Source organism: Teleopsis dalmanni, chromosome X (assembly GCF_002237135.1).
Source record: "Teleopsis dalmanni isolate 2A chromosome X, ASM223713v2, whole genome shotgun sequence".
NCBI lineage: Eukaryota > Metazoa > Arthropoda > Insecta > Diptera > Diopsidae > Teleopsis > Teleopsis dalmanni.
Window position 1 is genome coordinate 32,773,678 of NC_051848.1, and position 72,089 is coordinate 32,845,766.

General features: G+C 29.3%; 1 protein-coding gene and 1 long non-coding RNA gene across 2 annotated transcripts; both read left to right on the top strand.

Annotated features, from left to right (window-relative positions):
• The first annotated feature begins 4,922 nt into the window (after positions 1 to 4,922).
• LOC119689877 lies at positions 4,923 to 33,581 on the top strand. Its single transcript, XR_005253505.1, has 3 exons — positions 4,923 to 5,611; positions 32,531 to 32,631; positions 33,519 to 33,581. It is a non-coding gene; the product is annotated as an uncharacterized LOC119689877 (long non-coding RNA).
• Positions 33,582 to 42,036: 8,455 nt separating this feature from the next.
• Positions 42,037 to 52,576, top strand: LOC119689876 (protein FAM107B). The gene is made up of 3 exons (XM_038104806.1): positions 42,037 to 42,464; positions 49,079 to 49,358; positions 52,011 to 52,576. The coding sequence occupies exons 1-3, from the start codon at positions 42,410 to 42,412 to the stop codon at positions 52,294 to 52,296; spliced, it is 621 nt and encodes a 206-aa protein (XP_037960734.1). The 5' UTR covers positions 42,037 to 42,409; the 3' UTR covers positions 52,297 to 52,576.
• Positions 52,577 to 72,089: the final 19,513 nt, after the last annotated feature.

The window sequence follows — 72,089 nt, forward strand, 5'->3', positions numbered from 1 at the left end:
GTTCGGATATATAAAACTTCAATCTATATTTTTAGAGCAAATATATCTTTTATAGTAAATGTCACATATTTCAAATGTAATAAATTAAATAATTTATTCATTAATTTATTTAAAAAATATTGCTCGTTAGATGAAAGCTCGATAATTTGTAAAATGTATTCATAATAATATTAACTATTAAGGTCGACATATAGTCGAATTATTAAATTAATAATAAGTCTGAGTGAAAGGACTATGAAGTATGTATATAGACCCGTGTGATAATTATTATGTTTACCAGATTTATACATATGTAAAAATAAAAGGGTTTTTAAAATTTACTAAGAGTTAAGTTAAATATTTCTTTCATATTTACAGGATTTAAATAAATATACTAGCAATCATTAATATTGAATGACACAACTATCAGTGTTAGCTGGTGTTGGAGTTACCACGGAACTATCAGAATTGACCAGCACAACAAGCAGTACTACAGAATGTTTTAAGTTTTATCAGAGCTGTAAATCATTTCTTAACCGAAACAATTCTGAGTCAATACTGCAATTTTTTGGTGTTACTGACCTGAAGCACGAATTGAACCATTATTCTTATAACTGCTGCACCCAAGACTAAGACTAGATAAGCCTAAAAATATATCGATCTATGTATGCCCGTACACTGACACAATGGTGTTTTTGGTGATTCTAGTTTTTATACGCTGGTAAACACGATCTGTAGGCGTTTGAACAGTGTAGACCTAATTTAGCTGCATATCGTTCTATAGTCCAGTGACGTATAAGAGCCGTTCGTATTTTAGATACTCCCAACATGTTTCTGTAAATGAAGGCAAAGGTTCTATATTTGAAGTATATGAACCAAGTCGGTTTTGATCTGGTTATAGTGGTCCAATTCCTGTTAGATTGCTGATAAGTGATAAAAAAAATGTTTTAATCTTAAGTTTTGTTACTAGATCAATGGTCAAGAATCTGGTATTAAAACCCAATTGTTTAAAAAAATTGTTTTTAAATATTGTAGTATTTTATAATCAGCTTATATATTCAGAACAATTTCATTTTATAATATATAAACATACAGTATTTAACGCACTTCTGCAATTAACTCTCAAATTGTGCAGCAATTAGTGGAATTTTCCATACGAAACTGTTAAAGTAAATTGAATTGAAATGCCACAACTGGTCCTTAATTAATATCGATCAATGGAATACTGCATTGAAATATTCCATTTCAAATCCTCATAAGCAAGCATTTATAAAAATACTTATAGTTTGTGATGCAACTCGCATTAATTAAATAAATTTAAAAATAAATTAAATTAAGTAAATTTCCAATAAAAATATATCTAAAGTTTTTGGACACATGAATTAAAGAATTGAAATTAATACATATTAGTAAACACTGTTTAATTTTAAATTATGCATTTGTTAAATTTTTTAAAAGTTTTGGACTAATAATTTCTCGCTAGACGCGATCAAAGACGACTCACGTCTGTAATGGCCAACTAAGTAAGTAAGTAATTTCAAATTTTTGGTTTCATTAATTGGGTTACTTTAAACCCAATTATGTAGACATCGGTAGCACTACTCCGGTAATTGTGAAGTGTACATATAGTATAACTTTAGGGACTATAAAAATACAACGAGTGGAATAGTTTTAGGTTAAGTTAGGTTAGAGTGGCGAAGTTGTGACAACATGGAGCTGTGATGTAGCTAAGTAGCTTGATGATTGCTGAGGTGATAATATGACAAACGTGTAGACGGCAATTTTAAATTCTTTCTTGAGAAAGAAGCAGTAGAATATAACTAATAAAATAGCAAATTTATTCCCTTGATTACTGAAATGGGGTCCCAGCCTTTAACTGAAAACGGTCGATTTTGCATTCTGAAGAGGAGGTTTTAATGGATTGAAGTATGTCACTGTCTTTCGATACTTCCCACCTACCGAAAAAAAATCACCTAGCTTAAATTTTAGTTTAAATACTAATAGAAAAAAATGGAAAAGTTGCATTACAGTAACGCGTATAAAAACTTTAAATCTTATTATAATATATATATAAATCTTATATATTTATTACCATTTTTTTAATTAATGTTGGCTTAGTGTGTTTAACACACGGGTCTACGGTTCAAAATTGACAGTTGTTCTGTTAAATGATGTACGCTGTCTTTATGCGTTAATACACAAGTCCTGACACTTGCAGTCCAAATATTATATATGAACAATAAAAACCGTAGATGTTTTCAAAAGAACGCTGATTTTAAATATTTGGGAGTATCCGGAATAGTTGTATGGCAAGCCCAAGAATTAATTGGGTTGGCTATTGGTGTGACCACTTGAATAAAAAATTAAAAAAGTGAATAATGATAGTAATAATGAATAATATACGATAAAAGTTGCATCGATTTGGGAACATATAGAAATAAATTTGAATTGAGATTCGAAGTATTTTTATTCCACATCAAATTTTAACTTATCTATTAAATATCAAATAAAAAAACGAAGTTATCAAGAACATAACACATTTGCAATGATTATCTAGTGTTAAAGTTATGATGCGATTATTGTAATATGTAGTAACTAGTAAAATAAGACAATGGGTCAATAAGCCTAGGTGAATCCTCAGGATCGTCCGTATAACTTAACCTAACTAGTAAAATGGTTTTGTAACCAAAATTATTGTAAGAAATAATACATGTTTCTTCATAAGTCATTTTTTTGAATACACAAGGCTATATAAATAAATATTTATTTTTTTTCCTTTATATTAATATATAATTAATGAACCCATTAAATTTATTTTCTATATTTCTATACCCGATAGTACCTTTACCTTATTAACTTAAAAAAAAAAATTAATAAATAACACCCCTATCCACAACAAATTATCGAAGACGTCATTATACAGACGTCGCGACAAAAAAACGACTGCAGTTAAGTGCAGTTGCTGGTTCATTTGAAGCAACTAGCAAACCACCAACAACTAGCAGCAAAAATATGAACGAACGAATAAAATACTGACTTCAACATTTTATTTACACTACACTACTATCTTGTTTGCACTAAAAAGCGAGTAAACTAGAGCAAGAAGAGCATCATCTAAACCGAGCAATTACCAGGCAACCAGCAGTTATCGCATGGTACAGCATAATTCTATTAAAATGTTTAAATAAACATAAAAAAAACCAAAAAATTTTTCTCTCCTTTTCGTTTACATATTTTTCATTTTTACTTCTTTGACTTCATATTCTCAATTTAATAAACATATGAGGGGCATGCGCACTGATAGCCATGCATACATAAACGAACATACATACACACTTCCAATTTATACCAAACTTACTCTCAACTGATTGCATATGAGTTTTAAGTAATTTTTGTTTTGCTTTTCATTTCTTCTTGTAGAAATACATTTCATACATTTTATATGTTTCCCTTTCAAATTCAATTCTCCACTGCGCACACACATGCACACACACCCATACACACCATTCACAATAATTTCTCTCATGTTCTGTTTTGATACTAACAATTCCCTTCCACAGCATCCAATGCTGTGAAATCTTCGTGGTAGTTTTTTGTTGTTCTTGTGCAGTTCTGCTTCTTGAAAAAGACTCTATTTATCCAATAATCACAAAAACATATGATTCGCCTGCACAGTGGCGTTACTAGCAAAAAATAAAAATTTAAATGTTATCCAAATCGTTATCTTTATATATATCATATAATATACATAAATATATCTTTGTCAAGCAAAATAAATAAAAAGAAATAAATAATATATGTACATATATCTGTTTATGTGCCCATGTATGTGCGTACAAATAATCTATTATTTCAAAAAAAAAAATATATATATATATTATTTATATTTTTTGAAAATAAACTTTGTTGAAAAATTTTAAAAAAGGCACGTACAATTACATATTACAATTGATTCAATAGAAATTACCTTAAAATAGAAAAAACATAATATGAAATTTTTTTTCAAAATTGTAATTACGTGCTTTATTAAAAAATATATACATATATATCTGAAATAGTTTATACATCGTAATAAATTCAAGTTATAATTGCGTTGTCAACAACTAATTAAATTTAAATTTCCGAGATAACAAAAATATCGAGATTAATCCTAATCCTATGATATATATATGTATGTAGGTCACACATTAAAATTTTAAGTATATATGGACATATCATTGTTATTTATACCTGACAGATGGCAATAAAATAAGTGGAATAACAGATATAGAAATAAGCATATCTGCGCATTAGTACCGGGCACTCCAGAAGCACATGGTATGCAGTTTCTCTCTCTTCTCTACAGTATCTGCAATTTGAGTTGGATTGAATTCCTAAGTTGGATTGAATTCCGGTAGGTGATTATTCAATCTACAGTGACTGGTCTATAATCCCGTTAATATGTATGTAGAACATAAACAAATTGAAAGATACATATATTCCTTCCGCTAACATACATAATCTATTACTTATTAGTTTATTTTATTATTAATATATTTTATTGCTAGCATACCCGCCACTGTTTCGTATTATTTAAAATAAGCAACAACAACAATGCATTGATTTAGCAAATTTATATACAATTTTTTCTCCAACCCAAATGAACTTCAGCACAATGCTTGCATTTTACATTGCACGAATGGCGAATGGGTGTACGTACGTATATGTGTGCTTACGTATGCCCTGGCAGCTCAATGTCATCTGAAATGAAAATGTTGTTCTCTGTAGTCTTTTGTTTTGCTTTTTTGTTTCCATGCTTTTGTACATTTCTCCACGACGTTGTTGCTTTTGCTGTTGCTACTGCTGTTGCTGTGATGACGAAGTAGCAATGAATTATTTCTGGAAACGATTAAAGACGAGAGGAGACCGTCGTCGTCGTCGTTTTCGTCGTATTTCTTTTGATTTTGGTTATAGCAAGAGTAAACGAACAACAGTACAGACAGTCAGTGTAAAGCGTGTCTGTTGATAGCAACGTATGGGAATAAGCGTGTATTGAGACCGAAAAACAAAAAAACATAACGGTCGTTAAATGTGCTGTGATGTTTATAAATAAAAAAAATATTTTGTATTGATAAAAATTCTATTAATTAATATTGTTCAATTATTAAATTATAAATAAATAAAAAGGAAAAAGCTTTCAATTTGTGTTGTGTCCTTTTGACGTTTTTCTTTTTTTAATTTTTTGTTAAATTTTTGCTGCACAAAAATAAAAAATAAAAAAACAAACGAAGGTTATTCCTGTTTATTGTGTTTGGCGTATATGCTGTGTTGTTGCTGCTGCTGCTTCTTCTTCTTCTACTGATTGCAGCATTGTTATTGTTCTCGCGCAAAAATACCTTGCGGAGAGAAGCTGTGCTTAAAATATTTGTGTTATTGTTTAAAAATAAATACAGAATTAATATAAAAAAAAAAGAATTTTATTTTTATTTATTTATTTTTTTTTTTTTTGAAATAAATTACGCGCCAAAACTCACAAAAACAACTGTTTTAATCAGTGCTTCAAATGGGAGTAACTTTCCACTTCAGTACATTTCTCCTTACGTCCCTACTTTTAGACGTATAAAGAATTCGACGACCTCGACGCTGCTTTTAGGTAAGTTTTAACGCAAAACGCATTTAACATTCATTTATTTATTTCTCCCGCGGGCAACAAACTTAAGGACCAACATAACAACAACAACAACAATAATTACAACAACAACAACACTAACACAAAATCAAATGTCTAGACAGTTTTTATCACATCACACATTCAAGCTCATCCGTGCTTAATGCCTCTGCCTATCTACAACACATAATCCCACATCATTAACTGCTTATGGGTTCTTTACTTGATGACTGGCTGTACTGATGTTGCCGCCATAATCTCTGACCTAAAACTCAAATGTCATTTATCATAGTTTTTATATATACATATAAATATATATGTATATATGATGTATGTATGTATGTGTGTGACGGTGTGTGTTTAGAAGTTATACAAAGAAAAAAAAAAAATTATCATCGGAGTGTTATAATAATAATGTCCTTATACTCCTCTGCCGCTGTATTCAATATCAGCATGAAAACCGATATCTCCGACAGATTATCGATATGACTATATATTATCTATATTTATTTATCATGTTTAAAATTATTTATAACTTTTGGATTTAAATGGTCTAAGCGGACTCCCCGACTGCTACGAGTGCTTACACTAACCAGAGTGGGATTAAGTTTTTGCCGTTTTTGTTGGTTGTTGGATGCAACATAATTTTCATCATACAAAATAAAATTCTGTGTTAAGTTTTGTGACTTTGGTATCAGGCGCTGAGGACTTTCAAGCAGTGGGTATCCTTTTTGTAGTGCCGCAGTTGCAATGCAGCCAGCCTTACACAGTAGTTAAGCAACACTGGTTGGCGGGTTGGTACTTTGCACGCGTACGCGTTTTTTATTTATTGCTTAAGTGTTTGTGACATGTTGCCAGACCTCATGGTTGTGTGTGACAACTATTTCTCAATCATACAATATACATACATACATATATACACCATTTTCATTCTGTGACGTATAATAAAGTATTCTTTTAAAAATTTATTTCGCTATTAATTTGAAGCAATCATTTCTGTTTGTTGCTCATCCAAATTGATAGTCTCCATAGCGTGAAGACCCCCCACATTGTTAAATTATTAAGAATATGTGTTTCAATTGTGGAAATGTTATGTGTCATAATAGTGGAGAGTCATACAATGTTGGGGATAGGTTTTTCACGCACTATCGATAATAGTTCAAAGAAAATTTTTGACTTTAATAATGGTAGAGAGCCTTTCAATGGTGGGGAAAGGTTCTTCGCTAAATATTGGTAATAGTGAGAAGAAAATCGGTGACTTTAATAATGGTGGAGAGTCATTAAATGTTGGGTTTAGGTTCTTTAGTCACTACCGGTGATAGTTCGGAGAAAATTCTTGATTGTAATAATATGAAAAGCCATTTAAAGTTGTGAATAAGTACTTTAATCAGTATCACCATCGGTGAGAGTTCAAAGAAAATTGTTTAATGTAATAATAATGGAAAGTCATTCAAAGTTGTGGATAGATATATTACTTACTATCGGGAATAGATTGAAAATAATTGTTAATTATAAAAACAGTTGAAATCCATTTATTGTTAGAAATAGGTACTTCAAACACTATCGGTGATAGTTTAAAGGAAATTGTTGTATTTAAAAATAGTGGAAAGCTCGTCAATATTGTGGATAGCTTATGTATTCAGTATCGGTGATAGTTCAAAAAAATTTGTATATTATGATAATTGTGAAAAGCGCTTAAAACCTGTGGATAGATTCTCTACTCATTGTCGATGGTGATAGGCCAAAGGGAATTGTTGATTATACCATAATAATTATTATTGTAATAGTTGATAATAATAGTTGATAATAGTTGAAGCCCATTTATTGTTGAATATAGATATTTCAATTACTATCGATGATAGTTCCCGGAGAATTGTTGATAATTATTTGAAAATATAAGTAATATTTTTTTTTGTCTTTACAAATATTACGGCAACATAAGACCAAAGATGCCTCTTCACTATTATTGATAAATCCATAAAATTTTTTCAAAATAGCGTAATCTCGCCAGATATTATATGTAAAAATTTCATGACAATCTGAGAAGTTACATTTGTTGCTCTAACTTTTGTACTTTTGAGAGTAATAGCAAAAATTTGAATTTCGTGAATTAATAAAGTATTGCTTTTTGACAAAAACTATACTGTTTTAATCTAGTAATAGCTTGAAAAGTATTAAGGTGACTTTGCTTTGTCTCAATAAACTATTTGTTAGTGGTCTGTTGAGTTTAAACAAGAGGGTAGTGTCACCAATAAGATTAAATGCTTTGAACAAACCAATTCGATGGTGACTCTAGCTTAAAATGGATTATATCTAAGATATATACATTCATTAAAATAAAATAGTACTACAAATATGGAAAAAAAATGAGTATGACTAGTTGGAAATCTATTCAATTCGTAGAGTAATACACACTGTAAGTTACGCTCACGCTATAGTTCTGACTGCTTTCTCCGAGAATGTTTCTGCGATTTTTTGTCACGAAATTTTGCATTGTGAGTCAGTAAAGATTAGTAATCCACGACGACTGTTGACAATTCCAAGTCGAGTTTTTCCCTGAGCAGTATAGCCAACGGAATATATCGAAAAGGGTATATAGATTCTCTTTTAGTTTGACACAACAAAACCATTGTATATGTCAGTCAATGATATATTAGTTCCAGTTTGCATGAACATTGTTAGGATCTGTTTTAGACTAGGGTTTCAACCGAAGACTATGTTGTTTCGGTTTAATTAAAAGAAATTATATTGATTCATTATTTTTTAGTGTTCCGATATAACTAGCAGTTTTTCCGGTTTTTGATTCAGTTCTGATTACATATTTATAATATATTTTGATATAAACAAATTATTGTTTTTGTCATGATTAAAATCAATTTACTTGTTCCTTAATAAGCTAAAAAATTTAATCCATCTTCTTCTTCTTCTTCTTCTTGAGTTAGTGCTATTACGCACTTTTACTCTATAATGACTGGGGGGTTAATCACTACCCCACACTAGGCTTTAACTAGGCTAAAAAATCATATCATTTATTTGTCTTTTAGTTGATGACGGACCTTAAATCAGCATATCTTCCTGAGAGTCCAGAAGTGGACTTGAGGATTGTTATGGCGGGGTTAAGTAGCGTATCAACTTTAGTGAATAATTTTAAAGCTCTGTCTCTGATATATTTTTTCACTGAGTCAATCCTAAGATCTCTATGTATATCCGTAGATCTAATGTACCATGGAATCTTAAACAGTTTTCTTAAGGCCAGGTTTTGAGCTATCTGTAATTGCTTTAAGGTGGTATTTGAGGCTTTGCTATATGTAACACATCCGTACAGAAGTGCAGGTCTAATTACTTGCGTATAAAGTAACTTTCTGTTTTTAAAGTTGAAGTGATAATTATTAAATAGCGGCTTTAATAAATGTAGAATCTTAGAGCAGCTATTCCGTTTGTATTTCAAATTTTTAAGCCAATTGAACCGTTTGTCAAAAGTGACCCCCAGATATTTTATGTTATCCTCCCACCGTATCTCCGTGTCGCAAACGCTCACTCTTGGAGGATGCTGTCTTCTTTTTCGAGTTATAAATATAGCCTTGGTTTTGTCATTATTAATTTTAATCTTCCATTTTTGGAAGTATTCCACCATAAGGTCTATATTTCCCTGTAACGTGTTGCTTACATTTAAGGCATCCCGATCCGAGTAGATCAAGCATGTGTCGTCTGCGTAAAGCGCCAATAAAATCTGATTATGAAATTTTAACTGTCATTTATTATAATTATAACAACTGAAAAAACATTTATTGGTTTATTGAGGTAATAAAAAAATAATTGAGTAGCGATTAAATTTTTCAAAATCATTTTGAATTTTCGATACGAGTATGACTTTCTTTATTATGTTCTGAGTTAGTTGGTCAACTCGTCGCTTTTTGCACGAATGTAAGTCTGTTAAAGCCTCTGTTTTGGTTTAAGACCGATCTGGATTTAATAAATTCCATAACGTCCGATTTACGGTATGTCGATTGTTGATGCTAGTTCACCTTGTACGATTAAATTAATTTAGGGAGCATTGTCTTCTAGACATTTTTAATGATTATTGTTTTGCCTGACGATGCAGAATCTTGTTGAAACGTTCGTTATCTGTCACTATAATGTTTGATTGCTCGCGGCTGGAGAGTATCTTTTAAATCTTTTTTGTAATTGCCATCCGCATCGACCCTGACGACATAAACAAACAAAAGTAATAAAGAGTTTCTGTATGTTCACCCTGTTAACCCATTAAGTAAATTCAATTAATCTATTTCTACCACTTTTAATCAATAGATCTATCCCCCTGTAAAACGCCACTGCTTTGAAAGTTTGTGCTTTTCAAATTAAATATGGCATTATCACACGATTATATTCGAATTTTATCACAGAATTTTATCCCTTTCTAAAAAGGGACAAAAAACCCTATGTTACTAAAAGAAAAAAGTTTTTTCAATGATTCTGAAATGTTGTGTAAAAACGGACATAACTTGTATCCAACACTTCACTCAGTCAGTCAGCTGAGTTATCAACAACTTGAAAATCTCGTTCAGGCAGGATTATAGCGTCCGTACTTTGAAATGTGGGTGAAATACCGTTAGCAGTGTTTGCTACACAACACAACTGGTGCGTTTGAAGAATAATATCACGAAGGAACGGCCCGATATGTTGAAGAAGAAGAATTTTGGTTATCCTACGGACTTATATTATTTTTTTTATTCAAATAAACTTGCAATTAATTCACTTTCTGTATTAATAGCTATTATTCGATTGTCTTATCTTTGCAACTGTTTGTGTCTAAAGAATTTAGTATGACTGTTAGACATTTTTGAATTGATTCGATTTCAAAATAGAATGTCTGACTCTTAAAAATAATTAAACTGACAAATTAAATTAAACTCACAAATTAACAAATTATGACTTTGTAAATATAACCACCTATAAATAACGAAATCAGTTCTTAAACCGAAATTTAGTTCACAGTATCAAAACATTGAATGTAACCATTTTAGAAAATTATATAGTTTACAGTCCTAGTATTAAGTAGGTGAAGTGGGACGAAAAAGCTATTTTGGATGTTGGATGTTTTAGCAAATATTTGGTAGAGAGATTTCAAAAAAAAAATTATTTACAAATAATTAAATACAATAAATAATTCTAAGACTACTGATGATGGGTATTTGGCAATACCTGAAACAGCTATATGGTCAGCCAAAAATTTAATTAAATAAAATAATATAAAAACAATTTTTTTAATTATGAAGTTTTTGACCAGTACGTTTTATTGTTTAAGTTAAAACTTTCATTAGGCTACTCTGGTCTTATTACTAGGATGCAAATAAAATTCAATTTATTCAATTTTTGTTTCTGTAGTTCATTACTTTTCGAAACCTTTCTACCAAATATGCTTGCTTGTCATAACATAACATAACTTATATTAGCAAATATTTGGTTCATTTTAATGAGTACCTATATCGTTGAGTCAGTTAACATATAAGGTGTCTATTAGCTTAACCCTGAATCGGAATGAGTCTATACAGTGACACAAGAAGTGTTCTATTCTCTTTTCCTTAAATACAATATATTGAAATTTCAACGTGGTAAGCTAAGAACCGATGTTATTTTATATACTTTTAACATTTTATATACCATACTTCTGTGAATGCTTAAAGTTTCTATATTTAGAGTATATAGACCATGCAGACCCTTGACCTAACTGCTGAAGAAATTTTTGGACAAATATTTGTTCATAATATCGGTTCCATAAGAACTTCCATTATTATTATTCCATTATTGTTCCATTATTTTATAAACTTCTAACATGCTTTTGTGAATGCATAGAGTTTCTATATTTAGAGTATATAGACCATGTAGATCCTTGACTTAACTACTGAAGAAATTTTTGAACAAATATTTGTTCATAATATCGGTTCCATAAGAACCGATATTATTTTATAAACTTCTAACATGCTTTTGTGAATGCATAGAGTTTCTATATTTAGAGTATGTAGACCATGTAAACTCTTGATCTGACTACTGAAGAAATATTAGATACATTTTTGTTTGCGTGTCAAAAAAACTGATCAAATAGATCTTGATCATCGATTAAATCAAAAAAAAAAAAGAAAATAAATTGATTAAATAGTGTTGAAGTCACATTAAAATGAATCTGTGAAAAGTAACCTGAAAAATGGAAAATATGTTGACATATTCAAGGAAAGTGCAGTAGCGATAATCGATAAATTTCACCGAATCTAATCTATTAGACTGTCCAACAGCTACCAACATCTTATTATTATACTCTTTCATTTTTGTAGAGCCACTGAAACCACTATTAAATTAAGTTGATAGATTAAATGTCATGTAGAGATGTATTAAGATTGTATGATTTAAAAGGACGTTAACTTTTACGTGAACCTTAATAACGAGTTGCTTGGTACAGGAAAACATTTATGCAATTATGCAATGGAGAAAAAGCCTCTCTTGTCTGTTTGTGGTGCATTCGAATATAGTCGACAAGAGTTACGATTAGCTGTCAAACCACTGCATTACGAGTTTTTGACAAAAATTGTGTTTGCCGCCCGTGTCTAGTCGGAGGTACGTGCATGTGCATGCGAGTGCATTTTTGGCTTTATCTATGCCCATATTTTTGCGGATACTGCCAACATCAAACTTCTTGTATTATGCATTTAAACGCGCGCAATTCACACATAATATTTTGATGTTTTTTTATTTTTGTTTTTGACTTTTTTTTTATTTCTATTTCTATAATTAAAGCTGTTTGTTTTATCCAATAATAAAACACAGGAACACAAGCCACACATAAGCTCGCTGCTGCTGTTGCTGTTGCTGCTGCTTCTGCTGTGTGTATGAAGTGAACTTGTCGTTGCCACACTTAAGCTCGCCTATTTAGAGTTTAGATAGAGTTTGAGTTTGAAACAAAAACTATTTGCTTAACAGTAATTTTTTTCTTCCTAAGCTTTTCGTATTTGCGTTTATCTTTGCTTTGGTTGTTGTTTTTACTGCTTTTATTTACGAATTGTGTAGTTGTTGTTGCTTTATATAAAAATCATTATTTTGTTTATGTTCATATATGGTAATGTTTTATAATAATGCGGTAGTACGTACGCTTATATGCGACAACAGCTTAAGCAACTAAGCACAACAAAAACAACAACGAAAAAAGAAAAATTAAAGAAAAAAAAACAACAAAACGATTATAACAAAATATATTAAAAATAAAACAACAACAGTGCTTGTACAATAATAACAGCAACAACAGCAATAAACGCAACAAAAACGAGACCATAAACGAGTGCATGTACTTTTTAATAGTAACGGGTTTTATCAGCTGCTGTATTATTTTGTTTTTTTGTTGTTGTTTTTGTTTTATTTAAAACATGAAAAAATTAAAAATTGCATTAGTCTTGGTCTTGGTATTAGACCCATGTGAATTAACTTTTATTTATTTATTATTCACATTCATTTGTTTTTCTTTTTTTTTTTTTTTTTCATTTTAATTTTAGGCTTTTAGGTTTATTGTTTTTTTTTTTTGTTTTTGTTTTTGTTTTGCTTAATGTACATATTTAGCTTAGTGGCTTATCTAAGAGCATACTGCTTGTACGGTTGGACGTGCGGCGGCTTTTATTTTTTTTTTTTTTTATTTTTGTATAAATTTTGGATTTGTTGGTATTGCTGGTTTTTGTACAAGAAATACACATTGTAATTTCTCTTATCACACAGCCTCTATTATACAATACAATTTGCATAATATACTTACTTATTATTTTTAAATTTCTTATTTTGTGCTTCATTACATCCATCTTAACAATGCAATTATGTCTACTTGACTAAAACAAAATCACACCACACCACACCGCACCACACCGCGGCACGTATTAAATGTAATCGTTCAAAGAAGACGCAAACGCATTTAAAAACAGTGGCGTGTTTTCATTAAGTAATTTGGTAATAAAAGCAAATCAAAAATCAAAGTAGACGCAAACGCAATTAAAAACAGTGGCGTTTTCATTAAGTAATTCGGAAATAATCGTACATAAAAAATCAAAACAGACACAAACGCAATTAATAGCAGTGGCGTGTTTTCATTAAGTAATTCGGAAATAATCGTACATCAAAAATCAAAGTAGATGCAAACGCAATTAAAAACAGTGGCGTTTTCATTAAGTAATTCGGAAATAATCAAAGTAGAAGCAAACACAATTAAAAACAGTGGCGTTTTCAGCAAGTAATTTGGTAATAATCCCATATCAAAAATCAAAGTGGACGGAAACGCAATTAAAAACAGTGGCGTTTTCATTGAAAAATTTGGAAATACTCGTATATCAAAAATTGCCTAAAATCAATTTGCTTACTCTCGTCATACATACACTAAAATAATAACTTTATTGCAAAAATACAAGAATATGGCAACTACCAGTGCCTAAAGTATATATGCTAGCTACCACAAAATAAAAAATTGTAGCTTTTCAAATACATATTACCTATAATGAAAGAAATCAGTTACCGAAATTACATTCATAGTATTGCAACATTGAATGGAACCACTTCAAATTTATGTGTTTGACAGAGCTGGTATTGAATAGGTGAAGTGGAACGAAAAAGATATTCTGATTCCACATTTTTCATAATTTTGGGTGGAAAGTTGGATGATTTAAAAAATATTTGGGTTATTTAAATGTTAGATATGTCATTGAATAATTTAAACTATGAGGAGTCCATAAGCTTAAGCGTAAGTTTGAATTAATCTGAACCATGACACAATAGATATTCTAGTGTCTTCTTCATAAGCGTTAGAAATGTTTTGTGCCTAGCCTATGTACGTATATAAAAAGAAAAAGTATTTGATTTTAGTCATTATTCTTGTAACGACACAGTATAGTTTTGCCTTGAAGACCATAATAAATGTTGCATTGAATCAAGGTCTTTAAAGTATCTATTTGACTCTTATTTAATGAAAATTTTTGTCCTTCTGAACAATATTTAAGGTTTCGAATCAGAAAATAAATTACAAGGACAAGAACTGATGAAAATGAAGGATACAATTTTTTAATATACTTAATATATCGAACGAAATTGGATATCAAAAAAATTTCAGCGTTTAGTAGTGTTAGGTGCTTTTCTGAAACTATTTTTGCTTATAGTAGTCATACAAATGCTTTTTATATGGTAGTAATCATAACTGTTTATATAGATCAAATAGTCATCCGAAATTTTTGGTACATTTTTTTTATAAGAATTGGTTTATCTACATGACTGAGCTATATAAACGTAATGACTGTCATGTACTGTTTTATTTCAAACCATTTGTTTAACTGTAATTATTTTAAACATTTTATAATTAATATACTTTTATTGTAAGAATTGTATTAATTATATTGTGCTTTTATTTTTTTTCGGCAGAAACATTCATATTCTGCCGAAAATTGATTGATTATTCATTGATTATTGTGTGATTTAGAAACATTCTTAAAAAATAATTACACCTCAAAGAACAGTTTTTGATATTAAATGGATCTGTGAATGTTTATTACATCTTTATGTTTTTATATCTTATGTGAACTGCATACATTTACGATCTATTTTTAAATCATAAGGAATTATAGGTAGAGATATATATTAATTTAAGGTAATCACTATATTTTTTTTGGTAAAATAGTCAATGTCTTTAATACGTCCAGAATGTTGGAAAAACACTTGAGACTAACTTCTGGCGAGTGCTGAATAATAGAGCAGAGCAGATGACCAATATTTTGTCTTCCTTTTCTGGTTCATAACTGTGAATTAGTAGTTGCGGGAAATGTTTGGACATTTGGTAAGAGTATTTACACTATCTATTCTGTTTATTAGACAATATATTGTTAGAACAGTAATTTTACTACACAGCAAGAAGTAACTAAGATCAACTGTATGGTTTAATTTGATTAGTGTTTGTTGGTATGTTTAGTTTGACATTTTATCGTTTTGTGGTTATTTGGTGCCACAAAACGAATTTTTACCGTATTCTGTTTGTATGGCCAGTTTAACTAAGGACAAAGCGATGTCTAACGATTCTACACTTTCCAGGATGAATATATTAATATTTCTTTTATTCTGATATGTTAAACTTACATCCATTCTGACATAGCATTTCCTAAGGGGAATTTGATGATCGGTTAGTTGTTATTAAAACTGTAAATAGCACTGTAGAATATCTTATTATGATGAACTTGTGTTTAAATGGATAGTAGAAATTTCATTTGCAGAACACTTAAATATTCCACTACTAGAAATAGTAGTTTTTATTTGTGTTTTTTGGGGGAATATATTCCAGTTCGTCTAGTTTTTTAATGGGAAGATATCTATGAAAATCTCAACGGGTTATCAGAGTCGCATTTCTCAGCTTGGATTTGTAGGAACATTAGTAGATTGCGATTAAGTACGGAATGTAATGTACCGTAGCTAATATTAAGTGATAAGTCCTTATTAAAACATAAGTACGTCTTATTAAAAATTTTTTGTTTCTTTATTGTTGACTAAAGATACTGATATCTAAATCGCCGCTATCAATAATAGGGTTATTCCCAAATACTTGGTGCCAAATCCTTTATAAGTTTAAGAGACCTGATATGTTTAGAGTTTGATTAAATTAAGTAAAAAAAGTTCACGTGAAAGACGTAATAAGCAACTAATTGCGATTATGTATTTATGACAACAAACATTATAAAATATAATAAAGTAATATAATTTAATAAATAATAAGCATTAAAAAATATAATGTTTGAAGTAAGAAAGAATTATTTACAATATAATACAACTATCTTTTACACTTAAAATATAAATATATTATTTATTTATTTATTAAATATATTTATTTATTTTAGGTAAATACCATATAACATTTATGTAGTGAATTGGTGTTTATATGAATGTTTATTTTTTACAGCGAAATAATATAAAAGGAATATATGAGATTGTTTAAAATAATTTCCCTCAATAATGGGTACTCAAAATAGAGTTAATGTGAATAATTTCCGCATATTCTATACTACATTTATTAAAATCATAACATTTTATTGGAATACGCTTTAATTGAAATGAAAATATTGTAGAATATCTAAAACAGCTACATATGTTATATAGTGAGTCGTAAATTGCTTATAAGTAATGATTATTGTTAGTTTTTTTAGTGTAAAAATTATTAAAACTAAGAAATTTTGGCCAAAAATTAGTAAGAAACGATCAGGGGAACTAATCAACTTATCCCGAGCAAATTTATCTAAGATAGTGAGAATTATTACGGGACACTGCCCATTGGGTGGACATGCTGTGAGACTCAATATCAGGAGCTTCTTATACTGTAGACATTGCATAGAGGATGACGAAGAGGAATCACCAATACACCTTCTGTTACAGTGTCCTGGTTTCGCAAGACATAGACTTTCCTACTTAGTGTCGCAATTTTTCAATTCACTAAGAGATCTAAATTCTATTTCTGTAGTTCGTGTCAATTGCTTTGTGACCAGTACTGAATGGTTATAGTGACAGGTATCAAATTCTAAATGGTATCACAATGGACCGCATGCTCTAAGTGCGTCTTTGGACGGTCCCAGTAACCTAACTTAACATATAGTAAAAGTTTAATGTATGTAATAATTAATATGTTATACATAAAGTTGTAACTTTTGCAAATATTGTTATTGTAAAATATTTATAAAAAAAAAATATTGGATTTACTTAAAAATTGGTCTTATCTAGTAAATTTCGGTACAGTTTAAATATGTTGTAATATTTCCCAAGTAATGTCCACGGTGCTCTGGTGTTTCATTAGTTGTGTTTCTTGTTTTAAAATTCTCCCACTTTCTCGTTATTGCATATTTAAATTTATTTTTTACTATTTTTTTAAATAAAGATTTCATTTTTTTATTTAAAAAAATTGTTTAATTTTTCCTCTATTTTATCATGTTTATCATGTATATTGGTTAGTAAACGATCCATATAGTAAAATGACAAACCTAAAGCTTTGGATTTGATATATGTCACTAAAATAGTTTAACCAAATTAGGACCACGTCATCGATAACACTTTATTTATACATTTCTTTTATAAATATTAATGATAAGGTTTAACTTAAAGTAAAAAAAAAACGTTATTACTTCATTTTTTACTTAATTATTAAATGTTGTTTCTTTTTTTTTTGAATTATAAAAAAACATTTTTGCCATTTTTCGCCACACCAGCCCCACCTTTCGGGTCCAAATATAGCCTATCATTAATATACCATTAAAATTTCATTAAAATTGGTTGGATAGTGAATAGTTTCCGTGTACATTCACAACAAATAAATATGTGTCTACTATATATGTAATATATATATGCATTATATATTATATTAAATATTATATATATAATATATATACTTTATATAATATATATAATATATTATATATATTGTAGATTATAACTATATCCTATTTGACATGAAAAGTAACGTTTTTGGTGTAGATTACCAACGATTATTTTAGGATGTCGATTGAGTATCTGTTTGTCAGCACATAGATACGAAGACGGGAATCGAATTATTTTTCTTAATTTTAATTTTATTAAATATAATTTTTATTCTATGAAATTGATTCATTGTTTATTTTAAATTTTATTTAATGTGTCTATTTTAATTTATGACATCTTAAAACAGCTTTCAAATTTTTTTTTTACTTATTTTATTGTTGTGTTGTTTGTTTCCTTTTGTTTTGACTACTGTTGACTTTATTTGAATTTCAAAGCTACATCGCGAAATGCTTTTTATTCTTTTGCTTCGTTTTTTAATTTTAGAAAAATAAACAATATTTGTTTCAAGCTGACGTTTGCAAAAATCAAAAAAAAAAAAAAAAAAAAAAAACATAAATCCAAACAAATGCCCTCACTGAACATAAATAAAAATCACAAAAATTCGCACTTATGTACAGCACACACACACATGCACACATACCCATTAATATTAAAAACAACACAAATGTATATAATCGCATTTCGTATTTTATGTAGCGTTTTGGTCTTGCTACAATTTGATGATTTCCTGTGCCATTGTCGATATTTTTCAGTTAGAAAGAAACTTGTTGCACATGTGAGAGATTCGAAAGTTGCTGCAACTTCTTGTAAACATGTTTCGTTTGCGCTTGCCCTGTTGTTGGTTGTTGTTGTTTATTTGATGTTTAGTTGCTGTTTATTTGATGTTGGCTTGAATCATGTTCTGCGGTGAAGCATATTTTATATCTTGCAATTTCCTATTATTTGTTATTGTTTTTTTGTTTCTTTTTTATTTTTTTTGTTTTTCTTAATGGTATTTTTAAAATTTTATTACTAAGAAGGGTTACACGTAGTCAATAACATTGCACCTTAATGTCTCAAGCTGCTCTAATAACTTTGCTTAATCTATTTCGTGATCTACAGCAGTTGATGACTTAAAGTTAATTTCATTTTCAAGCTAACCTTAATTTGTAAATAACATATTTATACTCAACAGGTAATGTCTTATAATCGAGAAAAAATAAATAAGAATGTCTTAAAAACCTCTACATTATTGCTTTTATGTAGTCAAAGTTTTAGTTATATTATCTTTTGCTCAGAATTTTGAAAATCGCTATTTTTACTAGTTTTTTTTATAAACATTTGCAAAAAACAAAAAAAAAAAAAATTATAATAATAGCAATAAAATAATAATAACACATAGGTCACTTCTGTTATTACTACAGTAGTAGTTTATTTTAATGTAAGATTCCTGCGCAGGCACTGCCTTAAATTAAAAAAATCGTTAAATAGAAAAAACTTCTTAAATCAAAAAACTATTTAAATTGAAAAACTTCTTGCATCGAAAAACTATTAATAATTGAAAAACTTCCTTAATCGAAAAGCTCGTTAAATCGAAAAACTCGTTACATCAAAAACATCCCTTTAATTGACAAGCTCGTTTAATCGCAAAACTCGTTAAATAGAAAAACTTGTTAAATTACATAAATACGTTAGGGAAATATGTCTTTTAGTACTTTAATCAAGTTTTTTTTTTAATTGTAATTATAATTTAACGTCAATTATGACGATAGTGACTATTTTATTTAAAAGAAACTATTGTATTTGATAGAGGGGTTTTAAAAAATGAACTACAACAACAAAAAATATTTTTATATTATTTTAAATAACTACATTTTTGTCTGACCATACAACTGTTTGATGTATTGCCAAATATCCAACATTATTAGTTTTGAAATTTTTTCTTATATTTAATTATTTGTAAATAATAGACTCCAAGTACCAAGGGTTGAACTCATGCCTTGCCAAATTAGAGGTCCAGTGTTCATTAACCAATTAATCCAAAGTCTATAGTTCACTTTAATTCACCTGTTGTGTTACATAAAAACATAATAATAAACCAGCTGTAGAATAATTGAATTAATTAATTGTATTTGTATTTTTGATTGTTCTATTTTTTTTTTTGTAGAGGCATTATTTTTTTTTAAAAAGTATTTTTTGTTATAATATTGTTGTATGCTGTTTTGTAATATTTTTGATCTATATATTACTCAAATTATTAATAAGTACTACTTACTTATTTATTGTTAAAATTTTAGGGCTGTCCAAAGTAAGGCCCACGGGCCTCATACGGCCCGCGACATGATTCTAATATATCACAATTACGCCAATTTTTCTTTGTTATATTTTGGTAACTACATTATTTTATTTTTATGGAACCCCAAATAAATGTATTAAAATGTTTTAAATAGTTTATTACACTTCACATTAATTTACTTAACAGCCTAATTAAATATAAAAAAGGTGTTTATAATTACTTAACTCTTCGTAGAAGATATACTCGGCTAGAGAATATAAGGGTCAAAAAACTAACCTGTAATGCTCTGACACCATTACTACAAGAAAAGTTGACCGTGAAAAACAAAACAACCCTAAATAAAATTAAATTCTAAAACTATAAAGCTCTAAATAAAAAAGTAACATTAAACTTTGCTTTATAAACAAGTAAGTAGACCTAAACTGCTCCATGGCTGGTTGTGTTTCTTATGCTGCTCCATCTAACATTAGAAATTTTCAAATTCATCAAAATATTGTGTTGAGACGTTTTGCAAAAAGCTCCATGGTATACGAGTATCAGAAATAAAGATCTACACAAAGATTAGAGAGTCGAGAGCATGTAAAAGTACAACAAACACAGAGTGTTGAAATTGTTTGATTCTGTGGAAACTCTCACGCTAATTCCGAATTGCACTCTCTTATAACACATGCAATATATATTCTTAAGATATAGATTTGTTAGGCTTCAAATTATGATTTTGTAAAATTACCAGAATAACTTATTATCGTTATATTATATTAGCAGCATTCATACGATCTCTGACTATTCTATATAATAAACTATATATTCCTCAAAGCATGTATGTTAGTCAGTGATATAATTTTGTCGCTTGTTAAAATGAAAATATATAAATATAACTATATATATATAGTTTTCATTATATAGAATGACTAATATATATTAATTGAAATATTATTTGCGAAGTATTTATAAGGCATATAGTTTAATTCCCATTCCCATTAATTCCCATAGTGGACAGAGAAGTTTATCAGATATAGGAACTTTATGTGGTTGTTTTGTTAAAAACGTATTCATGGTTTACAAGAGTGGGTAAATACATTAAAATTGCTTTGTTATATTTTTGTACAAAAAAAGACTTATATTTTTATTTAAAGCACATGTATAATATTTGTGATATCTCGGTATAATAAAAGATATAATAACCACCAGGCCTTTCTTTATTTCAATTTCATTTTATTTATATTAGTTTTATACAATTTCGTTCCTTACACCAAAGAATTAGCTTTCAGTGTAGAATCCTTTATATTTTTGATAAGTATGATGAAACAAATCGATCTTTATATGCCAGCAAGTAAGTCTATTTATAAGCATGTTGACTATATTTGCTTGGGAAATAACAGAGCTAATTTAATGAAACTAGATAAAGGGACTTTTTATAAGGTCAATTATAGCATTTAGAGCATATATGATATAACTAACTACTACCAGCTATTATTGATTAATTAAATTGTATTAAAATGACTATTAAGAGGAAGACATGAATTTATTAATAGTCGTCTGGAATGCTGCAAACGAGACAGAGTCGACAGTAATGTAACAACTGACACATTTGCACATATAGAGGGCGCCTTTAATTTCCTTTATTGGAACAAAGCTTTCATTTGTGTGCATACTTCTCAAACAGCATATGTACTTAGATATATCGAATATAAATTGATGTTAAAGACCCGTGGCAATTAGAATGACTCATTCGAATTAACAAGAAAAATACTGTCAAGCCTGTTGGTCTATGTAGAAGTAAATTCATATTAATCACCGAATTACTTCCTAGTATTTTGAAATTTTTACAAACGGTTCCAATACCTCCATCTTTTTTATATACCTTCAATACCTCCATTTTTATTAAAACTAACTAAGTCTGAAGTTTTGATCCAAAACATGTTATTAGATTTATCAGTAGTCTTAATTTGTCTATGCTAATTTAACAGAAGAGGCAATAGAACTAGTAGGTCTTGGCTTATTTTTTTACTACTTACCATAATAACAATAATATGAATGAGACTTGTTGTCTGCTGGGTTAGTAATACTTACAACATACAGATATACCTGTTAAATTTTATATTTTTTTATTTAAAAATAAAATAAAAAAGTACTTTAAGTGTCTACGATTGCACAAGACTTCAAAGTTCCTTTTGCTAAACTTACTTTATTATGTTTTTATTAAAGTTAATTACATTTAAATCATGAGTATCACGAGTTCATTTAACTAAAAAATATTTTCTTAAACAGGATTTAAGTAATAACTTTTTTAATTGGCGTAAATAAAGTAAAAAAACTTGTATCTTTCTTGCCACATAAAAAGGGCATATGGTGTTAAATAGACTCGTTTATAATTTGTGTAAAATTTCTCAACAAATCTCGCATTAAAATTTCATATTGCATGTAATTTTATAAGTCGTTTATTAACAGTAAAAAATATTAATTTTTTTCTTGAATTATAAAAATAATTAGTAATTTTTACAAATGTATGGATTTTTTTTTTGCAATAATATATATAGTAAATGCGCAAATGACTCTATCAGCAAGTTTATTTTAGTACAAAGTATGAAACATTACTTAAGTATTTCAGTGTATTCTTTATTCCAGACGTCCAGTTAAAGATTTTTGAGTTCTTGTCCATAGTTTCTTGAATTGAAAAATTCTCCAACTTCTATGTTACACTCTCTTCGAGAATTATCCGCACATAATTTATAAAAATTGCGTTTCAGACTATATCTATTGTTTTCATATGCTTAGTGCTTTTAGCTTTTTTATTTCAAGTCCTAAGCTCTTTTACGAGCTTAACGTCTCTAACAGATCATCCCATGATTAAACATATCTTTGTTTTACATATTGCCGTACATAACTAGATTGACCAATCTCGTTTTGTTGATCAACCATATGCAAGGTTTATGAGATACTACGCCTACTGATGGGAAATTAACAACCATCAGTCGATATCTAGGTCTAGAAATCAAGCAGCCAAAATTGAAAATCAATATAACTAATCGACTAAGTAGGAATCAATTCGATTCTCTCATAAATTTATCAATAGGCAATAGTTTCGAAGAAATGAAAGTTTGTGTTGGAATTATGAAATGTGTAACTACGAAACTCACCTCCAAACTAAAAGAACCTTTAGTAAATCTCTAAATGATCGATTAGTAAAGAAATTAATTGGGATAATCTAAAAGCGATAGATAAACAATATATTGAGTCTTTTAATTTGTGAGTGTTATTGTTAATATTAGTTATTAATATTATTTATTTTTACCGGTTGTTGTTGATTCTGAAATATACGCGATACTTTAACATGCTTTTTATTTTCCAGTACAATTGAACTTGATTTAAAAAAAGTGCTTCTATAAAGCACAATTATGCTGATTACCTATTAAGAAACTATATAAGGGATAAAGTAACAAGTATAGGCTGTGAAGATATTCTTATTTTAATATATATATACGGTTGTAAGACGAGGAATATAATAATACCATTGTAGACTACAAAATACTACTTGATTTATCTAGCTATCGAATAATGAGTAATTTAGTAAAGTTGTAGTATTGTTAATTCCGATTCAACTGGTACTTGATCTTAGTGCAACTAATTTACGTTCAATAATTATTTAATCTTTTGAAGTGATTTATTTATAAATAATATTATTATTATATCACAGTTTAAGTGTTTCGTTCTCTCAGCCGAACAGTTTGCATGGTAAATTACTTTAGTACATACAAGTGCAATTGTTAGATATTCCTTAATATATATTGTTATAAAGTATAATATACCAAACTGTTGTTAATAGATTTGTAGCTATGTAAACGTATCAAAATTCGGGTTCTAAAATATTCGTATTTTTTCGTTCTTTGAACAAATTTATTAGAAAGTTTTGTGTGAATTTGATCAGCTTCTGCTATTGTTAAAAGGAACAGTTCTCATTGACGCTGTTTGGTATATAATGAATCGCTTATCGAATTCTTCTGTCAAAAGAGAAGTCCAATCGAAATTCAGAAACTATTATTCATTGTCATAACGTTCTCTTACGTTATGACGGTTATTTATAATATTTTAAAAAATTATTTAAAAGAACAAAAACAAAACTATGTCATTGGCTATATTTACCTAACTTATTGTTAGTCTAAGATTTTTTTTCACGTTTTTAATACATCAGCTCTTTTTTTTTTTAGTGTAAGTTCTACAAAAAATACTAACTTAAACTGTTATATATGAAATCATTTATAAAATTATGAGTTTATATACATATAGTATAATACTATGGATTCTATTAATAGCTTTATTACGAACGTTAGCTTAGCTAGAAATTATTAGAAATGTTTTAAGATTTGAGAATTTTTGGTATTACAATAAGTCGTCTAAACAATAGTAATTGATATATACAAAATCACATTGACTTTAGACAACTATTTTGGAAATTATATCATTATTTTGTGTTAATAAAAAATCAAATGAAATTAAAATTAATATTATAGATTGCAAATAAAGAGGTTTTTTCGAACAGTAGTGAACTGCTTCGAGTGTTGCCAAATACCTATCATCAGTGGTCTTGGAAATAAAAAAATTTAAAACTCAACAAATTTAAATTACAACTACTTAAAAGAAAATCACATTCTTTAAGTCAAGACAGGACTTGAATTACTTTTAAAAATGTGTTTTTTCATTTAAGTTGCACATACAATACATTATTGATGCCCATCACTGAAACGGTTGCTATTTTGTTCATTTCTATTTGATCTGATATATCGGTATGATCTAATAGACTTCATAAGATCATCGATGTTTTGCATTAAACTACACAATATATTTAGGATCTATTATTACTTTGATCCATATGAACTTTTGTTTCTTTGCCCACTACTTTTTAATACATATGCGAAACCAATACGTAAAAGATAATTATATCTACACATTTTTCTACAATCAAATTTGGTACGAATTCCAATAACATTTGGAATTATAATAATTAGCATATTACCATTATAAAATATATTGGTATCTGGTATCTGTACTCCCAAAAAGGTTCTAAATGATTACTAAGGTGTAAGTGAAATAATACTGAGTCAACCTTGCTTTATAGCCTGAATGAGAATAACGTAACTATTCCACGAGGTTTTTGTTTAAACATAATAAATAGAGCTACATACATTTGAGATGTATGTAATAAACAGATTTATGTAGCATTTGGTCCCTATTTAGACCGCATGTGTATATTGTAATACTACTGCTCAATATGGTACTTTAACTATATTACTTATGGAACCATTAAATAATACATAAAGGATAAAGCCCTGAAATTATTTGCGAAAACTGACAGACTTGTCAACGCCGCGTTATCAAATCTCAGAATGGTCACAGGCTCCTAGGGGAGGTATGCAGATCTGAAGTCAATTATTGCTTACTCTGATGAAGTGATAAACAATAATCCAGTCAAGGCGTAAAGAGGGGTTTTGAAAATACCTTGAATTAATAAAGAGTCAAAGTGCTCAAGTGCACTGGTTCAAAGAGCTTCAACATAAAAATAAGATTATTTAGGTTACGGAATCATGTTTTGTGTTTGCTTTTTGTTTTATTTTTCTCTCTCTTCTTGATTAAAATATGTATACGATATGCTAAGTCCTAGTTCCTTACAACTCCGATCTTTTTCCGGTTTCTAACTTTATGCTGGTGTGAATTACGGTTACATCAGGTAAGTTATATGTTATACCGGGTATACTATATTATATGCTATACCCTATTGCTATTATCGCTTCTAAAATAGTATGTGTACGGCTCAAAGAGTTTTCACTGTACTACTATGCTCAATATATCAACCATTGGTTGATAAAGTGTGGCAGAACTTTATTTTTAAATTGAACTTTTTTTATCATAATGTTTAAATAAAAACAGTTTTTCTGTCCAAAAAATATAAAGAAATGCACATAACAGTGGAGTCTCGGTATAACGACAGATATATTATCAAAGCCTTTCCTTGTTTCAAATGCAATATTCGTTATTTTAAGATATGTTGATATATTGAATTATAGAACACCAGTATTGAATTATTCGTTGTATCGGATATTCGTTCAATTCAGAGTCTACTGTACATTGAAATTATAACTAAAAATATAAAAGTGGTATATACATATATGTATATCTAGATCTCATTAAAAACAATTATTGTTTTATTTTGTGAAATACTTAACTAGTTGTAAATAAAATGTGTTAAACTGCAAATCTACTGTACATTGAATTTATAACTAAAAATGAAAAAATTTAAATATTTTTATCTAGATCGTATTAAAAACAATAATTATTTTTTTATGTGCAATATTTAAGTAATTGTAAATAAAATTTTTACTATTTTTGTTAGTTCACTAATAGCTTGAATGCTATGTGTGTGGGCTATTGCTCATTGGGTACCCATGCCGGAAAATTGGGTATCATCTGCAAACAGAACTGATTGAAGTAGTCGCAAAGTAGAAATTAAAACAATCATTTTTTTTCTTGGTAACGCTTGGACTTGGTAAGATTAAGACATTTCACAATTAAAGTCTACTAATTAATTAGCCTGGCGAATATCTCAAGTATATATCTTTCAATTATAATTTTATTTATTTATTTATTTATTTGTGCGCTAATGCACATACGAAATAGGCAATAAAACTCTGTAAAGTTGGTTCTATACTACTTTTTATTGATGCAATAGGTCTTAAAGACCTACTCAAAGCCCAAAAGGAGGCACAATAGACCCAATGGTCGTAGTGTCACATAACTATCGATTAGGAACTGGACTACTAAGTCTTTTGACCTGTGCTTAAATTTATGTTAAGAATTATTTCTAAATTTTATTTGATATATCTTTGGTTAGATGTAGATTTATGATATTGTAGTCGCTATTCTTGAAGAGGTAGTCGCAGTTTATGAGATGGCTTATAGTTAGAATATATACACATTTGTGGCATGTTGGTTGTACATCCCTTTTGAGCAAGTGTATGTGAGTTAGGTTGGAATGTCCTAGTCTTAATCTTGTTATGATGTGTTGCTGAGAACGTGATAAGATTGGTAATGGATTAGGTTTGTTTTTATGTTGGTTAATTGTTTTATAGTTGCCAAATTCCCCTTGTGTGAGTAGAATAGTGTTCCTTTTCTTATACCCTTTTTTGTGTAGTTGTTGATACAAAAAGTCGGAAATTGTTTAGTGGCTTTAGCTACTTTGTTCGCAAATACGTTACCTTTTATGCCCATATGGGCTGGGGTATATAATAACTTCACATTTTTGGTACTTAGTAGTTTTTCTTTTAATCGGAGTATTAGTGGCCGTGTGGTTTTTTACGACATTTAGAAATGAGAGGCTGTCAGAACAAATGATCACTTTTTTCTTGCTAGGTTTTAGTTTACTAATAATAAACTCAATTCCCTTAAATAATAGTTCCCTTAATCAATTGCTCAGTTTGGTTATAAAAAAACAAAATTTTTTTAGACGGATATGTGGTAATAAAATAGAGCCTATCCGGTAAGTGTATTTAGATTGAAGAAGAAGTTTTAGCAATACAAAACCACCCAACCATGCGGGAGGATGTGTCTGTGTAAATGGATTTCTGATCTATATTTCTTGCACTTACGTATATTGTACATGTTTTAATACATTTTTTGTTTTTGTTAAAATAACTAAAGTAAAAAACTAGATATTTTAATATCTAACATAAATTATATATGTATATACATAATTCTATATATATATATATATATTTCATCTGTATTGTTTTGCTTAGTTCAGGTTTATTGGTATTTTCTACATAGAATTCACTTCATTCGATATTCATAAAGTTTATATAATTATCATAATATGCATTCAGGCTTAAATATTCTTCTTCTTTTTTTCATCCATTATTTGCCAATAGGATTATAAAATGATGCTTTCGTTCGCGATGTGTGGCATCCTGCGGATCGAACGTTCTGAATCTGAACGCCAGTGAATCTGGTGTATTGTTGTTGCCGTGGCTCTGTACTTGTTGTCGTCGATTGCATATATTTACTGGATTCTTTCCCCATTGTGTTTATAAACATCTCCAATTTTAGAATTTTAATGTAAACAATCAAATTATTGTATGAATTTATCTAGTGTAGTTTGATGATGAGGCGCGCACATAATTCATTTCAGTTTGAATTTGAATTTGAATTTATTCACTGTAACTCGCGTTGTCTGAGGCGATTTTGCGTCAGTTCAGTTTGAGTTCGTAGCTCGACGCTGCTCAACATCGAAAACTGGGGACCCGTTGAACGCATTCATTCATTTTTTGTAGTGTATCAGTGTATCTCAATATTTTGTTTATCAGGAAGGTTGGTTAAACTTAAAACAAAAAAAAAAAAATTAAATACTTTAAAAAATATAAAATATTTAATTAAATTCAATTTATCGAACGTATATAAAAAATATTTCAAAATTTTTACAAATCATTCATAATTCTTATTGTATGGAAATAATTAAAAAAATTAAAAAAAAAATTATTTATAAATAAGTTTTATGACTATACGCATTGTTATTGTTGTTGTTGTTGTTGTTGTTGTGAGATAATGAAATGAGCTTTTAAAATTAGTATTGAAATGATTATGTTACCGGCATTTGCATATCTATTTAAATGGTAAATCTTATCAATAAAATATTGTGTACGGTGAACGGTGGTACAGTGAATGGGATAAAGTGAATGTATTCGTTTGTCTTTGGGAGATTATCAGAGTTTCAGTTTAAATAAAATAAAATTAATTTTAAATGTGACGCAAATGTTTTGTATCTAACGCTTCTTTTTATTAAATTTTGGCCGTTTAATGAAATACATATCTTTCCGGTATATTTTGATTGAGTGACCCTGAAAACGCTTGCTGCTTGCTGCTTATTGCTGGTGAACTTTGTTATTGGGGATCGTTTAAGGAAATGCTATTTGTGAAATTTTAGATATTGCCATATACTATAAACGAATTGAGTGAAATTATATAATATAGTCGATTTACATTTGTGAGGAACTAGTTAAGCTAGATAAATGGCTACCAGTTGGAAATGTGAAAAGTCATTAAAACTTTTTGTTTATAATGCATATAAAAAAAGAAAATTATAATTGTAATGCAATTTAATTGAACAAGTTTTTAGTAATTTAAATCTTATTAATTGAAACTATATGAAAATACCCTTTTCTCTTCATAAATAAATTTCTTAGAATACAGTTTAACACATGCAATAATAAGTTTTTTTTATGACATTATTAGTGTGTGAAGTATAGAGAAATCAATTTAACAAGAAGTATATCTGCCAGTATATTTTATTTTCTATATATGTAGAATATAATCATACGATGATTTTTGAGTACTTATTCGAGTGTTCTTTGAACTATAGATTTATATGTTGTAATATATTTTTTTGCTATCAGATTATATATTTCATCATTGTAATCAGTTGAACTTTTCTTGCTGAAGTAGTCCTATAATTACAATTATAAAATAAGTACTAAGGAATTTTGAGTTAGCAAATCACTTACAAACCATGTGCCAATTATACGAGTATGTATGGTAATATTTGGTTTTTAATCTCACCAACATAATATGCATTTTAATTTCCTTAATAATTTTTCAATAGTAATTAAATAAACTACATTTCCACGGGTTTGAAAGTCCTTTATTTTACCATAAACAACATAACTTTTGTCCCCGGTTTTAGACACCGATAAATTGAAATTAAATAAGTCCATATAAAGAAAGGTTTAAGTGGATTTAAAAAAATATATCTATGCGTAACAAATTCTATCTAATACTAGTACTCACAACACATGATGGTTTTGTTATTAGGTAGTATTTGATCTAAAAAACGAAAACATCTTATGGAATTAATGTAAATTTTAATAAAAGAAGTCAGGATATGTCAAAAATAAGTTCACCTTAAAAAAAAAGACAATCGAAAAACCCTTCACACCTTAAAAAATCTGTTTAAATCTATTTAGCTTAATTTATGAATAACTTTTTAGTCCATTAATCATCCTTTAAATTGATTTACAATATATAATTTAAAATTACAATTTTTTGGATACTTGTTTTATATGAGTAGTAAATGACTTATTCAATTATTTTTATCATATGTCAACATGATCTGCCTGAGTGACAAAAACTACCTTAGCACATTTTTATTCAATTATCTTAAAATTGGAAATTTGGTTTGAATAATAAAAGAAAAACGGATTGATATCGCAAATTCGATTTGTCTGCCTTGTGATATGAGCTATAAGGTAAACTATATAATTTATGTAAGTGGTATCTTAGCAAATAAATGCAATTCATTTAGATTACAAATTAATTTAATGGACTTTTGCTACGGAGGTTTTTATGACTATGTTCAGAGCGCTTTAAATTTAATGAACTAATTTAAGTAAAACAATAAAATCATATGAACCTTATATAGAAATATATTGACAAGAAATAATTTTGCAAGGTGTCCATTTTAAGCGGTTTTTTTGGATAAGTAAATTGACTGTTATCTGTTATATAAACATAAACATAATTAAACCGATAAATCCTTAGACGTTATATCATATTATCAATATTCTTTATAATCTATTTTTCAATGATAAAAAGACCTTGCATTAGAGATGCTAGTTAAGGTTATACTATAATATACATTTTTTTTTAATTCTAATTTATTTTTATCATATAGCAAAAAAACCGATATCGAAGAAGTTGCCCTCTAGTGAGGAAATTTTCAAATTTTAAATTAACATCGTACTTATCATGGAGACTCTATTTGATATTTATTTTTAAATTTATTATTTTCTCATATTTCTTTATTATTTTTTATTCTTCTTATATTATTTTCTCATTTTTCGTATATAAGTTTCTTATTTTTGTTGTAATATTTTCTTTTTTTTATATTATTTACTTGTTTTCCTTACATTATTTTCTTTTTTTTTCTTAAGTAATTTTTTTTATATTCGATTCTTATATTTTCTTTTTTTTTCTCATTTTTCTCACATATTCTTTTCATGTATTATTTTAAGTTTTTTATATTTTTCTTATATATTATTTTTTTATTTTTCTTATATTATTTTGTTATTTTTTTTATATTATTTTTCTCATATTTTTAAAAAATTTTTTTTCTCATTTTACTTAAATTATTTTGTTATTATTCTTATACTATTTTTCTTGTATTAGTTTCTTATTTTTCTTACATTATTTTTTTTAATTCTTATATTACTTAGTTATTATTCTTATATCAGTTCTTCTTTTTTATATTAGTTTCTTATTTTTATTTTTCTTATATTAGTTTCTTAGTTTTCTTATATTATATTTTTATTTTTTTTATATTAGTTTCTTAGTTTTCTTATATTATATTTTTATTTTTTTTATATTAGTTTCTTATATTATATTTTTATTTTTTTTATATTAGTTTCTTATATTATATTTTTATTTTTTTTATATTAGTTTCTTATTTTTCTTGTATTGTTTTCTTATTTTTTTCGTATTTTCTTTTTTTCTTATATTATTTTGTTATTTTTCTTATATTATTTTTTCTTGTATTTTTCTTATATTATTTCCTTATTTTTCTTATATTATTTTGTTATTTGTCTAATATAATTTTCTTATTTTCCTTATTTTAATATTTTTTTTTTTTGTTTATATCATTTTTTTATTTTTCTTTTATTGTCTTTTATTTTATTTTTTTGTAAACAATTTAAAAAATATTTATTTTTTAAAATTAAAAAAAATGTTTATTTGTAAACAGTTTAAAAAAAATGTTTATTTTTTAAAATTAAAAAATGGTTTACTGAAAAGAAATGTTAATGAAATCCAAGTTTAATTCAGTATTTAATAAATATTTGGAAGAGCGAAAAAATTTTTCTCATTCTTTGCCTGGCTTTAGTTTTTCCTTCTGCATTTTTATTTCTACTTTTGCTGTTTTGTTGTTGTTGTTGTAATATTTGTATGCATCTATGAGCTACAATGAATGTATGTAAATATTAGGTTCGCTGAAAAGTAAACGTCTTTTATTTATTTTTTTTAATTAATTATAATTTGAATTAAAAAAAAGAAAAAAGTACGCTTTGTTGTGCCAAGTTTTATCCTTAAGTAATTAACTATTTTTTTTTCAGTTAAACAGTTTGTTACTAAATTTAATTATTTAATTTATTTTATTTCGATTTGAAGCCTTTTTTAATATTCAACTTAATTATTTTAATGGATAATGTTAATGGTTTTTTTTTGTGTTATTTCAGATAGTAAATTGCACTACATTGCATATATTTGCATCATTTTGATTGCTGTTGCACACTTAAGGAGGCGAGTGAAGATCTGGGACTTAAAATAATTAATAAAGGTAATTGTTTTTTAAATTATTGTATATCGTGTTCAATATCATATGCAATGACTGAGACATTTTGTAAGTGCTTTCATCTCTTGAATGCACTATCAGTGCTTATCATCAACGTTGCTATCAAATTTCCTACAAATATGCATAACTGTGATGCAACCGACATTCACTCACATCCACACTCATAGTCATCAGCTGAATTTTAATCGATTTTAAATGCAAATTTAAGTTGTGCAACATTTTGCGCAATTGACGTCTTGATATCTTGTCTTAAGGTTTGCGTTGCCACCACTTATCATTCGATACGTCTCGTATTGCAAATATGATTAGCGTTTTAATATGTGAACCGAAACGAAAAAATGGGAAAACTTTAAACGGTTTTGCATGTTGCATTGTGAGTTTCACGGCTTTCAATCGTGCACGAAATTGCAGGAAGCGTTTTTAATGCTTGATTTTTGTACACATACGGTCTTTGAGTAAAACTGGCTTACGAAATCATTTGAAAGCTATAAAAACTAAAGATGTTACCTTCGTGATTAGCCGGTAATTACGTACGGATACATGGAATAGAGCAAGTCTGTTTAAATGGATTAGCTATCAAATTAAAATGGCATAAATGAAAAAGTTGCCTATGAAAGACGAATAAAATTTATAATGATGAAGTAATAAAATTTGCAATACCGGTAGATATCATGTCAGCATTATTTATCACAAATATACATTACTAATACGTTTGACAAATACACTAAATTTAGATACGCAGACGAAATAACTATTTACTTCATATATACAGTAAAAACTCTCTTAACAGACAACTCTATTGAACGGAAACCATGCTACTTAAAATAACCTATCTATACTTCCTATCTATCTAGTAAAAATTCTTTTGACAGGCACCTCTGTTTACTGGACATCACTTGGTCTTTTTAAAACTATGCTCATTATGGAATAACAGGTAACTCATGGAATAAAGTTACCTCTTTTGACTGAACACTTCTCTGGAATAGATAAAAGTTGGGTCATGATGAATGTTGGATTTAGAAAGATATCACCGTTGTATTTAATGTTTTTAAAACCTTTCTTTACCTTCACTTAACAAATGTGATAACTTTTGCTTAAAGTTATTCAACTCACTTAAAATCGTTTTAGAAATATAGTCAATCTCCCATAACTCAAAGTTCTATAACTTGAATTTTCTATAACTCAAACTAAATAGAGTGCAACAGGGTTTAAAGAACAAATTACATACAATTACAATTCAAAAGGTTCCATAAGTCGTCGAACCTTCTCTTTGCAAAATGGTACTTCGAGTTATAGAGGTTTGACTGCATATCTGTTAATCAAAAGATATAATTAGTAATTGCTCAAATTAATAATTTCTAAAATACAGAGTTACCTAAACTAAAGAATGTTATAAAAGTATCCTGGGGGAAAACACCTTAAGAGCTATAATAGGACTTGAAGTATAAATGAAGATTTTTGAAGCTATAAACTTCAACTGATTTTAATCAGTGTTATATACTTTTATTTATATATTGAATAGATATCACCAAATAGTTAAAAGTAAAAGTAATATATAGGATTTAAGGAGTTTCAGTGAACAATTTCCTCGAGACATTCACTCATATTAACCTATTGGGTAACTAAATGCCCAAGATAGTGTAGACGCGTTAACCATTCTAACGTGAACTAACTGAAAGATATCATGATAAAATAGAATCATGATAAAGTAGAATAGCATAATTTTGATCTGGTTAACTTTAGTTTTTCACAGGTTAAAATCACGGTTTTGTTTTGTGAAAATGCTTGGGAAAAGTGCTGCATAACATTAAGAAATGAAAAAAAATTAGTTAGTTTAGGGTTGCCTTTAGGTAATAGAGATGCAAAATATGTAAAAATTGATAGAAAAATTTTTATACCAACGCCTGTCGGTTATTAGAATACCGATGCTATATCTCAAGAATATTTCAAAGTATCAAAAATTTTTTTTATAGAAATACCTATAAATTTTTTTTTGTTGAATATAAATTAATTTTAAACTATTTAAATTTTTAAGACAATATCAAGGATTGAGAGTCTGTTGTTGGATATTGAGATGTGGGAATTATAAATAGGTTTTCGTGATGGGCAAAAAGAAATGAGGATTTTTCTTTTTAAAAGATTATATATAATGTTGTTTTGACTAAAAAAATATGAAACTTCAAAAATATCTATGAATTATTATTTTTTGCAGTTTTTGTCGTTATACCATATGTATGTGTGCACTTTAAACAACTGTTGAAGGCGACATTGTGACGTTATGATAACGCAAAGTAAACAAAACATTTATGGAAAATGATACTTGTGTTTTGTCATATCAGCTTGTGTTATCACTGCATATTTAGATATGTGTATATGTGTCGAGCTTATATAAATTCGTTGCTCGTGCATGTAAGAGTGCAAGCTGCTATAATAATGCATAAAAGATTAAATAGAAAGGCGAAAATCAATATAAATTATTGTACTTTATATTTCTGTTATCCTGTTGAAAAAACGGGAAAATCCATTTATTGGCATTTTCACAGCTATGCAGCTATGCTGCTATGCAGCTATGACGTCGTTCTTCGGAGTGAACGACAAATTTAATTCAACTTAATGAGATTCCATAATAATGAAATCAGAGGAGATTCCAATAAATGAGAGCAAATCATGAAGCACTTGTGCATTTCTCCACATGCTCTACACTTGCAGTTAATCTGTTGAAGTGTCTGAATTAAGGGGTCACAAAAGTGGGAGTTTCATCTATGTGAAAGCAGGAATAAGTGGTGAAGAGATGGCGGTTTGTGGTCGTCATACTTCTCGTTGACATTTTTAATTTACTTTTTATATTATTTTATTGAACTTATGACATTTAAACTTTTGTAACATGTGGCATATAGCATTTACTGTGTTATTTTTTTTTTACCTATTTTTTCTTCTTTTAGTTTTTATTAAGAGCGCCACTCCCCAGCTTTCCAGCTCTCCAGATAATATTTCGTATACCTGCTGATTGTACTGAATTCACGTACGTTACATGCCACTTAAGCAGGGTTGATACATTTTCTTATTTTTTTGTTTTTGTGTTCTACAAACGAAAGCACATTAAAAGGGATTTAAGCAGTCATGAAAGGAATTTTCGCTGCTTCGCCACGTTTGCTTTATTCTTGAGAGTGGTTGCTAAAGATTTTGTTCGCCTGTTCCTTTGAGGCGGAGTATTTGAGTTAGAGTTGAGTGCGCTGGGCAACTGCTGCCTACACTTCGTATCTTTCAGTGTTGTTACAATTAATTTCCTTAAGTCTAATCAGCTTATGCTATTTTGGGGAGTTGCTTTAGTGACATTTGAGCCCGTTTTTCAATAACACAATTGGTTCCTTATAAGAGCGTGACCATAAAGAGGGGGTTACCACAGTTCTGATTGGAAGAACAGCACAAAGTAATTTAATGGAAAATTTTGCTTGTCACACGTAGTACAGAGTGGTTCTATGACATGTTAGGTTTCGGTTGTTTTTAACACCCCGTTCGTACACGACAACCTATATGCATTTGCTTTACCTATTCATATTCTTATTTCATCTTCCACATTTTAATTTTTTGCGATTCATTTTAATTTACTCCTTGTATTCCCGCTATTGATTTTTTAGTACTTGTATTTTGTAGTGCTTTCCTTTTGTATTTATACTCGCACGTGCAAAAGGAATGAAATTTTTTTTCATGTATTGCACGTCCATTTTCTTCATGGAGCCAATTATGGCCAGGAAAGCAGAAATTCTTTATAGTCGTAGGTTACTCGCTGCTATTGTACTATTTTTAGTTTTCTATTGTTTTGAAGTGGTGATAATCATTGCATTTTCATTTCATCTTGACATGTTGAGAGGAATAGGATGCTGTACACATGCACTGGAAAAAATAGGTCAAGGTTTTGCGTTGTGTGTTCAGATTTATTTCTCTTCTACGTACTATATGTGTGCTCTAGATTATAGCAGCTTGATAAAGATTATCAGAAAAGTGTTTCGTGACAGATATTTTTTATTTTATTGTTTGAAACCGTTTTAAATAGTTTTAAGTATTTTAAAGATTAAAAAGTAGTCCCTTTGATATGTAAAAACCAAAAGGTCTTAAGCACTTGTCTTATGTATTTTTACATTACAACTAGTATATAACATTAATATACTATGTTTTTTTATTTATTTATTATTTTTTTTGTGTTTGTGAGAGGGTGGAATGATGTACTGTATACTATATTACTATATTAAATAGTTGTAATTTAAAATATAAATTTGAACTTGTACCCTGCCAAATATAAATTTAGTAACCTTGATACTTACAGTCTCGAAAAGTGATTTACGAATAATTAATTATAACACATAATTCCAAGATCACTGATGATGGGTATTTGGCCTTTGGCATTTGGTGCCTTTAGTACTTGCAGTTTAAAAAAATCATTTACAAATAATTCAATACAAAAAATCTTCATCAGACCACTGATGATAGGTATTTGGCACTAGGTATTTGGTACCTTTGTTACTTGCAGTCTCAAAAAATCATTTCCAAATAATTCAATATAAAAAATAATTCCAAGACCACTGTTAGGTATTTGGTAATATTCGAAACAGTTGTAAGATCAGCCAAAAATTCAATTTTATAAAAATAATAAAAAAAAATGTTGTTGTTACAATTTTATTACTCTTCGATAAAACCCTTTCTACTGTGAATACACAGCTCGTATTATCTACTCAAGATTTGTAATTAGTATACTAAGGTCTGTTTTTTGCTTCTTAATGAATGTAACTCTAGAAATAGTTTTCTATCATCAGTCCTTCATCATTCCATCTCCAATTACAGATGTACTAACGTTTGCTGCTGATTTAGTTTTTGGTCATTTTAATTGTTCTTAGCTATTTGCTTATCACTTAGCTGATTTATATATAGCAATAGTAATAGTATAGTAATATTGTCTATGGTGCTATATATCTTATGAACGAGTATTTACTATTGCCTTTCAATATGTTTAAATCGCGCGTAGTTACCGAATTTAACATGATGTAAGCAAATATAATACTAACTTTGGGAATATTTTATAAAGATTGATTCTTAAGACGTTAAAATAGATTATTCTATGTAGAGGTTATACTCAATAAACATTTCCTTAATTTTCATTATTTTTCATACATTAACACTTAAATTTTTAAGTGTTAATGTATTTTTTTTATCGTCTAAATGGGGGAATTTATACACTACGCCACTGTTCTTATCGCATTTTAGCAGTTGTTTATATATTGTTGATCTCTTATTATATGTTTCCTAGTTGTATAAAATATTTTGGGAAATAAACAAATTTGTTTAAAAAACTTAACGTGTTAAATAAATATTTACTTCAATAAAAAAATGTTTATCGTTATTCTTTAACAAAGAAACGACTTTAAATTTAGAGGTATGCGTTGGTGATTTTAATATACATATATATATGTAGTCTCATTGAAGGTTTGTACATTTTGAAAATAAGGTTTTTTAAAAAAGGGATGTAGCTGTTTATCTAATCGGGCTTATCACTTGTTAAAGTATTTGTCTCAAATACTATAGCGATTATGTACTGTACACATAATAGGTGTTGCTCGGTGTAGTTGATAATTTTATCTTCTATAATATTTGTAAATATTTTCTTTTTATTTATTGACAATAATGACTCTTCTAAAGACATAAAAGTAAACAGTTTTCTAGATTAAAAAACAATTTGTGTACTATTTAAAAAAAGATACTAAACTAAATTGAAATAAAATAAATAATATAATATTTATTTAATAAAATAAAATAATTTAAATTAAAAAACGTGTATAATAAAACTATATTGAAATAATGTACAAAGAAAAAAATATAATAAAACTTAATAAAATAATGTACAATATTAATTCTCCAATAGTCAGAAAGAGTACTTAGAGCCTTTACATTATTCTGCAAGGGATCACAATTTTTATCTCCAATAAATCTCCAATTTTTAGATCGAATTGAATTCAACTTAATTATAATATAAAATATAATTTGTGAGATAAAGTTACATAAATAAACATATTTGACTATAGAACTATAACAAATGTATTGAGCAAGAAGAGTTACCATTCCGCCACTGGCAGCTGGATTAGTCTCTCGAAGCGATAATCTGCTGCAACTATTCTTAAGTAATTATTTAGGCTCTATATTCTCTCTGTTCCACCTAGCAATAAAAGGATTAAATAATAATAATATAATTTATAAATGATTATGTTCAGGTACATTTTCTCAAATGTTTTTAATTATAAATTAAATTATTTATAACATTTCGAGTACATAATCTTATATATATTTAATGAATAAGTCATTAGGTATGTGGTAACAAAACAGAGCAAAATCCTGCCATCTTCTTATATCTTTTACACGGAATTGTGTAAAAGATATAGTAGACTTCTATATACAATATATTATTTAATAACAACGGTGGATCCGCCATTAATATATGAATATTAGTAGTCACCAAGTGTTTCTTCTCCACTATTTGAGGAAATACATGGTCCTCAAATAGGATCATGTAATGAACATACTTACATGAGTGAATAATTACTAAGTTATTTGATGTATGCTAAAAATTATATACATTAATAAATATAAGGATAAGATCTTTCCAAGAATATGTAAAATAATCTTTTTATTATATAAAGTAATACTACTTAGAAAGACTTTAAAGCAGCTTTCTCATATAAAAAACCCAATTTTCAATACAATATTAAAAAAGATAATAACTTAAACGTATACTTTAGGATTAAATATATCATCTTTATAAATAATAATTATTAAAAGTATTAGTAATTAGCACTTTGTGGCTAAAACAGCACTTTTTGACACAAGTTTTATTTTTCAACAAATATTCACCAAATGTATTTTTCAAATTTCGTACGCGCTTTCTTCTCATACCATTGACTTAGAAAGTAATGTGTATACTCTTCCTTAATATTAATTAATTTATTTATTTATATTATTAATTTAATCCTTTATCCACTATGTAGACACCGAAATCATATATTAAGTAGGACTGAAAACAAATCATCTCATCAGAAGATGAAAGGTCTGTCTAGTGACGGTTTTAATGAAAAAATAAAACTTTTTTCAAAAACTAAGTGACTGATATGAGTACTAAAAAAATCGTAATTTAAATTTTTAAAATTTTAAATCACTTTATATATTTACATACACTGAAAAGCGAAGTAGAAAATGCTCATAAACAGTAAAAATCTCAAAAGGTAATTAGTAGAAAATCAGCAGATTTCTAAACGCTACAGGAAATGTAAAAAAGCAATGTTATGGATTTCTTGTGTTTAATCTCTTAATTTAATCTTAATTTCATTCCAATTTTTCATAGCGATCATCAAATCTTTACACTCTGACAGCAAGGATCTTCTCAACTCCTTCCTAAGAAGGTGGTTTTAATGGGTTCAGGTCTTATACTGTGGGTTTTGTTGTTTCGTTGGTTTCGTTTTTCTAGCAGCGAAGAAAAGAATTACTTTTTTCAAAAATATATGTTTATTCATATCCAACACTAAGTAGACTAAAACCAAATCGAAGCTTTGTCTCTGGAAGTTATGAGGAACTTCAAAATAGGAAATTTTCAACTTCAGTAGTGATTCATAAATATAATCTCTCACATAATAGAGTATAATTGTTGCAGTCACTAATTCGAGGAACTTAAAATACGACAAGACCAATTCATAGCTTAATGTTTGAGTGTAAAAAAAAGCATTTGCTAACTCATTAGATAAACAATTTATTCTTAGTATGGATATAGATGACGACATAATAGCATTAAAACTAATTGAAGGTGAAACTGAAAACAAAATCAAAAAATTTCAATTTTTTGTCAATCGATTACTTATGTTTGCCATAATAATAAAAACTCTGAGTATTACTATATATAGACAAGCATATATGTATGTACCATATATACGTAGCGTTATTAATGATAGACAGAAGTTGCTCAGTATAGCCGACTTTACTTAAATTCGTTTTTAAATCGGGTGACCATTAAAGTAAGAACCTTGCTCATTATTCTAAAATTCAAATTAAATATTGTACTTATTTTTTATCTCATGATTTTATTTTAGGAAGATTTATTTTACGAACCATTTTTAATTAAGAATTATTTATAATTTCTTAAATTATTTGTCAATGCTGTTCCACTTTAATTTTTTAATTCAGTTTTATATATATATATTTTTTTTACATTTTTATATATATTTTTTTACATTTTTATATATATATATTTTTAACATTTTTTGTATTTTTTATTTTTACATTTTTATATATTTTTTTTACTGTTTTTATATTTTTTTTACCATTTATATATATATATATTTATTATATTTTTTTTTATATTTTTTATATATTTTTTTTTATATCTTTTATATATTTTTTTTAAATATTTTTTATATATTTTTTTTTATATTTTTTATATATTTTTTTTTATATTTTTTATATATATTTTTTTTATATATTTTTTTTATATATTTTTTTTATATATTTTATATATATTTTTTTTTAAATTTTTATATATATATTTTTTATATATTTTTAAAAATAATATTTTATTATTTTGATTATTCAACCATTTTATATGCATAACGTGCAACATTTTTTTCTTTCAAAATCCCTTTTACTTTCTACAGAGATTAAAAGATGATAATACGTCGTTACGATACATATCTATCTATATATATGCACTGCTAGTATGAAAGTAGGACAACAAATTTAGTATACCCATCAACTATCAAGTGAACCTTCAACTCAAGCCACCCACTTGAAATGGCATCGGTGCAGCCAGCAAAAGGTGCTTTGTTTTTGGAATTCTATACTTTTGACTATTGATTTTTTTACCATTGTTTTTTCACACTCACACCGCCACCTTTCATATGCGCAAGCATAGTTCGCATAATCGAGCACAACCATAACCTAGAAGCACAGAGATGCCTCAATGCAGTAAGCGAACATATTTCGAGCCGGCAATAGTGCACAACATTCCAGTGACGTCCGTCCAGTATAAAATATTTCTACAGACAAAAAAGAAAAATAGAAATAATAATAATAGAAAAGGAGCACTAAAGATAGAAATGCAACTGCAGTGGTGCTTATTGTAGGGTCGGTTCGGTTCGGTTCGCTCACAAAAAAGGAGCATTTGGCATTTCCATGCTTTCTTTGATATAATTCCGTTCGGTATTTTATAGGTCACTTCTCGGATACGGTGTGCGGTGGGTGCATTGAGCTTCTGTTGATGAGCATGCACATGTGCATATCAGTATATAATTACCAAAGACGGACTTTTGGACAGACAGTGCCAACTAGTCATAGAAGTGTTGTCAGAGCAAAACAGCTGAAATAGTTTTTTTCATAATTGGAAATTGTAGTAGTGTTTTGCCTGTTAAACGTTCTCGTACGGGGTACAAAATAAACAATAAAGCACATGCATGATATAAAAACAGAAAATCGTATACAGCACTTTTTCTGTTCAGTTTTTTCTTAACATTTTCAAATGCAATTAAACTTGTTTCTTAATTTAGTTAGTTCGATCGATTTACATTGAAAACAACAAACGCAACTTTGCCTCGTCTTCCGCATTTGGAATCGTTTAAATGCGATTCAATACACTTCCATATTGCATTTTTATCGGATACTAATAGTTTATATACGCATTTTCCGGTGCGGTCTTAGTCTATAAAGTCCATCTTCAAATCGGTTTCAATACGTCAGAATGAGTCGGCTAAATATATCCGCGAGTATTTTGACTCGTATGCAAATTTTCGAAAGTAAGTTTAAGTGAGTTTAATTGACTTTTAGATATAAATAATTTATTGAAAAATATTATATGTGTGTAAAAAAAGATAACAGTCAAACAGAAATTTATATAAATAATCCAATACTTAATAATTATATGTTTCACATTATTAATTAAAAGTGTAACGGATATCGATGATAACAGTATAGTTTCAAAACTATTAATCTCTCTAATTATACGCATCATATAACATTCAGTATTAAAAAATAATAATACTTATTAAGTCGTACTCACAAATAATAACAATTCTGCAAAGTTCTTGAAAAAAGAAAGTCTCATAACCTAACTGTCTACCTACGAGGAATACACCCGATCATAATAAATATTTTGTCTCAGTAACAATAATCATTATCAATTATCAGTGTCAATTATCAGTATCATTAACAGTATCAATTAGATTCTGTCTTAGTTTTGTATCTAGCAAACTATGTCTCTTTAGAGCACTGACTTTATATATATTTTGAGCGATTGCTCTCTTAAAACATAGTTTATTGTATTATAACAACGATGGCAAAAAACTGGCTCGTGTGAATATTTCTGTATCACATACCCTATACGCACTAGTATTTTAGATACTACACAGCTCTCCTCCTTCTTGCAACTTTGAGGGCATCAGAATAGGCAACAGTTGTCTCTGAGTTTTAGTGTTGGTATTCACATGAATACGTGCCTTTTAAATCTAATCAGCCTATAGTATAGTATATATAAGAGTTATAAGAGATGTCCACATTTTGCGGATTCGAATGTCGATGAGAAATTCCAATATGAGGAGGCGATTATTTATTTTAAAATTTAAAAAAAAGCGGAATGTGATTGCAAGAATTCAGTAAAACCAAAGTACAATCTATTGAATCTATCGAAGCATTGGTTTAATCATGTGATCAGATGCATTTACATATAGTATCAAATAGAATATTAAATACTTTATATACCCCTAAGCTTAATTTGTGAATTTATGAATGACAGTTTATTTAGGCATTTTCTTTCAAATAAAGAAATTTCTGTATTTCACATTTCAGTGAAATTTTCTGTAATAAATTGTTTAAATTCTTTGAAACCATAAAAGCCAAAGCATATTCCTCCATATTTTATGTTATTTTTTTTAATCATTTTAACCTCAAATCAAACTACAATCAAAGTCAGTCAAGACAGTAGTCCTTATATGGTCTGTCTATCATCAAATACGTTATGTATATATGATATATGCTTGTCTATGTAGTATACTATATAGCAATAAACAAAAATGATTCTTATGGCAAACATAAGTAATCGATTGACAAAAAATTAAAATTTTTTGATTTTATTTTCAGTTTCACCTTTAATTAGTTTTAGTGCTATTATGTCGTCATCTATATCCATACTAAGAAAAAAGTGTTTATCTAATGAGTCAGCAAATGCTTTTTTTACTGTCAAACATTAAGCTATGATTTTTGTCTTGTCGTATTTTAAGTTCCTCGAATTAGTGACTTTAACAATTATACTCTATTATGTGGGAGATTATATTATATGAATCACTAATGAAGTTGAAGATTTCCTAATTTTAACAGAATGTTTTGAAGTATTGTTGAATTTAGTTTTTTTTTATGGCAAGATTTGAACTCACTAAAATCATATCTTAGGAAAGAGTTGAGATTATCCATACTATCAAACTGTAAAGATCTGATTACTGGCTGAAATCGTATTTAAGGTATGAAGTTATTTCCTTGTTTCCTTGTTTTTCACATATCATGTAGCCTTTAGAAATCTTCTTAAAATAATATTTTGATACATCTGAAGATCTTTACTGATTTTCTTTTAATCACTTTAAGTGATTGTCCAAATACGAAATCTTGCAAAAAAATAGCCCATTTGAGTTGATCCTGATCCTGGTTTCAAGAGTCCTTTCTTAAAGCATAAAAGAAAAACATATATAATTCTGTTTGTAATCATAAATATTCATAGAAAAGAATCTTGTAAAATTTTATGCATATATAATTTGACAATTTCAACTCTTAAAAGTTTGCATATCCGAACCGTAGGTGCCAAAGTCGCAAATGCGGAAATAATACTTTTCATGCATTTTAAATAGTGATGTGACTTTTGTTCACAGCTTCTTACATTTCCATTTGAGGTTGAACATGGTCCATTACATTTTCATTTATATAATTATATGATCATAGGTGATCTCAACACTGAATGTGCGGTCTTTCAAACAACCATTTAAGCGTAATCTATTCTTGATGTTGTGATAGTCACTGCAATTTTGAATGTTTTGAATGTTTTGGTTTTGTTTGTTCTGATGAGTAATAGTGTACGAGTACAGTTAAATCCTAAACAACACTGTAAATGAAGAACACCACTTTCGAAGAATATGGATGGATACCTTCCCACGATTCACACGAAACGATTTTTGAATAATTGTTTTGGAAAAAATTTAATATTTTAAAAAACTTAAGATGTGACGTCTTTTTTTTGTAGGTTCGAACAACACAGTTTTAAAGAATGTGGTATTGATTAATCGTGATCCACAGGGTTTATCTGTATACATTATAATACATATTTTTCTATAAATAGTTTTTAAAATAATTTTTTTATTTATTTTCATAAACCTTGTCTAGTTTAAGGAGTCACGAGATAAAATGCTATAAAATATATTTAATTTCATGCAATAAAAACTGTTTTAAAGGACGACGCTGTTGAATGGACACATATAATTTGCCGTAGATAATATTTTTAGAAATAAAGTAATATTTTAAATAATTTAAATCCTTACGATAAAACATTAACATACTTTTTAATGGTCAAAAATTGGCTAATCACTTTATAAGAGGTGTCACTGTATTTCTCCATTATTCTCCAACATATGTATATTAACCATTTAAAATCAATCCATTCTAGTAATATTAAAATTAATTTCTGAATTTTGTCAAAAAATACTGCATATTGATGGCACATAATTGCTATTTAATAACACTTTTAATATATTAAATCGTATATAAGCTGTTTTATTCAGAAGCCGTGCTTATAATTTCATTGTTAATATATATATACTATAAGCTATCATATAGAATTGAACTGTTTAAAATATAATTACGTTGTAAAGCGAAATATTGGTAGAAATATTTTATAAATATAAAAAATTATGTTATTAATATTATTTTCAATGTTTTTTATTTTTTTAAATTAATTTTAATTGTCTATCCAAATTTTGTATGTTTGATGTTTCTTTTTTTTGATTTATAAGCATTAATTTTTTTTCAATTATATTTACAAAACTCCGAAAGAATCGATTGATACTCTATTGATATTAATCGATATTATTTTCGCTTATTTTTTAATATTTTTGGATGGAAAGTCTTCTTCTTATATGGCACGACAGTCCAGTATGAACCTTGGCCTCTCTAAAGAACTCTATCCATTCTTTTGAACAGCACAGAGGAAAAAGAAAAAGAACTCTATTGAGAAAAGCTACCAAGACTATCACAATCTAAAATACTTTTATCGACTTACAACCTAAAATGCTTCACGAATTACATAGAACAAATAAAGAATAACCTAAGAATTATTGCGAGATTACTAACTGGGTACTGAATATTGGATAATCACCTAACAAAGAATAAGAATAAAAATTATAGAATAAGAATTATTGCGGAGTTACTAACTGGTTACTGAAGATTGCAAATTCACCTAACATAGCTAACAAAATCCAACCCAACGCAGACTGCAGATACTGTAGAGAAGAGAGAGAAACCACATATCATGTACTAGGGAAGTGCTCGGCATTGATACACAAACAGAAGAAACACCTAGGGGGGTGTTTTAGGAAACAGAGGGATTCAAGATTTAGAATGATAGACTCTATACTGTCTTTTATCAAAGAAATCGGACTTGGAGAAACACACTAATCCGACTAAGGGACATAATTTTTCATGATGACAAATTAGCTGCTTTTAAAATGGTTCCTTTAATATATGTTTTGGAGTCACTAAACTCTTCATACGCTCAAATGTTCTTCCCAACTTGGATTCAAAAAACAGTGGTTTATTATATCCTATTATATATAATAGCAAATTGATATATTTTGCCATACAGTTGCGATATGTATCTTCTGCTCAAAAAGTACTCGGATTTTGTAAATAAAACACATAAATTTAAATTTTATTTCAAATTTATTTTATCTCCTTTAAAATATGCTCCTTCTAAAGCCATACACATATGCCAACCCAATTTTCCATACACTTTTCGTAGGCCCGTGAAGGTATGGCTTTTAGTTCCTTCAGCGAATTCCTTCTCTTTTACCGATTCAATCGACTCAAAACGCTTACCACGAAAGGGCAATTTGAGTTTGGGGAACAGGAAAAAGTCGCACGGATCCAGATCTGGCGAATATGGTGGCTGAGCGATAACAATGAGGTAACAAGAATTGTCCATAATAAAAATCGCTAAATGCACTTGAGGTAGTCTCACATTAACAGCTGCTGTAAACAAACTAATTGACAGATGGCGCTCAAATTTGTACCGTATGTCAAGAAAGGGTGTACCAACATAATAAAAAAAAAATTTTGAAAAAGGTCTATTACTTAAGGAGTAGTTAACAAACAACAAAATTCGGATACTTTTTGAGCAGAAGGTAGAACTTATTTTCAAAATCATTTAACATCTTTATACAGTTCTGGGCAAATCTTTGATTCTACAGTTGGATATTCTTTGTATTTATTACAATAAATATGTAGTTTATGAAGATTTTCAGGAACATTATTTCTAATGGTTTTCCACTTATAAATCGCTGAACTGCTCAATCATTCTAATTATTCAAATATTAGTACTTTTATGTATTAAAATTATAGTGAAGAATATATTGACATCATTTTTTTCATTTTAGGAGTAATTTCTAGTCATTTAAGTAAACACTTTATTTTTTGCCAAAATGTTTTTTAAATCTTAAATTATTTGCATGCACAAAATGTGAGTAAAAAGTTAATTTACCTTGACCGTTTCGAAGCCGTTTGCAGGCTATGATGTGCACATTCACGGGTCATTATGACTAAATGTGGTAAAAATTTAAAGAAAAAAAATTTTTTAATTTTTTTACTGCCAAGAAGATATTCACTCAGAAATTATTAAAATTAAAAAAATGACTTTTAAAACGAAAAACATGTAATAGATATGCAAAAACGAAATAAACCAAAAAAAAAAAAAAATCGAAGCCTCAAAGCAAAATTTAAATAATTTGAAAAAGAAATAATTTTTTGTTAATTTTTGAATTTTTTTTATATTTTTATTATTATTTTAATGTCTTATGTTAACATAATTTGCATTTATTTGACCACGTTAACGAATTTACTAGTTAAAATTCGTTCAACAATTAAGTATTTTTGCCCGCTTTTTTGCCGCTACCTACCTCTGCGGTACGGACGGTAAAAATTGTTAATGCGCGAAAATATGGGTTAATACGATAATTTAGCGTAAAGAGTTGAACAGCCATGCAGTCAGATAATCAAATAGACAGGTAGTCAAACAGTCAAGTTGTCAACTAGTCAACTTGTCAAGTCGCCTTATAGCTCTTCTTACACGTATTGTCCATTCAAGTGCGGACGTGTATTTTTGCCTTTCTTTCTGTTGAAAAAGAAAGTGGTTCGTTTGTTCGGAAGTTTAATGTTCTTGGGTTAAGACGTCGTCTTTCAACGAAAAGACTGAACGAAAAGACGATTTAGGCCCATAACATACAATAATACAGAAAAGAAAAAAAAAATAAACTAAATTGAGACTACTCAGTTTGTGGCATTTCAGCAGTTTCAAAATTATGACAGACAAATGGACAGATAGGTGTATGGGTAGACAGACGATGGAATACTGAGGTATGACAATAGCAAGAAGAAGCAAAAGACAAGTAAACAAAAAGTTTAAATTCCAATGGTGCTCGTAACCTTAATCCACGTTTTGCTACTTTTTCTTGAAGACTTTTATGCTTTTACTTGAATTTTATGGAATTTAGAATTCTGCACAATTATAGAATATATGATTGTGTGTGGAAGATGATGGTTTGGTATGGCTTATGATATAGCCTTTGTCGTATGGTTGGGTGCAGTGCTAGCACAATCTAAAAGTGCGTGCCTGTCACTAGTCGAATTCAAACTATTCGTGGTATTCTGTTGTACCTCTTATAGCAGATACACTTGATATTGGCCAATTAACTTTTGCTTTTGTGTCTCAAAAATGTGCAGTCATATGCTGCTTCTAGCAAAGCTGGATAAATTCATTGGAAAATACAAAAAAAAATTTTATATGGATAGATAACAAAACACCCAGCGTAAAAGAAGTTTAAATTTAATATTTAAGAAGATCTTTGTTGTCTACGAATTGTTGCCTCTTCTTTCCTCTTTGCTCTTTGCCTCCTCATCAGTTTCCGTCTTTTGTTATAAATCATTGACTTTTTGTTATTGATTTCTTTCCGCTTTTTTTTTCTACACTATTTTCTTTCCACAAAGTATTATCATTATCATTATTCTTCTTATTGTTATTGTTATTGTTAGTGTTATATTTATCGTTAATATTATTGTTATTATTTGAAATAAAAACGTCTGTTTGTTTGTTTGTTTGTTGTAGGCACAGATTCAATAGATAGTTCAACAGATACTAAACAACAGACATCATCAGCACTAAAATCTGCTAATAGTGGTGGATCCAGTCACAGTTTATACACGGACAGATTAAAACATTCTGCCGAACAGAACGGAAGTACAAATAAGATGATGATGTCTTCGCCACCGCCGGGAGTACAAACAGACGCCGATGGTTTAATATTACCAAAGAAGTTGATCAATCCATGTCTTGAGTCATCGGATCGGAAACAATTACATCGTGAATTAAAATTCAATAACAAAGTGTATGTGAATTCAATATATTTAATATTTATAAATAATATCATTTAAATATTATAAATTTTATAAATAGTGTAAAACGTAAATTAGTTAAATCTTAGACTTGTATGCATAGACATATGTCTATGCATAAATATTAGTAACAAATATCTAACACATTATCTACCGGCATAGTGTTAAGGTTAAATAATAATAGACACACTTATATTCTTTACCACAAAAATAATTAAAATATAAAGAAAATAATTAAATAAAATTAATAAATATATATGATTACTACTGAATAAGAAGTTAAAAAAACATCACAGTGTTGAATTGAAAATATATGCTATTACTAATAGTTTTTAAGTAAACTATAGAATTTTGGGAGTTAGCATTGGCATCACCAAACCTATAGTACCTTACACACAAGATTCTCGAGTGTTTATTAACAAGTTTATATAGTTCTTATATTAAAATTAAATCTGATCAATAACTTCTTTAGAAGTGATAAAGAAAAGAAAGTGACATGAGTTCGGTATAATAGACGTTCCGATTAGATTTATAGATATCTATAGATATCCGATTATAGATATCCGATTAGATATATATCTATATAATCTAGCTCTTAAGATATCGGGCTTTACAGTTGCATATTTATACATGAAAAAAAGCAGTAATCAAACATCAAGTTGTATTTTTAATCGTAGTTTGTGTGAACAGACTACAGAAACAGCTGTATGGTCACCAAAAATTCAATTAATTAAAAATAATAAAAAATTTTTGTTGTTATGTTTAACTACTCTTCTATAACAATCACTCTATTGAAAACAGTAGTTTATATTAAAATTTAGTTTTTTGTGAAAACGGAAGTTAAAAATCAATTTAATGTAGTTTGTGTGGTTTAATCTGAAAATTGCATGTATTAGGTTTCGCTAGATGGCAGGTGTAGTTTCTTTATTATCGCAATTAATGTGATGAGTTTAGAATTTTAAAATTTGAGATCATAAAAACCCTGCTAGGTCAACATAAAAGATAGTCTAGAAATAAATAAAGAATATTGAAATCAAGCGAAATCCATAATCAAACGGACGTGTTTGAATAATCAAAATATCCCTAAAAATATTATTAAAAAATAATCGACACAAGGTCACCAAATTTCCTATTGACTACACTATCATATTCTGTCTTTAAAGTTACTTCTACAGTATACCAAGTGAATAAAGTTTTTGCTATTTGAGAAAGACTGATACCTCTAGATTGGACCACAATGGTAAACATCAGATATATAGTGAATGACCAAATAAATTTCTTACCAAAGATACTGATAGCGAGCGTACAATAAAAATTAACGATAAAAACATGAATTGCCTTACCTGCAGTTATATTCATTTAATATTCAAGCTTTATTCTCAAAAATTTGATTTATCAAAACTTATAATTAAGAGTCTTTTAAGATAGAATGTTCAAGTCAGAGACTACTTGTTTTTGAAACAAGCATATAGCCGAACGAATATCGCTATATCAATGTATATCGATGAGATTAATAAAAATAATTAGACTTCTTCTTATATGTCATATATGTTTTCTTCGTAAATGTCTAATTCTCATATATCTTCTTTTTATACGTATGCTTTGTGTACATATTCTTATATGCCGATTAGTTTGCTTTATACTATCTCCGATGTTTCCTTCACTTTTATGAGAAAAATCAACATATGGCTATGCCTCATAGCCATTTCTGGTATAGCTATCTAGTTTAACCTAATCTGATCTATGTAATTTATATATTATAAACGCGGTAATTATTTATACAAGCATAGTTTTAGTCATATTGAGGCGGAAATTAATATTTATTAAAATCTTATCATTAATCAATTAATCTAGACTATTTTATTAATTTTAATTTAATATAAAATATTCTTGACAATTTAATTTTGTTATAAATTTAAATATTCCTTTTAGAATAATACTGAATACATCATTAGTTTCTAGCGTATATTTTATAATACATAATATATAAATTATTTAATATATACTATACACTATATATTAAATTATATATTGTAATATATATTATATATGTGAGATGTATATTATTATATATAATCTGTTTTATTATAATATAATGTTATAATATATTATTATTTTATAATATATATGTTTTTTAATATATTATGTATAACATGTATTACATTATACACTGCACGAATTTTTGAGTCTCTTGCCTCATTAAACACTATTGTGTAGAGTTTTAACCTTAGACTTATCCATGTAATTTAACTTTTTCTCCTGTTTTATTAATTTATTGTTATATTGATCAAAATTTGTATCAATAATTTTGTTTTTGTGACGGGATAATTGGTAAACTGTAGAATAATACACTTTTTCAAAAAAATTTTTATTTACGCCAACATTTCGACTATGTTCTTTCTAGTGATCTTTAGGGTACTCCTTTTTTTTATAAAACCATATATATAATATATTTTTAGCTGTTATAGTAACACTTACTTCTTAGCGAGAGGAAAAATAAATATTTATTATGTGTAGTTTCTAATGCGATATACGATTTACACCACACCCTTTTATTTATGAAATCATATATGCTATGTATCTTAAGTATACAAGGATTATTAGTTCTTACTAAGAATAATAATCAATTTTTTTTTCTTTTATAGTGGAAAGAGTGTTCTTAATCAGAAGACCGAACTGCAACGTGCCTATGAAAAACAAAAAGAACGCCAACAACAACACAATCAAACGCGCGAGGACCAGTCGCCGACTGTTGGCCTAAAAAGTGAACTAAATCGTGTGATAATGGAACGTGCTCAGAAACATGCGTGCCACGATAACCACAGCAATAGTTCTGTGGATATAGATGAGGACGAGAAGCAATACGTCAATCCAGAATATTTGAATGTACGCGCCAAACTGCGCACGGGTCAACGCACTGAATTAAAATAGATTACCAATAGCCGATCTCTTGATCGGTCAGACCTCTTCGAGGTCACAATTACGTTTAACTAATATTTATTAATTTTTTTTATGAGTTGTTTTTCGTCCTATTGGTTATAAATTGTTTTAATTTTTTATTTTTTTATATTATTTCTATTTTTTATATGTTTGTACTGCACACACATTTCTGTGGGTTCTTGATATTAATTGTATATTTTTGACTATGACATACTGACATACTTTTTCGTTATCATTATGATTATTTTAAAAAGATTAAGGTTTAATGATTTTACACAACAACAACATAAAAAAAATATATTTTTATATTATTTTTTTATAAAAGCTTGTATTTTATATATGTATTATGCGTTTTTAACATAATAGCAACAAAAGCATGAGTTTAAATGAATTAAAATTTAATTGATCTTAAGCCAATATAGCAAAGTATAATTAATTATAGCAAAAACAAAATCTACTCAATTAATTAATTTAATTCAATTAATTAAATGTTTCAAATGCAAGTTTAAATTTATTAGATTTTATGTGTGTAAAATGTAAAAATGTATTGTATAAAGTTTAAAATGTAAAAAGCGTTAGAGGAGACAAATTAATATGGCAATGTCTGATGTTCGAAACAGGGAAGAACAAATATTTAGAGTTAATAGTTATTATTATTATTATTATAATTATTATTATTATTAGTATAATATATATAAATAGTTTAAAATAAAATTTATTGTAGCAAAACTTAAAAAAATTATGTGTATTTGTTTTTTTTTTATTAATAAAATAGTTATTCCAGAATAACTTCAGAAAAATGTGCGAACCTAAAAGTCAAGTATAGCTTTGGGTCAGTTGGTTAAGGTGCGCTGACTCTGAGCTTCAAATTAGGCAGGACATGAGTTCGATTCCAAGACGAATAATTAAATACCAGAATTATTTCCGAGGTCACTGATGATGGATATTTGGCAATACTCGAAACAGCTGTACGGTCAGCCAAAAATTCAATTGATTAAAATAATATAAAATGAATTTTTATAGTTGTAGTTCACTACTGTTCGAAAAACCTCTTTATAAAATAGTTATTTGTATATAAAAATATGTAGCAACCTAGTATCGATAGGTTTTAGGTATCGATACTATCGATATGTAGTTTGTAGTATCGATAGAAGAAATCGTTATAACATCTATTCTTATTCAGTATTTAAACAGATGTTTAAACAGATCTGATAGCTTTCTGCTTGAAATGTAGACTTCAATTAAGTCCTTAATCTTAAGAGTTTATAAAATTCTAAATCTCACGTTTATTATTCAAATAAAAACATATTTTAGTTCACGTCTCTTATCAGCATGTTTAGTGGTTTTAGTACCCACAGTCCTTTCTCTTCCGTCCAAGTACCGCCTAGGTGCCGTTTTGTTACTACAAACCTGAATATTTTTCTTTGAAAAAATTGACGTTTGGGATGCTCGCGAGTTTCATTAGCTCGCATACTTCCATAGTCTTTCATGTCTTAATCTTACGAGGACACGGCATTTGCACAGAAAGCCTTTAGTTGGTCCTTATTCCTCTTCTTCATTGCAGCCAATTTTTCAGTGAGTATACTCTACCTGCACAATGGTCAGTCAACACAAAAGTTTTGTCATTTCTATTGTAATGTTGTTCATTAGGTTGTTTACTTTTGATAACTCGTAGCACATGGTATATTGGTAGTTTTCCATCTGCGTTTTGCTAATCTTAGAAAATAATTACAAACATGTTTTTGAGCACATTTTAGTGAGATCAAAATTTGTTTCCCCGCTGAGGTTGCTTCTAATCCTTCTCTAGGTAGTTCAACCGTCATTTTATTTTATTGCCTTTCTCATTCTCCTGGAATTCAAATCAATAATGAAATCATTCCTGGAATCAACTTATACACTAGTTACTCATTAGCCTCAGTTGAGTTTTGCACTGTTTCACTAGCTTTGACTTAGTACTGTGTTTGGACAACGCGAGAATAATTGCTCTGTCTAAAAATATAGCAATGTTTTATTTTTGTAGATTCAAAGATTTCAGTTCAGAAGAAAGCTGATTCATGCATTCACTCCACATTCCATCATAGAACCGTCCATATAGATAAGATAGTCCCAATTGGCTGTATTGAATACTTTTTTTCATTCACATCACGATAAACCGTGAAAGAATTATTGGAATTTAATTTCAGGTTATAGTGTTTACTGCCAAATAATAAATTAGGGTAGCGAAAATGGAGTTATGCTCCTAGGGTCTGACTTTAAGCAATAACTCTGTTGAAGTTGAAGCACTTACATTGAGATACTGTCTTCAATCTGTAATCCTGTCGACAATAAGTGAAGAATGACGCTGAGAGCTGAAGAGGTAATATTATCATACGTCCTGTAGAGCTACGTATTCTTTTTTCTATATCTGCTCGAGGTTATTAATATTATATTTTCTTAATAGTTCAAAATAGAATTGACATCATTTTTCTATTGCTTATATTGTGAGTATATAAATTAATAGAAATTATCACTATCTAAGGGAATAGCTAGTAAGTTTACACGCACAACCGAATTTTAGAGCCCATTCAAGTTGGTAAATTCACTTTTAAAGAAGTTGAAAGCGTCAAATATGGGTGTCCTCATTAATAGCAACAATGGCATGACCATTTGTATCCAAAACAAAATTGTGGCAGTAACAGAAGTTATTACAGACACATGAAAATCTCTAAATCTAAAATCGTGATCAGAAGCACTAAACTACTATAAGGCAATGATCCGTGCGGTATAATGTTACAGTGCCGAATATGGGACGGTAGATGAAAATCAAATCAGAACTTTTGAAAGGAAATTGCTGAAAAAGATTAATGGTCCTATCCGTCTGAACTACAACAAACGATGCAAAAGATGTCGACGCACAAACGCAAAGCTACTGGAACTTTATAACGGTGAAGATTCGCAAAGTCACAGTACTTGAGATGGATCGGACACGTCTAAAAAATGCCAGATGATAGACCACAAAAGCGAATACTTCATTTCACACCGTATGACGACCGCAGCAGATGACTCAGTAATGTGATTGATCAAGCAGAATGGAGATAGCAGATTGATGTAGCTAAAGCTCACCCTACGCTGTAACGCTGGTGATGATGATGATGTAGGTAGCTTACACTGTTCTTTTGATTTTTATGTATTATTCCTAAACATTACGTTAAAGGTAAATTTGTTCAGGTATCTGTCTAGTTATCATTGACATGAAAAATGTTTTAGTAATGTATTGAAAGGAAGGAATGTTGAACTTTATAGTCCATAACTACTACATAAACTGTATAATCAGTTTTTAATATTCTGCATTGTTGATAATGAATAATGTTTCAGGTGTAATGAATTAAGTAATATTTGATATTTTTCTATACTTTCATTGAAGTGAAGTAGATGGCAGGTGTATAAAATGCTTAAAAAAAGTTATACTGTACTACTATTTACTAGTATTAGGTAACCTTATAAAACTTTATTCAAGCCTGTTGCTGTCAGCAGAATGACAGATTAAATATTACTTATTATTTGTCTGCTATTAAATAGGGTAGGTGCTTTGGTCTATTGTTTATCAGCACATCACATTTCCCTAGTGTAGGTTATTGTTATGGTAATGGCCCATGTAGATCTGCTGTTAATGAACGGTGTTTAATCATTGCAATTGTTGAGTGGCTCCGACACGTAGATCGGACAGTCTCTGGAACCCTAATATATACAATGACAATTCAGTTTCTTTATCGCAGTATCAGCTGTGAATTATATTCTAACAATTTATTACTTTTTATCTTGTATTTAAAGTTATTGAGAACTCAAGAAAATTATATTATTTTCAACTGCTATAAACACTTACTTCGTCATTTATCCCAATTGAAACTTACTTGGTTCTATCGTAGCCGATATTTCCTACTTTGTGGTTATGTATTCAGGTTAACTAAGACAATTGTTGTTTCGATTTAGTTTGAGAAACAAATCCGCATAATTTTACAAGATTGAAGATATTAGCTCTGTGATATGTCAATGTCCATTGACATTGTTTCGAATGGAGTAAGTACGTCATATGCATTGTTGCAGTTTGTGTGTTCAACCAGCCGTCAGTATTGACGGACGGTATAGCGACATTAATGAACCATGGAGCATTAGTTCTTAACAGATTTTAATTAAAATCGAATATCGAAGAGGCCAATTATATTTGTAATATTTCTTAATTAGTTATGGCCGATTACTCAAAGTCTTACTGCGCATTAGACGAGAATTACGCCGGGGTTCCAGCTACAAAAGTGAAATTCCAACTAAAAGAAAACTCAATATGAAACAATTTAGATACCATATTCTCTACATGCGTTCGGCTCTAAACAAATAAAAAATTATTATTGAAAACTTTCGTTTAAATAAAATTAAGTATTTTCCGTTAAACTTTAAACTTTCGAAACGTACAAATTTTTTTTAATACTAAATTGTGTGCATACATTAATCCACGAAAGAAACCCAAATGGAATCGCTTTATATTTCACGCGTATTTCAGACGATTTCAGTCAATTTTAGTCAATTTCAGTCGATTTCTGTCGATTTCAGTCCAACAAGAGTGTGGAGATATGAGTACGTTTGGTTTTCTATTTTTATTTTTTAATTATTTTATTGTTTATATTTGAAATTACAAATCATTACAAAATTTGTGTATATTAAGTGTTGTACAATAAAGACGGCGATTTTCAAAACTAAACACAAAAGAAAAATGCGCGCATTAATAATTAAAAATAAAAAATAAAAAATTTATATACTAATCAACCGCATGCCGAGTCATGCCATTTCGAAAGAGATCACTTACTTCATCCACAATTGAAATCACTTCGACTTGGCGAAACATAAACAACCAAAGTGTATCGTTAACAATTGTTACTGAAATAAATAATCGGTTAAACAGTTTTGTGGTCGAGTACATTGGCTCTGAGACATTCGCCATGGCAGAGTTGGAAGTGAGACGCACTACTTTTGTGATTAGTCGTGCACAGTGCCAGGTAATCATTGGATCATATAATTTTCGCATATACCTATGTTAACTAGCAAGTGGCGCTGATGACGATCTTACAGGTTTTTTGAGATTTATCCCTAAAATTATTGAATTTTTTCTCTTAAATAAATCATAATATATAAGAGGTAACCCATCATTCAAGAAGTTTGTAGGATCACCAAGAGTGCAACTCATTCTTTAACTCAGACTCTCTGAAAGGTTATACATTAATTTTAAAGTTTGTCTAATGCCTCAGTATATTTTTTTGTACAATATGGATGACAAATAAATCAATAACTTACTTTTTCTATCACTAAATATTCCATAATTTAGTCTACTTGAAGACTTGTAGTTCAACACATTCCTAACGTTTTGGTACCTTCTTTTTAGAAGGTGACCTAATCGATATAAAAGAAAATTTTCAAACAGAATCTGATTTTAAACTCTAACATAGGATTCTTGAAGGATGGTTTAAGAACGCGGGTAGGTTGGTGGGTAGGGTGGTGGTTAGGTTGGTAGGTAGATTGGTTTGATAGATTGGTGGGTTGGTTCGTTTGTTGGAATTGTTGGCTGTTGCAGTGGCAATCCGGCAGATAACCTTCCATTAGCCTCAATTAACGATTTTTTGCCGTTTCGCTACCACAATTCTCGTTAGAAATGCTAAGATAAAAACATACAGACTAAATCAATCTCTTAAAATATAGATAATTTAATAGATTTTTTATGTTTACTATTTAACAGTCTGATAAGTTGTCAAAAAAAAAACTTGCTTGCTTGGTTGGTTTCAGTGGCAAGCCAGCAAATAACCTTCACTTGATCTCAATTAAAGATTTTTCGCCGTTTTGCTACCATAATTCTCGCAAGAAATCCTAAAATAAAAACATACAGACTAAATCTTCCCCTCAAATTCAGATAACTTAATATGTATTTCGTCTTTACCGATGAACAATCTGTTAAGCTGTAAAAATCAACTGCCCTAAAAACCTATTTCTTCTAGACGCCAAAGCTGGACATTCACAGAGAAAATGTTTAATGATTTTTTTTCCTGCAGTTTTTCAAAACTTCTGCAGTGAGGATAATAGAGAGTGCTGCTTGAAGAGTAATGCATTTATTCCTATGTTTCTGTATATTTTGGTAATCAACTTGAAGACTAATACAGTTATTCCAATTTATTACCTAATGTGTCGGTGCTATATTTATAGAACATGGGATGACCAATAACAATGCAATTTTTAGGCAAAACCCGAATTTATCCTGTAATATAGTCTCCTTGATGCGTTTTTCCTTTGTACCAATGCCATTCTTAAATTTCAAAAACCATATTTGTAGAATGATTTTCCTTTAGTTTCAAAAGAGGCTTTAATTTTGACTAACATTTTTCATTAAAATTCAATATTCAAACAGAGAAAATCTGTACTGAGCTAGATCCGAAGAATGTGTTGAATGAGAAAGCGATTCAATTTCTAAATTATGTAATTTCGATATTTTGAATAAACTCTATTGTGGTAAAACAAAGCATATCGCTTTGTTGTGGAAGGGGCGATAAAAGTGCCTCCGATCTACATTGTTTATGTCTAGGACATGCGTAGCGCCGCTTTATCACTTTAAGGGCTTTTTTATTTGAAGATCTTGTCGAACTGCAATACCTCCCCTGAATAGCATTATAAGCTTTGTTAAAGGTTTTAAGTAGTTCTAATTCTTGAGTTTTTAATTATACGCCACTTGGTATATAGGCGCAAGTGGATCCATTGAAATCGCCGGTTTAATCTATCTACCTACCCAAATGAGGTACTCGTTTACTACATGGCAAATATTGTTAAGGCAGCGAGGAAGAGCACAAAATTTGATTTCTGTCTATATATTATTAAAAATTCTGGCTTTGATTTTTACATTGAAACACTTAACAAAAGAAATAATCTAACAAAAGTTACATACTTTTGTGATATTTGAATGTTCATATAACATTATTACTCTGGCCACTTAAAGCAAATGTTAAATATTGAAGGAGTTAACTTTAATTATCTTTTTACTACAGTAAGCGAAAAGAATCACTATTGCTATTATGTTCTAAGAAGATTTTAGCAGAAATTTGGGTCCAATATAAATGAGACAGTCGTCTACGTAACAAATATGATAAAGGCATCGGGAAAGAGTACAGAATTTTATAGTTATTATACAATATAACCGATTGAGTCGGTTATTCTTACATTAAACGACCTGAAAAGTGAAATATTTGTATATATGGGAAACTAGGCTATATACTAGTTTTCATTTAGTATATATACTCAATTATATATAATCAATTATTTTTAAAACGCAGCAAATTTTAAGTTCCCATTATTTATTGAGCCTAAGATATAGCCATTTAAAAATGTGTCTACAACGCCAATTCTCATAACCCCATGGGTCCATATCTTCTACGAAAAAAATTACAAATTTTTTTCCTGTGCTACGGGTCTTCTTATTTTATGAATGAAGCTCATAAAAAAAAGTTCAGCCAAATCGAAGATCATGAGGCCATTTTTTGTCACAAATCGTCCGGTTTGTAAAACAATGGCCTATATGCCATCACATTATTTTTGCAAATAATATAAAATTGTTAAGCAAAACGGATTGTTAATATAATCAGATAAGTAAAAGTTTTAACTGAATTCTTATTGACAGATTATTGAGCAATATGGTAAGTACTAATTATGAAGGGTAAATGAACATGTGGACCATATTTAAAAAGTTCTTCAATATAAAAACTTTCAGATAAATACAGTTAATATAACCCCTTTAATTATAACGAGATACTTTTTATTTTTTGTTTCTTTTTGGGTATAAAAAACAAATTTAAAATAATTGAGCTTATTTTCAGAATTACTATACCAGAGCATTTATTCATTTCACTTTCGATTCCAGTGAAGCTGGAAGCAACAGGCGCATTCGATGCGCTAACATTCGCCACATGAAGTGAGCGCAGAATTCGCTTTGGAATTGTTTCATTTTCATCAGTATTTCACACTTTGTTCACGAAAAGTATTAGGAGAACAGAATCATCCGACAACAGTACGTATTCCCTCCATAGAGCAGTGAGGAACTTTTATATACGCGTCGAAAAGGAAAAAATTATATTCTGCGAAATTTATGTACACTGATGTATATAAATGTATCTCATCACGGGAAGGAGTATCTCACACCACCTCGTACACACAAATATGTTTGTATCTATGCATGCCTTTAAATTCCCAGAAGATAAGCAATAATTGTGCAAAAGAGATGCCGTTGACAACAGTACCCAGTACCTTTAATTAGTCGATTAATGACGAAAGCATAATTGTCAGGAAAACTTCATCTAATGAGTGTTACATATAGGAATGCAGTTGAACATTGAATTGCAGTTGAAATACTCGTTGACTGAAGCAGCAGCACCACTAATTACTTCACAGACAAAATTGCAGCATCGCTCTGGAAAGCTTCATTTGTACAGTAACACTTTTTCACAATTTTGAATCTACGTTGATTAGGAGATCAGAATATTTCGATAGATAAGTATGACATTTTAGCCATATGAGAATTGTAGGAATACACCAGTGTATTTGTTGTCCAAAGACTACAAAACTTCATTTGTAGATTTGCAGATAGACTGCATACAGAATTGTGCAGTGATTGCTGGATACGCAGAAATAAGTATCGTTTAGCAGCAAAAAAAATTCGTACATACATATGTATATATATGTATACATGTATGCCTGAAAACTGAAAATACATATATGTACAAATATAGATAAAATTTATGTAAACGTAAGTCTTCAATGAAAAGTGCTTTTTTATTCATACTAAAAAATTTGATTGATTACGCATTTTTTTTGATGAATTGAAATATGAAAAAACAAAAAAAATTCCAACAATTTTCATTGTTTTTAATTATTTAAAATATAATTAAGTACAGAACTTGATTTTAAAGCTAGTTAAGATGGTAGTGACTAGTTAAGTTAATAGAAACTATTGTTTTTAATAGAGAGGTTTTAAACAGTAGTGAATTGCAACAACAAAAATTTTTATTTATTTTTAATAAATTAAATTGTTGGCAACTATACAGCTGTTTCGACTACTATCAAATACCCAACATCAGTGGACTTGGAATTATATCTTATATTTGATTTTTTGTAAAAAAGATTTTGAGCCTGAAAATACCAAGGATTCAACTCTTAACCGAAAAAAACGTTTAATTAATTAAAAATAAAATTAAAAAAATGTTTGTTGTTGCAATGCAGTACTAATCGAAAAACCTTTTTATTAAATATAATTAAGTTATACATACTAACATATACTATTGCGCATTAATTCGAATATTTAAAATATAGAAGAGAACTTCTTAAGTTCTGATGTAGGTATCAGAACTTAAGATACCTACATTAAGTTTTGTAGGGTGTTTCAAAAGTTTTGCGGCACTGTTTTGGTCGAAGCAGATGTTAGTTTTTAAGAATCCACCTTAAGTGTTATCTTTTGCTGTTCTAGTAACCGTTTTAGTATTGTAAATTAACCAATAATTTGCAGTAAAGTATATGTACCTAGATGATTACAACACTCTTTTTGATATTAGCTATAAATGAGTTTGACTATTCCATCAATAATTACTATTATCAGGATTAGACCGCCTAAGTGATTTAGTATGGTAACCTCAGTTATCACCTTGGATGGTTTTGTTTTGTTCTTGGAATAGGTAAGTCTATTGCTGCTCAATTTTAAGCATTTAGAAACAATATTTAGACATTTCAATATACATTAAATTAAAGAGAGAGATACTGGTTTTAGGTTAAGTTGGGTTAGCTTATACCGCCGATCCAAAAGGAAGCACTTAGACCTATTAGCTTATTGTGTTACCGTATAAGGAAATAAAACCACCTTGAAACTTTGACAAAACTCAAAATAATATTAAATACCTAGTCTTGTAGTTGATCAAGATCTTAAAAAAAGGACGCCCTTAGTGTAGTTAGGCGGCAACGCGCATATTCTGACAACTGATGAGGTCTAGTAGGGTATACATGAAGATATTGTTCAATTATAACATCGCTGCATAAAAGATTACAGACCTTATTCGGTTTAATTTAAGCCATATAGAGATACTGGATCCGTTTTCTAACAAATACAAGATCCGAATAGTAATGATTAACATGTGTGAGCGTTCTTTAATTCCATATTTGAAAAGAGCAAGTTAACATAACTATGTTCAGTTAAGAAACCACTGATGAAATTTAAATTAGATCATTAATTTGTTGATAAAAAAGGCATAAATACCTTTGAGAAAAATATTGTTTATTGGTTTTAAAATTTAAGATAATCATTGTTTCTTCTTAAAACTGGAAATAAAATTTCTTCTACGCAAACCAATATTACATTGAAAATACAAGATAATACTACAAATTATTTTTTAGATTGCTTAAGCGGTATATTCCTTTATCTTTTCATAAAAGATCGTGTTTTTATTTCTAGGTAGGACTAAAAACTTTCAAATCAAACTAATATGATATTGTATTTCTTATTTTTTCAGCACTTTCTCATATCTTGTGCTTGTTGAAGTAGACTGACCTAAATGCTACACTATACTTTTTACATCTCACTATCATTCAATCGAAAGCAGATTAAATAAATTAAAGTGTATCTCCATTCGATTAAAAAACACAGGTATTAATTATGGTGTGTTTAGTGCAATATCAGAAGATTTGGGAATGCAATCAGTGAACTCAATTTCTACCTTTCTTTATGAGATTGTGATGGTTATTAGAAACTGAGGTGTTAGGAGAATACATGTGCTATAAAATAATTACCACAGTTCTACCTGATCTAAAAATCACAAATAGAACATACCTGTTATCTTCGAGGCAATATATTTTTGTACGTGCTATGTACCTCGTCTACTTAGTTGTCTATGTTCTGACAATATCAATTATGGCTCTAGGTTTATGACAGTATTTAAGTTATTATACGGATTTATAAATATTCATTTGTTGTAATTATACTCGTACGGACATCATCATACTTATTTAATGCAATAGGTTGAGTCGTACGTGCGTTTGGCGCGGGAATGTAAATGACTTAATTAGAAGCGAACAGTGGACAATATTTATTTATAAAGTAAAAACACATTTTATTTAAATAATATAATCAAAATAAAATTGTTTTTTAACAAAAATAAATATAAAAAATAAATGAATAGAGCTACCAATTTGTTCTAGTAGATTTTTTTTGACATCCCATTTTTTGGACAATAACGAAAATGGATTCATCTCATATATGATTTTTATTAAATTTTTTGATCTAAGAAATTATCTTCTGCATATATGTTATTTTTTTTAACAAACATCGTGTGTGTACTATAAAACAATTATGTCTGAAGTAAAGAAAAAAATAAATAATATTAATTAAAAAATAGAGCTAAAACTACAAAAAAAAAGAATTCGCTCTGTAAAATAAAATAATTTTATATAACTTCATTTCTTAAAATCAAGAATATTTTTTAGCATACATTGTGACCGAAAGGTTTTCGGAGGTTCTCATTTAAAATTCGCGCGCTGTATATTTTTCGATATTTTAAGTTTATGTAGTTTGGCAGCACTGTCCTTAATTACTATGCCAAAAATGAGCGCGATCTGTCAGACAGTTCGTTTACGGCAGCTGTTGAAACCAGTTCACCTCAGTAGTGCGTTGCGAAAAAAACAATGGAAAAAAATATTGAACAAAGAGTTTGCATCAAATTTTGTTTTTCGAACGAAATTTCGTGTGCAGAATCGTTGCGAATGCTACAAAAGGCTTATGGGGAATCAGTTTTATCGAAAACTCAAGTTTATGAGTGGTACAAAGCCTTTCAGGACTGTCGTACGACCGTCGAAGACATGCCGCGTTCTGGACGACCTTCGACCTCTACCACCGACGAAAACATTGAAAAGGCAAAGGAAATCGTGTTCAAAAATCCTCATGTGAGTGTTAGAGAGATAGCACGAGAGCTAGGCATCGGTCGTGAGATGGCTCGTTTGATTTTGGTGGACAATTTGTGTATGCGACGTGTCAACGCCCGGCTTGTTCCGATTCACCTCAATTTGTTCAACATTATCAACGATTTTAAGGCCAAACATTCAATAAATACCATCGAACAGCCACCGTATTCACCTGATCTTGCACCGTGTGACTTTTTCCTGTTTCCCAACCTCAAATTACCACTCAGAGGAACGCGTTTTGAATCCATAGAAGACGTAAAACAGAATTCGCAGAGGGAACTCAAAGCCATACCGGAAAGCGCCTATAAAAAATGTTTTGATGATTGGAAGAAACGTTGGCATTTGTGTATCGCTTCTAATGGAGCATATTTTGAAGGAGATAAAATAAATATTGATGAAGATTAAGAATTTTGCGTTTTATTTATTTATGACCGGAAACTTTTCGGTCACAATGTATTGCTGTCAATTGAAGTTAAGGTCGTCTTCGAAGTAAATTTCCTAAGACGGTTGGATCCGTCTATCTGTTATATTTGCAAAATCGAAAACAAAATGTAGGACCTGTATGTGGTAAATATTAGGTAATAACAACTTTTATTAGTTATTCAAATATTGTATACGCTTAAAAATATAAGAAAATAATTGCTTTTATAACTTTTTAAAGTTTATGGGAGATAAAATAATAATTATCAATTTGCTAACTAAGAAGCCCAAAGAATAAGACCTCCCTGATCTCCACTTATGCTGCCCATTACTATCAGTATCTTATTACAATACTTGTATCATTTATGGACGATCTGTGTATATTAAGTTTTAATGTATACAAAGAAATACTTCGAATATTATTAAAACTTTTCGGAAATTGAAACATTTTGATATCCGGTACGCTTATATTCAAACATTCGATTTTAGATCAGCGACTCGCTAGAAAATGTTCAAATTCCGTATCGCATTCAAGCATTTGCTCTTCTACGTACATATAGTAGCTCGTACACCTTCGAACAGAGTGTACACCTTCGAGGAGCTTGTACGTCTTCGAGCAGCTCGTACACCTTTGAGCAGTTCGTACATATTCAAGCACCTTGTACATCTTCGAGCAGCTCGTACACCTCTTCGAATACATTAGATGTTCGAAATGTTAAAATTCAAGCATATTCGAGCTGCTTGAGTATCATAATATTCGAGCAGTTCGAATATTACGATATTCGAGCTGTATCGTAATATTTGAACACTTTGAAAAGCCAATACAAAACAAATCAGCGTCGAACTTTAATTAATGTTAATTAATTAATTAATTTAATTAATTAATTATTTGCAAATCAAAATAAGTTAATATAAACCATATGGCAGTGTGCAAATTATTTTGCATAGATTACGTCTCTTCCCACTGTAAATTATTTCGCTGTTTATGTAGAAACACGTACACTTATTACATAATTAAAAGTGGTGTTGCCTGTTAAGAAGTACATTTGCAACACAACGAAACTTTTTGAAACTGAACTGCGGCGTTCGCTAAAACTTTATACGAAAAGCATTGGAGATACCACAACTTCATGGGAGCACACAACACAGCGAAACACTTTGCGCCACAAGCGAGGGGCAGACACCGTTGCAGTTAACACCTGTGCAATGCTTGCACTGAACCATGTAGCAAGCAGTCAGCAGTCAGCAGGCAGCAGGAGGCACGTGGCTTTTGATATTATAACGCATATTGCTGTACATTTAGGGGAAAACAAAGACAACAAAAACAATAACAAAAAAACAATATAAAGCAAGCAAATTAAAATCGCTGCATTTTTATTTTGATTTCATATTCGCTGGCTTTTGATTGAGTTCATGCATCACAAGTTAATGTCGTTGTTCATTTGCTTGTTTGCTTACATGTTTTTGTTGGTTTTCGTTCTTGTTGTTGTTATTGTTGTTGTTGTTACTGTTGAGTTCACTTACGTCTGCTGTATTTGTATTCTCACATCCGTATTTATTTAAGCCAGTAGGCACCGTAGCACCGTAGCGTTTCGTTTTGTGTTAGTTTTCTGTATTGGTATGTGCGTATATGCCGAAGTGACGTTGTAGGCACCAACCACTGTTTCGCTTGTCGGTGCTATGTTTTCCATTTTCATAACGGCGTATTCGTTTGGAGTCCAAGTAGAAATCAAGAAATATATTTCATTTCGTTGTGTGCTGCCGTTGAACGGCCTTCGCAACTTGCTGTGCTTGTTGTGCGCCTAGTAAAAATTATCAGATAGAGGGACCTGCCTCAACACCGTAGTATTTCTTATTCGTTTCTGGTACCTACCTATCTACTTCGCTTGGACATGCTTGCCGATTCGTGTAGGAAAAAACTTAGTAGTATCTATAAAAGAGGAGAATTATAGTAAGTAGCCTTTGTGATTGGAGGGGAAACGACAGAATTTTTCTTGGTCAAATGAAGGAATTTTTTTATGCGAATTTTTTTTTCGCATTTTGTTAAAAACAAAAAAAGTGTAATTTTAGATAGATACTAAAAGTATTAGAAGGATTTTAAGAGTTTGAAAAATTTACTTATGGACTAGAAATAATGAAAACTTACTTGCATGTGCTTTATTTTAACTTGAGAACTTATAAAATAAATTTCAAAATCTGTATATTTAAATCACATTAACATAAGACAGATAAATATTTTTGCAACTTTCTTAATTGAGCCAAACTTAAAATTTCGTTTTAGCACAAGAATTTGTTTCGTAAACAAACGATAAAATCTGTTCAGCCAAAGCAGCGCTTTCACATTTTCAAATCCATTCGGAGAAAGTTTCTGTACTTATTCAGTTGCTACCCACTTTGCATAGAACTCAGAAGTGAGTCTCCTCACTATTAGGTAACGAGTAGGTCCACCATTTCTGATTTTTTTGTAATGCAGTATTAAGAAATCAGAAAAAATGCAAGAAAATGCAAGAAAATTCAGCGAATTGCCTGCGAAGAAAACTCATATTCACTTGAATTGCAGTTGGAAATCGACGACCGAGGCTAGAACGTGTGCAAAACTTTTTCATAATTGACAAATATTTCATATATTCTTGGTAGTGCATTAGTATATCATACATATTTATCCAGTTCTTAAATAATTTCTATTTTATAACTGCATACTTACACATGTTTTTTTCTTATTCATATAAAAATGCTAGCTGCATTGTTATTCACTGCAGCGGGTTTGCGCAAAGTAAAGCTGTAGGGTTGCCATTTCTTAAACAATTCATAAAAAAACGTTTACTAAAGTTATCCATAAATTATAATACACACATATATTTAGGACGTGTGCGAGTTCGAGTAAATTGATGGTAAATTGGAGGAAATAGTAAATTATGTCGATATGGTAGCAAATGTTGGTATTTACTAGAATTTCGAGTATGGTAAATTAGATAATAATAAGGTAAATTAAATGTTACTAAGTGAAAATTTTATAAGATGTTTAATATATTAATAAATAAATTTAAAAACTTTTAACCAAAAATAATAAATAAGTGCAATAAATAAATAAATAAATATTTACATAAGTGCAATCCAAAAAATCCCTAGGAAATTTCAATTTACTTTACTTTCAATTTACTTTTGATTATAAGTACAGCTTATAATCAATCTGTAACCATAACAAATATCATTTTTAAGTTAATCGAATAATTATTTTAGTTTGTTATTATTAATGCATTAATGTTTTTAATACAATTAACTTTGTTATAAAAGGAAATTTTAAAATTACTTGCGTTGTTAACATTTAAGTTTTTAGTATGTATTTAAATTCATATAAAATTTCGTTAGCCTTGAATTTTATACGCACATACGTGTGCCTTAATAGCTATAACTTAAGTTAAATAAGATATCGAAATATTTATTAGTTTTCAACAGTGAGGCCAAAATTTTAGCAAGAGATTTTAGCAAAAAAATTTAGCAAAAGACTTCAGCAAGAGACTTCTTAAGAGATTTCAGCAAGAGATTTTAGCAAAAGACTTTAGCAAGAGACTTTAGCAAGAGATTTCAGCAAAAGATTTTAGCAATAGATCTTAGCAAAAGACTTTAGCAAGAGACTTGTTGTTTTTTGTTGCACTTCTGTGTGACCGAACACATTCATTATATTTTTATTACAAAGTATAACAAAACCATATGTCAATACAATCAGTTAATTTTTGTTATTTATAAAATAATTTGATTTTTCTGATAACAGCAATTTCTTTATTTATTCTTTAATTTGCTGTTTCATTAAGTTTTCTTTCTATTATAATAGAAAGTTTTTCTAGTCATCACAATTGAACACTTCACAGAAAAAATGGTAGTAATTATAGTAATTAATTTCTGTTATTTGCAAAGTAATTGGAGTTTTTTGATAATGAATGTAATATAATTTACATTCATAGAAGTACAATGTATCGTTAAATTAAAGTTTGAAACCTGGTAACTCTACTCTAGGTACGATACCCGCCAACTCTTAGCAATTTTATTGTCACAGAAGTCAAAGCAATGACACTCATACGCCCACTTCCCCCATAAAATGTTTTTGAACGTGAAACAAATAAAAACAAACAAGTGTGAATAAGCGTAACAATAGTAAATATTGCGAAGAGAAAATTTTAAAAAAACAAAAGGGAATAAAAAATAAAAAAAAAAAATTAAATAAAGAGCATTAAGAAACTGACAACAATAAATTTTATATGCGATGGACTGCAGGCAGCACTTTGTGGAATGCAAACACTTCTGGGCGCTTGATATTTTAACCGCAACAATGTTAATGACGCCATGACAGTTTTAAAGCTAAAAGATGAACTGAATGTGCTAAAGATACACATAAAGAAAACAAATGCATATAAATAAATTAACGGCATAAATATAATATATAATTCAAAATAGTGTACCACAAAAAACCATTAAAATCACATACACAAATTATGTTGCAAGTGACAATTGGATTTGCCACAAGTTGACAAGAAGTAACAGAAAATCGCAAATATGTTAGCTATACGCTATTGTTTGTGGTGGACATTAGCGGTCGTAATAGCGAAGATGATATTAGTAGTGTATGGTATCAGTAGCGGAACTGGAGCGGTTAAACAGCACACATGACTAGTGCTGACGTCGCAAGATCTAGAGCCATCAAACAGAGAGCGCACAGTCAAATGTCAATGACTGTTAATTGATGTCATTGTAGATTTCCACACCTGTCACAATTTTTCGTGGAGGCCATACTTTTCTTGTTGTCTGCTACTTAAATAGCAATAACAGCAACAACAGCGACAACAGCCGCAAAAACCACTGACATCACTGTTATTAACATTTTTATTATTTCATTTGGTTTGTTGTGCTTGCTTGTTTGTCAATTTGATTTGATTAGCGCTTCGCATGCAGTTCTTTGTCTAATGGCGTATGAGAGTAGCGAGTAACCCCCAGCAAAGCTAACAGCAATGCTACCAGCAAACAGAATGTCAGCGCTAAAGTAGCGATTGATTGCTGTCTCTGTTACGTCAGTCAAAATGACGCATCGTGTTTCGGTATCAGGGCAACATAATTTCCAGCACAACTGAGGCACTAAAATCATTTCATTAGTTGCTATTATCATTAGTCGTGGTCTTGTTGTTGCTGTTGTTGTTGTAGTAGTTGTTGTTATTGTTATTGTTGTTCAGCATGTCGTGTTTGTTGGCTGTACTGTTGATATTGTTTGCTGTTACTTATATGAGTACATGTATGCGTATGACTTCTTCATGTGTTGACAACCGAAGTTTGCAGCCATGCGTGTTGTTGTTATTGTCGTTATTGTTTACTAAGAATTTTCCTTCCTGTCTTTGCCTCCTAAACAGTGGAAAATTTTAATGAGATTTATTTTCAGTTTTCTGACGTATTTCCATTTGCTATGCCCGTCATGATCACGCAACGCACCTAGTCGCGATGTTTAATTGAATATAATTTTTTAGTTAAATTTTGAGGTTTGCCAGTAGTACAAACACATTTCAAAATTTATTTATAGGTTGTTGTGGAGTATTTCCGGAGCTGAAGAACAAATAGCACGAAAGGTCAAAACAACTTTATAATGCAGGCAATTATGTTGGAGGTGCACGTGCGGCAATTTGACGCACGCGAATTTCGCTTCAAGTACGGCGAGTTCATCGAATTGATGCGCCTTGTCAAGGTTCTCCTTAATTTAATTTTAATAAATTATTTAAATAAAAAAAAATATATGAGGAATAAACAAAGTACTTTCTCTCAACAGACAAATTTCCTGAGCATGTTGATATGAGTCCTAATAAGGAAGAATAACAATATATGACATGGAAACATTAAGTTCGAAGTCGCGTGAAAGACTTTGTTTATTTGGGAACCAGCGTCAGCCTCAAAAATGCCTTTATTCCAGTGATTCAATTAAGAATCACTCTTGCCAACTGATATTGTTTTGAGTTAAGTAAGCAATTGAGAAATAAAGCTCTCTCTCATAACACAAAAATCACGTTCTATGCCGTTATACGTGCCCTTATCTGTTCTGCTATATGATGCAGAGGATTGGACTATAACCAAATGTGATGAGAAGGCATTAAGGAGCATTCGAGAGAAATATCTATGCTTCCTTACGCGTTGGCAACGAGTATCGAATTAAATTTAACGATTAGTTGCATGTAATATATCGCAATATTGACATAGATGTACGAATGTCGTACGAATGAAAAAAGTGCTTCGACTGGATAGATCAGATCAGACAGAGAACCACCATTGCTAATAGGAGCTACTACAGGCTTAGTAGGCAATTGGGATGTAGAGATCTCTCTCGACAAACGAAACTTACGCTCTATAGGTCGCTCATCTTCTCTGTGGTTCTGTATGGTGTAAAAGGATGGACGTTATCGCAGAATGATGAAGCAGCGATGAGAGAGTTCGAAAGAAAAGTTCTTCGTAAGATCTTTGATCCTCAACGAGTTGCCGACGATTACCGCATAAGAATGAACCACGGTCTGTACAATGTTTATCACGACATTGATATAATTCAGCAAATTAATATCTAGCGGATTCGCTGGTCATGTTGTGAGAATGGTTGATGCTTCAGCGAAAGGGGTGTTTGATGCAGTAGTTGGCGTTAGAAGACGTAGAGGTAGACTGTGTCTTCGATGGAGTGATCAAGTTGAGGGAGCACTAAATAGACTTGATGTACTAGACTGGAAAAGGCGCTGACATATACGCTCATTTCGAAAAATTTTAACACCTTCTTGACTTTTTTCAGAGCATGTAATTTTTGGATGCAGTCTTCGGTTAATACCTACAAGGTTCTCATGAACTGTCGCAGAATACGAAATCTGGGCCGACGGTGGTCAGAGTATGTGGCACAAAGTGTCAATAAATCTTCTGTTTGTTCGAATCTTCGGTTATAAATTCATATGCTGCACTCTTTGGTACTTCAGTTCATACTTCAATGACTGTCGCAGACACTTAGCAGTCGTTTCTATGTATTATTCGACTTTTTTGATTCGTTCCCAAATACAGTTTCTAGTACTTTTTATTTTCTGTAGCGCCTTCTAGAAAGAATTCAATATTTCCTTTATATTTGTGTGTTATTTTTCTACCGACATACACACGTTGCTGCGTTGTTAATTTTTATGGACCTAGTCTCCACATTTGATCTTTTTCGGAACTTTTTTGATAATAATATCAAAATTAATTTAATCATTTCAAATCAATCTGAGACCAATGAAAAACCAAAAACTAATTATTTAAATATAATTGTTTTTCTTACCTACTTGTTTTAATAGATTCCTGAACTTATAACCTGTATTTATATTAAA

Coding starts and splice junctions, on each gene's coding strand:
- LOC119689876 (XM_038104806.1), top strand. CDS start 42,410: ATGAGTCGGCTAAATATATCCGCGAGTATTTTGACTCGTATGCAAATT. Junction 42,465..49,078: donor TCGTATGCAAATTTTCGAAA/GTAAGTTTAAGT, acceptor TGTTTGTTGTAG/GCACAGATTCAATAGATAGT. Junction 49,359..52,010: donor TTAAAATTCAATAACAAAGT/GTATGTGAATTC, acceptor TTTCTTTTATAG/TGGAAAGAGTGTTCTTAATC.